A 61,854-nucleotide genomic window follows, 5' to 3' on the forward strand; every position below is an offset into this window, starting at 1 on the left:
CCGGAAGCGGCCCCTTCTTTCCAGGCTTGGGCGGCTCGAAGCGCTTCTTGACGGCGTGGATCATCTTGTAGAACCAATACCAGTTGAGACTGTTGAGCGTTAGGTTGCTAGCAACGTAGATTCCGGCCAACCAGATGGGGACGGGCCCCGCGCCGCGGGCGAAGTACATCAGGTTGACGTCCGGGTCATTGGCGGTAGCCGGGTTGGAGAAGGCGGCTTTGATGTACTCGGCCGAGGGGCCCTCGTGGATGGCACGCCACATGTCGCCGTACACAATAACAGACTGCCAGGTGCCCCAGACCAGGCGGCAGCAGAAGAAGGTAACCAGCAGGAGAATGCCGTTGTACAGTTGTGGCTTAGAGCCGGTCATATTAAGCTTGTCGAAGAACCAATGAATGTTGAGGAAGGGTGTCGACAGCTCGTAGAGGATGAAGATGGAAGAGTAGTAGTTCAGGTAGGGCCTCTAAAGATGGGGGGTTAGTAGTGGGTTACTGTTGGGACAAGGGGCAGGCAAACACACAAAGCCGAAGGAGTAGACGGCCAGGGCGCTGATGGCGTGAGCGAGCAGGCCCACTCCAAAGATGTCGAGGTTTAGCAGAGTGATGCCCAGGTCCCAGATGAAGTATCCGCAGGCCAGGGCCTGAATCATGCCGGAAGCGCCAGTGTAGCCCCAGACTCGCTGCTCGAAGTCCATGTTCTTGCGTTCCTCGTCGGCAAACATGGTCCAGAGAGCCAGCGCGTTGATCAGAACGCTCTGGACCAGCGACACGACGTGGGCATCCCAGTTGGCCTTCTTCGCGCGGTTATGCTTCGGGTAGTACTTGGAGAAGAAGAGGTTGGACACGACGGGCGAGATGACGGAGTGAGTAAGCGTGTAGAAGAGGGCAGCACCGAGCACCTCGTGGACGTGCAGCGGCAGCGTCGGGAAGGCGAGCAGGTCGGCCAGCGGCTCGACCGCCTTGCTCAGCGCCGGGATGGGCGCAAATGGGAACGGGTCGCGCATGTTGGCGTCGGCGTGGGGCGACCGCGACCTGAGCTGAGCTGGGCGATGGTTGGGATGGAGGAAAAGGGCAGATCGGTGTTGACTGTGCCAGTTGGAGCTCTGCGCTGTCTTTTCAAAGTGAATGTGACGGCACGCCAAGGCGGTCAGCAGGCACCCGGACTCGCCCACGGACCCCTGAAGCATCCACTGATTCCAGGCCACAGCCCTACACCACAGGTCGGCGACTTAACGACGGTGTAGGTACGTATGGATACCGTACTGGTGGGAGAGCTGAGCTAGAGAATGGTCCGACTCCAGGCAATCCTCGACGGATGACAATGGGCACACGGACAAGCCAGCTCCTAACAAGAAGCTTCGAATTACCTATCTAGCTGCAGCACCGGCGACAATGTGCTATGCCATGTGCAACATCGTCATTCGTTCCCCATTGGTGTCACGCCGTGAGGCTGCTTCCCGCGTCCCCTCATCCGCTTTGGGAAACTTTCAGAGGTTACAATTGGCTTACGTCCGCCAAGCCCTATTTTTGTTGGGGAAGATCGAACATGTCTTGGCAATGCCAAGGCTGGCCAGGTGCGACTCTGGCCGCGTGGGAGCACGACTTCGCACTGTGCCGGCGAAGGGTCAGCTGGGGCCCTCAGTCTGAGGGCGCTTGATCACATGCAAGCATTGACTCGGATCACCAGGAACACCTTCTCATTCCATCACAAATATTCCCAACATTTCAAAGGTCAGGCTGCCAGTCAGACCACAACTCCATCTTGTTGATTACAACGGAGCTATATTTCCATACTTGTCTACCTACAATGCCTACCTACCTACCTACCTGGTAGGTAGGTCAATAATCCTCTGACCATCTTTTCAAACAACTGTCATGGAGTAGTGATCTGTAATGCATGGGTGTGCCTGCAATTTTTCTCTTATGTGGTCATCTGTTCAACGCTTTTGTTTGATGTTTCCCATGTCACGTGCGGTGAAGGGAGAACCGGCAATGAGAGAACACAAATCTCACCACAGTAACTGCCATCGCTTCTATCACTGCCATTTTCTATCGTTTGTTCCAGCTTTACTCGATGGGCATTGATTCGTTTGGGACTCCCAGCCTTCAAGGCATTCTCTGTCCCATCACACGGCGTTTCCTCTGACTTTTGGGAGACGACATCGGACTTCTGTACCTTTGCCGCGATCAACATCGAAAAGGTTGCCATCGCCAACAGAAGCACAGCAAAAGCGCTGCCGAAACAATCGAGGGATACAGCGGGCATCGGTATGGCCGCTCCCTTTGCACATATCCTTTAAAATTTTCGTTCTCCTTCCTGCTGTTTCTGAAGCGGTGTTTCTTAGCCCCTCCGTTGTTGACCTGGGTAACAATTTTAGTATCTCTTGTTCCAGCGTCCTCTGACTCGGGCTCCTTCGAGCTTTCTTCCGAACTTTGAGCTCTGCCCGGTTCATGCAGGGCCGGGCTGGCGGAAATCCAGATGCTCGGCTCTTAGTCAGGGTTGTCCTCAATCTCCGCGGGCCCTTACTGTTGACCGTGGTGAGCCTTGAAACAGGAGTTGGTTGACAGCCTTGACAAAGTCTTCTGCTGTCGTTATGAGGCATGGCCCCCCAAACTCTCCATACCCCTGGGTTGAACCGGCGGGGGCAATAATTTCCTCGGCTGTTCTAAGGGATGCTGCTGTCCAAAACTCGACTGCTTGCAGAGGAAGGACTGGAGCATCGAACCCGCTTCTGAAGAAGTGGTGCCGAGGGTCGGTGCAAGACACCGGCCCTCGGCACCGTTATCCGCAGGAACAGCCTTTGGCATAGTCTTCGGGCGTCAGAAGTACTCATGAGGTCGTCGGTCAGATGGCCTACTCGCTCGGGGACTACCGCTTCTATACTTTTTCTATAAAGCTCTTGATTGTTCAGTCCATCAATTCTGGAGGCTTGATGGATGATCTTCTTTTCTTCCAAGAAAGCCTTCAGGCGGACATGGAGGGCTATGTTGCCACACTCCTTCCCAAGTGTCTGGTTTTATCTGGCAAACACGAGCTTGGTCAACACTCGAATTTTGCTCAGCCAAATTACCTGGGCATCAATGATTCCCGATCCTTCCAGCTGGCCGAAGTCCTGGTTGCCCTTTGCATGGCGAACGATTTAAATGTACATGGAGTTTCGCTCCGCTGACATCATTACCGACTCCAGGATAGAGAATGCCTTCTGAACGGTTATTGACAACAGTCTCTGGCCAAACCTCCCTCCTTACATAATTGACTTCTTTCAGAAGGAAGCAGGTTTGTCGTATGTCAATAATCATACGACTAACTCTTTATCCCAACGGCAGCCCCTGTCAAGGAGTCAAAGAAGATCCAAGTCAAGGGCTCGGTAGCGTGCCCCTTCATCTATACCTGGAAGACTTGTCCGGTGGCGATCCCCTACGCCGGTTCGAGATCAGAGATGGACTTCCAGACCTCCCTCAAGAGCTCGGACTGTTTCCCCAAGTCGCACAGAGCACAGTCCATTAGGAGGAGGCTTTCCCGAGATAATATCTCGGGCAGAGTATGTTTAGACTCATCTGATGACTCTATTTAGCATAGCATCAGGACACGGATAAACCACGAGTGCCAAGCCTGGCGCTACAGGTGTAGCAGCGAATCCAGGGCTGATGTTGGAGAAGTTGGATTTCACGGCTTGGAAAGGGATCGAGATCGCTCGATCTTTGTGAAAACTCGTTTCCGTGCTCCACAACGTCCTTGACGTTCCGTAATCCAGCCGCCTCCTCCACCTCCTCCACCGCTAGGCAATCCATATGGAAGTCTAGTAGTCAAAGAGAACAAATCCCAGAAAGCTACCGATGCAGCGCCCAAGTCGCCGAAATCAGTCCATCCAGACTACGACCTGACCAAAGCAACCATAAGCATGCCGCTGTCGCCGGTCACTACTCACGATACTGGTTACTCTGTCCACAACGAAGCTGAATGAAACAACCCCAATGAGTTTGTGAAAAGACCATCAAGATATCACCTACCGTCGAGACAGCAGACTCAAGCGACAACAACAACAGCAGACACTCTCCCGTTTCTAACTACACCGAAACGTATCTGGACCCTATTGCCGTCTAAAAGACTGTAATTTACAAAAAAAAATCAAGGACTAGGACGGGCATGTGAAAGTACCATACGTAGGCAGTTCTAAAGCAGTACAGGTCGATCAGGGGAAAGGTAAAGAAAAACAACAGCTTCGGAGACCGGCCGTTGCCCAGACAACGATGGAGAGGGCGTCAACATCAACATCCGCCAAAACAAAACCCAATCTGAATGCGGGTGCTGAATCAGGGGAGGATTCACCTGAGGATCTGAGAAACTTGAGAGAGGAGAAGCTGGAAAGGGAGATGAAACACCAAGAAATAATCGATTCCAAGCTGAAGAATTATGAGGAGGGGATTAGGATTATAGGGCATAGCCAAATACCTCAAATATTGAAATTCTTCACCTTGAATATCTACAACTGAGCATGGTACTCAAAGACCTTTTTCCGCACTGAACACACTTGCGCTTTTGGCTATGAGTTGGTTACAGAATTGCAATGGCCTAAAAAAGGATGGGAAAGTTAAGGCTGACTTCTTCTGTCCTCCACAACAGCCAGCCTATGGCAGGGTCTGGCCTACAGCAAGCTTGGTGTCATTTCGCTAACTGAAAGTCTGTCTACCCTGTGGACAGTTCAACTTACACTCCACAGAAAGCTGTCGAAGAGAGAACAGCAACTCTCTCTTAGAAAAGAGCATTTCATGCTGATTCAGCTTTTCGCACCACTTCCCTAAGCCTATCCAAAATTCCTATCAACACACAAGACTTGCACAATCATCATCTATTCCTCTGGTAAACTGTTTAATTCCCAGTGTGTTCTACTCTGCTTTGCTCTGCTTTGTCTTGTATTCCATGTCCACTTCTCATGCACTCCTCCTAATCACTTTTTGTCTCGGCCCGTCTGTCTCAAGCTCATCAAACCATCACCCTATCTCCAGCAGCCAGGAGATATGGAAAGGATGACGAGAATTCAGGCAAGCGAGAAGATAAAGAGTGCAGTCTGCTCAATCAACTCGGTAACCCTCCAGAGCCCAATAATTTCCCAGTCCCAGACCAAAACCTAATTAACAATCCCATTCCCCATTCCCAGTGTTTCCGAGTGTAGAGCGCGTATTGTGCGTGAATCTCCGCATGCATGCATGAACCATGTATGTATCTCTTTCCGTATGTATAGCGTAACAAAAGATAAGAAAATTTGAAAAAAAAGAAAAAAAACAAACTGCACGTCATGCTGATAATAGAAGGAGGAAGGGAAACGAGAAAGGGAAAGAAGAGGAGACAAAGAACGACGAGTAAGAATGGGCTTGATGTAAAGAGGGTTTAAGCTCTGCTTGCTATGACTCTCTGCCTTTGCCCAGGCAAGCACTCGGAGATAACAACATCCGAGCGCTTTTGCTTTGCCCAGGCGTGCATACACCTGAAATATGTTTCGCATCATCACCCCATCCATGTAGGATGGTAGCATGACCTTTTGTGCATGCTCCTAAACTTCAGAGACTGTCAAGCGTCCCAAAGGCCTTCCAGTTCATGAGCAGGTCCCACCCGAGGCCATTGTAAACATGCTGTGCTGGAAATCAAATCCGCCAAATCCCATCGATGAAAATGGCTATCGTGTATCTTTGGACGTGATCCAGGTCACCCAACTTTCAGCTAGCGAGAGTGAAAGTTGAACATCATAAAAGTCTCAAACCAAACTCGAATTCTTCGTAAAGTTGATTCCCTTGGCCACGCCATATGACGAATCAAGTTAGCAGGACCATGACAGGCAGGGCCAAATCACTGAACGGTGTTGGTCCGTTAGTGATTCCTGGCGCCCATCGCAGCCGCACTCTCTTGAGACTCCCAGCTGTCTACCTCCATCTCATCTGTTGAGGATGAAGCCGACGATCCATCACGGCGTCCACCAGCAACATTTCTATCGGGACCGCTAGTTACTCCGGTAGGGATCGTAGAAGGGTGAGGCTGAGTAATCGGCGGCATTGAGGGAGTTCCATTCCACGCGACAAAAGAATTCGGGTTAAGTGGTGGCATATAGGAAGGTCCATGAGTATAAGGGGGATCGCGGAGAGCTGACCAGTGGATGTCTTGTTGGTACTCGTAGCTCATGGCAGCAACTGGTCTCGTGGGGCTGTTAATAGTCGCAGGTGTGGGGGCTGCGCCGTTACCAGACGTAGTCGGAGACATCAAATTTGTGGCCAAAGTAGTCGACGGGGGCTGAGGGCGCAGCTGTTGATAAGGGCCAAGCGAGTACTGCTGGTTATAGTAATTGAGCAGTATACTTGTGGGCTGCAATGCCACTCCGGTTAGCGTCTCGAGGCAAAGTGCTCCATGCTGCCAGACACTCAAACTTACACGTTCGCGAGGCGGGCTGTTCTGGGAGCCTGGGGTGCCCGTGGTGGCCGGGGGACGCGGAGTTCCGGTAGATGAAGCGGTAAGGGAAGAACGGTGAGTATGACGAGCACGAGTCCTCCTTCGGGATTCTGGTCCTTCGCTGGGATGAAGACGCCTCTCGCCTGTTTGAGAGGATCTGGGAGCAGCGTTGTCCTGTTGTCCCGAGCGCTGCTGCCCAGTGCTGTGCTCCTGAGAGTCTGCAGCATGGAGTTGGCTTGTCTCGGAACTGCTGGGTCTGGCATTAGTGCGGTCAGCTCTAAGACGAATGAAGCCAACAACAGACCTTGCATGGCGACGGCTCTCAGACTGTCGGGCCGTCTGCCGATGGCGTGAGATAGCACTCCGGAGGAGATCATGCACAGCCCGGTAGCTTTGTGGAATGGCAGGCTCCGAGGGCAACTTGTCACGGCAATACGGACAGCTGTCGGAATCCTCAAGCCACTTCTTGATGCAGTAGTCTCCAAAGATGTGCTTGCACTTGGGCAGGCGCAGCGGGGCCTCGATGTGGCCCTCGGGGGTCGGCTGCCCAAAATCATTGTAACAGATAACACAGGCTAATGTAGGAACCGAGGTTAGCCATCGAGTACGAAAGCAGATTGACTGAGGAAGACAAAAAGAAACGCTGACTCACTTCTCTCGCTCTCGGGCAGCGTCTCAAGAGGGACACTCTCTAGCATGGCCAAAGCTTTCCGGGATGCGACTCGCTTGTTAGACATTTGGCCACGGAGAATCTGAACGGTTCGCAGCTGGTCTTCTGGAAGACCGCGCCAATTGGGGAAGAGGGCATTTGGACCGCCGGCAATGTAGCGTAAGACAGCTTCATCCTCATCCATGAGCGAATCTCTCCCGTCATCATCGTCTTCTTCGTCATCGCTGTCGAAGTCGTCCCGTATGTGGGTTGGGGGGTGGGCAGCAAAGCGACGATTGCGATCAGAGACCGAAGAGGGGACTGGAATGGGAATGGGAGCAGAAGGCGCATTCTCCGAGCCGAATAGCGTGGGCATGGGACTCCGCGACGTGGCAAAAGTTCCTTCGGTTCGCTGAGAGCCCGAACTATTGTCTGGTTGCCGGTGGGGGGAGTCACGTCTGGGACTGGCCGGGCTCTCTAAAGTTTGGTACACAGAGGAGCGTCTTGGCCCTAGAGTATTGAGCGCTCGCGTGGTCTCCTCGACCGCAGAACGAATCATGTCTCGGAATGGAGGGGGCTGGCTCATATGTAGGCCATGATCCAGTCGGGAATGGCTTACTGTATGATATGGTTGGGCAGCTTGCGATGAGGTCGTAGCGGTATTATTGATGCTTGCAGCCCCAGCCGTATTGGAGTTGGGCGGATTCAAAGTCGAAATCGCTTCCAGGGAGGGCAGACTCAGGTCACGGGGAGGAGGAAGATGTCCTCCGCGCTGGAAGTTCATTGTTGTTTGCGTAGAGGGGGCCTGCTGGGCGGTCGGGGCAGTATTGCTAGGAGAAGGAGTGTCCGTCGGTCCTGACCGACCGATCCCCGGATGTGTCGATGGCGTTGGCAGAGGCTGGTTCGGCCGATGGTGCCAGGCGGTCTGCTGTTGCTGCTGCTGGCTTTGGTGTTGGTGGGGATGCGGGATTGATGGCGGCGGATTTGGAAATATGGCCGGCACAAGAGGCGGGAGTTGGCTGTGGTAACCTTGGTGGGAGTTGGGGACGTGGTTGGTGTTGCTGCTGTTGTTGTTATTGTTGTTATTGTTGTTGTTGGTGGTGGTGGTGGTGGTGGTGGTGGTGGTGGTGGTGGTGTGATGCGAGAATCCTGGGCTCTGGAGAGAAAAAGTCGGAGACCAGAACTCCTGGGCAGCAGGTGGGTTTAAAAGTGGTTGCACAGCAGCTGCGCCAGGGAGCGAAGGTCCGGCGCTGACGGCAGCAGTGCCCTCTTGGGATGAAGTACCACCTGTACTGACTGCCCCGCGCGAGTCCGAACCGAGTGTGCTTAAGGAACTACCCGCACGGTTCAAGCTACCCGCTTCGCCGTGGCTCACGCTGCTCCCAATTGTTGCTGCGGCTGCTGTTGACGTTATAGGTACACCTGGCGCAGTTGAGCCAGTTACTGGTGGCTGAGTCGAGAAGGTCGGGTCTGTTGCTGGGTCCGACACTGACACTGACGGTCTGTGATTCAGGCTCGGGGTCTGACCAGATCCAAATTGCCCTGGCTGTTGCGGGTACTGTGTGTACTGCGTGTACTGCGCTGGGAATTGCAAGCTCTGCAATCCCTGGGTTCCTTGGGGTCCCTGGGTGCTTTGCGTGCTTTGCGTGCTTTGTGTACCCGGCGTGCTCTGTGTGTGCTGTGCGTTGTGTTGATGCAGATGTGCATTCGCGGGCTCAGGCCACGGCGTTGCTGATCTCGCACCTGAGGTCCACGAGCTGATGCTGGCAAGGTGCACAGAATCGTATTGCGAAAGATGACCGGGCGGAGTGCTATTGTTTAATGGGTGAATAGGGCTGAATGGGCTAAACGAGGCCGAGGTATTACCGGTACTACCAGTGTTGAAGGAGAGAGATTGGGAGTGGTGATGGTAATGGTGTGCCTGGGAATGGAAGTGGGGGTGTGGGAGCGTGGGTGGTGTTGGCTGCGGGAGGGGAAGCAACTGCTGTGACTGTTGAAAGAAGCTCTGTGCCTGAGACTGCTGTTGTTGCTGGGGTTGGGGTTGGGGTTGGGGTTGCCCCTGAGAGCCTTGAGGTTGTTGCTGAAGTGGACGGTACGCCTGTTGCCGCTGTGGTTGATGTTGTTGATGTTGATGTTGTTGATGTTGATGTTGTTGTTGTTGTTGTTGCTGCTGCTGCTGCTGCTGTGGCGGCGGCGGCGGCGTGAAAAGACCCTGGCTGCTGTTTGCCGTGCTGGAACTCGACGCAGCCAGCGGCTGTGTTGTCGTCTGTATGGGATGACGTTGAGGTCCTGGTGACGAAAAGGGCGCGGGATGCGGTAACAGCTGTGGTAGCTGGTGCGAACTTGGGCGAAACGGCGAGAACGGACCTGGAGCTGATATTGGAGGAAGGCTCAAGTGCTGTTGTTGCTGATTTTGTGGCCCTAGGTGCCCCGGGTGCTGCTGTCCTCCTCGGAAGAAGGGGCAACCAGGCCCTGATGCAGAGCCAGGGGCAGGCTGCTGATGAAGCGGGGGAAATGCCAATGGCGCTGGGTTGTGATCGGGCTCGCGCAGCGAGTAGGGTTCTAGCGACTCGATTGCCGCCATGTTGGACAGTTTGATGCCGGAGATTCCTCGGTCTGATCTGTTGATCGCTTGTTAACCCTTGAAACTCGAAACTGAGCGTCTTGGTCTTCTTCAACGGCCAAAAGAGCCCAGGCTCTGGAACTCCTCAATATGCCAGTTCCTGTCACTTGGTCTTTCGTTATGTGCTCCTTGTTCTTCTCATTCAGAAGCGCACAGCAACAGATCGATAGTCTGTAAGCAGATGCAAACTTCGGCTGCTGCTAAGTTTCCTGCTCTCCTCCGATCACAGTCAAGACCTGGAATACTAAGGTAAACAATTAAGTCGGTCCCTGGCCTGATCGTTCAGGTTAAGAAATGCCAGAAAAACTGGCAAAGCAAAAATAGTGTGTGTGACTGATGAATGAGCTGGCAAGCAAGCGAGAGAGGGGCCAGCTAAAGAACTAAGAGATTTCGTCCCTTTGCTCCCTGCTCTGCTGCACCTGCTGGCCACTCTTGCTTCGCTCACACTCACATCCAACTTCAACAACTTCTTGTCGCTTCTACCCCCCTAGGCAATAACAAGACCTTGAACACAGGCCAGGCAGGTCGACCTGCACGTTGCTGCTGTCGGCTGCCGAGGAATTGCAAACCGCTTCGATCTGGAGCTCGAGACAATTTCGGTCGCAAGGTACTTCGATCCGAGGAGAAAAAAATGGCGAGAATAACAGCTTCGAGTGCCTCACCAGTAAACAGACCCCAGACAGTGATGGTACTTGTAACCTGGTCGAACACCCAAAATCAATGACCAGCCAGCAAATTCCACGATGAACTTAAAATCTTCAGCGCGGCCCGGTGACTAGAAACAGCAGGGAGTACCGGGGGTCGGGCAAGCCTGAAAGCTAATCTTGTCAGGCAGAATCCAAAGTTGCAGTGGAAAGAAACCGTGCGTGACCCTCCAGCCCAATGCTGAGCCTTTAAACGCCTGCCTGTCCTCCCTGCACTTATTGCCAACCTGCTCTGCCACCTGGCAACCAGTAAAGCAGCCAACCAATACCCGATAATATATCCAGAGAAACAGTTCCCTGAGCACAAATGTACAAAATTCCGACGCAAACCGCTGGCATCTGACTGTAAGAAACTTGGCCCTCGTACGATCGGTCGCCTTTTGTGCCCCTGTGCTGGCTTCAACCACCTGCTCCCACGTCTCTCGATTCGGCTGTTGCTGGTGGGGGAACGGCTTCGCGATAATGGCCGATAAGCTTGGGGCAGGCTATTGCTGTGTGTCGTGCTGTCGTGACGGTGGGGGAGGCCTGAGCTCGAGAGGGCGATTCGCCAAGGTATTTTAATGATGAGGAACAGTGATAGTGGTGATGAGGTGTCTGGGGTTGGGAAGCCGCACAAGCAGGCAACAGAAGGAAGACAAAGTGGGAGGAAAAGGACAAGCGGGCATAGCTTTTCGGAGCACGGGATGGCGTCGGTTTTGTATCATCACGGCTGAGCAAAGACGGGGACTGACTGGGACAGGGAACTGGAACCTGGGCCGGTCGGAGGACATGGGAAGAGGGGGGTAAGGACTGGGGTTACTTGGAGCGGAGTAGAAGCAGCAGCAAGGCGTGTCGCTCGTTCAAGTCAGGCACAGCGCCTCTCAAACCCACACCATGCCTGGGTCAGGTCACCGAGTCACAAAATGGAAACCCAAGGTCACCAACTTGCCCCCCTTGCCAATTCGTTTCCAATCGCAGCAAACGCGGCGCTATTACGCTTAAGTTACAGCTCCAAACCGACACTACGTATGGTGTACGGTAAGGTAGTATGCGGGTTGTAAAAAGTGAAAGCGGAAGGGGAACCTGGGGCTTTGAATGAGGGGCATGATTATGGACTGTAATCCTCAGAGCGGCGCTCGCATTCATGGCACAGACGGGGGGGTTGGTAGTTGCCCGCTGCACCTGCCAGCGTTACATATCAATCATATTGGCCAAGCTATGTTGATTTGCATGGCTTGAACAGACAGGTAGTTTTTGTGGAGACGGAAACGAAGAAACAACGAGAGAAACAAACGAGTGCGGTTTAACCTGTACCGTACCTGTCTTACTGTATAAGCGAAGCTCAGTAATCATATCCACAAGGGAGACGCCAATGTCCGTGCCATACCATGTGTGAATGGATGGGCTGCTACAGCGGCAAGGAAGAAAGGAAGAGTGTGTGCAAGTGTGTCAGTGTAAAAGACACATCTTGAGTAGCGTAGTGTCATGTGCAGTGGCCCGCTTAACTATGGACACTCCCCCTTGTGCGTTCGCTGCTGCACGGTGGTGCCGCGCAACAAGACACCATGTGCTCAAACATGAAAATTTTAGCAGCAAAGGGAGGGAAATGGCAAAAAGACTCCGTTGGCTCTGTGCATGTGGAAAGTATTGAAACGCCTGTCCTTCAGATTGTGTGGGTTTATTTAAACTGTCTGAAACCCAAGTAAGAGTTTAACCAGCATGTCTCTATCTGCTCAGCTTGGACATCTGGAACACTGACCTGGGAACATCTGCTATCGAAAAGTTTATCTCATTTTATTTGAGTAAATATCTGCATTTTCTTCTTGGTGGACACAGTCCTCTATGGCCACCTGAGCGGCCTGTCGCCTGGGTGGGGGAAGCTTTGCCTTCCGTATCAAAAATGGACAAAGCACTGGCAGGCTGGGGCCAAGATGCCTTTAGTCGACAGGCACCTCTGCCCAACAATCGTGGGGCATTTTTTCTGCGCCATCAGTTGGCCTCTGATGCCAACGCACCCGTGAGGCTTGCTCAATCCGGAGTGGCACATTTCTTTTCCATGGCTGGAGCGACTTACGGGCGGCGAATACCACTTCAAACTTGTGATAGTGAACCCTGTCTGTCTGACGGTCTGAAGTGACTTTTTAAATGAGCTGTGCAATCATTAAAAATTGCATTGCAACTCGGATAGGATCCAGTTGTAATCTTGTTGGCCTGATGCGAAAATGAAGGGCGACAGGCCAGTGCGGATTGCGATCCAAGCAAGTGGACAACTTCAAACTTTGCCATGAGTGTGGCCTCTTTACCTCGTCCTTTACCTCTACGGACTACTTGGCTGGAAGTCAACGGTGAAATGATGCGAGCAGCGGAGCCTTGATTTTCCGGTTAGACAGAGCTGCAGGGACAATGCTCACACAGATGTGCACATACTACAGTTCCATGCTTGCTACTGTCTAATTCAACCAAGCGCCGTATATAGGCAAGGAATGGAAGCCACAAGAGGACCGATGCATCCGAGGCTTCTGAACTGCCTGCATACAGCTTCTGGTTTCAAACATAGGCAACAGTTCTACCACGACCACATTTGTTAGTTGACTGGGCTGTTTTCGTACCAGATGCCCAGAGCGGCCAGTTTTGCAGTAGTCAGACCAAGCGATCTCATGGTACGTTCGAAACAAGACAGCAACCATGCATAGGGCGAAGCTACCGCGGTAACGAGAGAGCAAAATGGATGACGGGATCTCCGACCGGGTTCAGAAAGGCTACCTCTAAAGCTGCGCGGCCGGAGGGACCTACAGAAAGAAGGGGGATTGCATGCTACTTAAAGGTGGCACTAGCCACCTGAAGGTTCAGATATTACCTATCTTGACAGGTTACTCCCTGTCACAGTTGGTCAGCCGTCTGAGCGGATACTCTCTTGCACTGTCTATCTGTCAGTTGGATGTGCCGTCGCCGAGGGACTTTCGGAACCACCTGTGATTTAGATGCAAAGGTTGAATCCAATCAGTGAATGGTACAGAATTCTGGCACGATCTCAAAAATATTTGACCTTCCTTCAAAAAGTTGTGGTGAAGTTACAGCGAGCAGTATTTACAGGCACTTTACCACCACTTACTTACACGTTTGTTACACATCACCCCGTTGAGAATGGCCGTTAAAATACAGGTAGCCTGGCACAGGGCAGTGGGCGAAGACTGCTGCAGCTGCTTGCTGGACCCGCAAACATCAACAGGAACACTCCATTCCTTTTGGACTTGCCAAAAGTATTGTATGCCTCTCTGGCACAACCTTAACCCGACGACTTTCAGCACAGCAGGTTACCTAACATGCTTTGCTTTTAGAAAAGCCTGATCATGGATCATAAACTAGAGAAGCCCTGTCATGAAAAAGGCGACCTGCCTGCCCAGGCTAGGTCACTCTGTCGTCTCACGAACCATTCGGGCAAGTCAGCAGATGTGTAGTGGCCTCGCCAACTCTTGGCCACCAAATCGCTGCCAATGGATAGGTACCGGTGCCGAAAAGCCCACTGGTCTGATTAATCTGAACAGCAGGGACTGTTTTCACTTGTTATCGACCCGAGCCCAACCCGCTTTTGCCATTCCGACCTTTCCGTGCCATGAGTCTAGGCGGGCCAAAATTGAAGATCACCTACGAGGAGTTGCCACGACGATCAGTTCTCGCTTAGTTTGTTCGGGCAAACAAGAGAGGTTGGTCGCACTGGGTGCTGCTGGCTGTCAAATGAGGTCTGTGAGCACCGGGCCAACGCTGCAAGATCTTTGAGCTTTTGCTCTGTTGCTCGAAGACTCCGCCTCTTCGGTACCCGATTTTATATCTGGCTGCGGCCAGGTCCTTCAGTATAGTTCGGATCGCGACTGGGAGTTCTGAAACCATAACTGCAGGGACGGGTAGAGGGTGCTCATCCGCTTTCCTGCGCCAGGCTTTTATGCCGCATCAGAGGATCCAGATAAAAGCGTGATGTGAAAGAGCAGCTTGGGGAATATTATCAATGGATCACAGATAAATCCATGACAATCCGTATCTGGCTGCCACAACCAGCATTTCGTTTGCGACCATCTACACTACACTGTTATTGCCGGGCAGCGGCTTTCGTGTCTACAGCAGTTACGTGGATATGGGCGGTCCCAATTTCAACACTCGTACGGCGGACCGTTTTACTCAGTCAAAAAAAAACAAAAAAACACAAAGGCGCAAACGACCCTAAACCCCTCACGATACAAAGATACTTCTAAGTTAACTTGCTCGAGCAAGGCTGCTCGTCTTCCCCAGTGGGCCCTTGGTCTTGGTCCATCGCTCATTTGGGCAGCTCTCCGGCCCAATGATTCGCTGGGAATGCTCAAGATCCCGGCAGTTGATCACCCATCCCTGCCAGTTGTGGTCGCCCAGCTGACAGTAACAGCAATGACACTCCAGTACCTGCTTATCGAACCAGTTGTGAACGGAATAGCCTGCCCGGCGACGACAGAGACCTGGTTCCGCCGAGATCCGACATCAACCAAAGTTTAGAATAAGTGAGCAACGGGACATCATGCGGTCCTGTCCTATCACATCAAGCCAGCCTTGAGCGACGCAAAAAAAGCATCGGCCTGTGGTTGTCTTCTCCTGCAGTGTGTCGATTTGATTGAGGCTCACGTTACGCTATACCTAGCTACCCCTCTTCTCATACTTGAGCCCCTCACTTGAGCCCTTTCAGCGTGGTTGGCCGGCTTGAAAACTTGGGAGCATCAGTAGGCAGGCCTGGAACGGGCACTCAGCACTTATCCTGCAAGCCGAGCCTGGTTCAGGATCAGGACCGGACTGATCGCGAAGCACTCATGATGTTACCATTGGCGAGCCGAGAGGGAGCTGCAGACGGCCAGACACACAAAAGGCTCCGGATACCGCATTCCCGGCCTTCGACTTGCGCCAGCTCAAGACCACAGGGAAACTGCGTGGGTGCCAGGTAGCCAACCGAACCCGGGGCGGCCTTTAATCCTATACAGTGAAGAGTATCGAAAAGCAACCAGGTGAGTTTCTACCACCCCCCTCCCCCGCTTCTCTTCCAGCCACATCACCGACCCTGGCTGAGCCCAGGCTGAACACTCAAACCACAATTGTGCACTTGACCCCATGCTCTTCCAGAAATGTGGTGGCTCTGGCTCGGATGGAAATTGAGCCTGGTGCAGCAGGGTTTTCAGTCCGGTTCGGCCCTAGCAAGCGGCTAATGACGTCGCACTGTTGTCTGTTACCCACAGCAAAAAGTGTGCTCTTGTGGGCGAAAAAAGATCTCAAACGAAGGCGAACAGAAAGTTTGGCATACATATATCTGATATCATTGCACCACAAAAGGCAGCCGTGTCCAGTCTTCTCCATTGACTTGCGTTGACCTGGCGTTTTGCAACCCGAACCGGATTGGCCTTGATGGAGCCTTTGCCACTTAACCAGTCACCGCCCACCGACCACCGCAGCACCGTTCCGTAGTCACCGCATCCCTGCAGCAAATGGCGCAGTGTGGCCCAACGAACATCGGTCAGTTTCCTCGTTTTGTGCATGCGTGAAGAGCTTTTGCCATTTCGACTTGCTGGTCAAAGAATCGAAATGTGGGAGTGGACCGTTATCCTGCCTGTTGGCTTCCGTTAGTTTGATGTGTCTGTTTGCCGCATATGGCTACTCGTCACCCCCGGATCCATCGATCCATCGTCGTTCGCTTCGGACACATAATGCAACGAACCCTCTTACAGAAACCCTGCTGCGCTAATTCCTCACCCACACGGAAGAACATGGGATGTCACGTCCTTTGCTTTGTTGAAAAGAAGGAGATCTTCGCACCAGATGTTCTGGGATGATCACAATTATGGCATACGAAGCCTCGCAAATCGAGGAAGGCTTGCGCACCCTTTATTGGCTCTCCGGATCACTTCCACAACTTCTCCCGACCCCGACCGGGCCCCGCTCTAGCTCGGCATCGGATGGAGCTCACACATGATCGGTACCCGACCGGTCTTGGCATTCGGGGCCGAAGCGTTACCCACCTTCCCATCCTTCGGTATATGGGCAAGCCGGTGGCGAGCATGTCACACTATTATGAAGGTGGCCGGCCCGTCTACCTATGTTTGTATTACGCAACATTTTTATGCCGATTTACAAAGCTACAAGTCGCCTTTTCGTCTGATATCCGCAGATACGCGGTGCAATGACACAGCAAAACATAGGTAAGGGGTTAGATGAGATGAAAGCGTCACGATTTCGGATGGAAATCAGCTAGGGGCCTGTGAAAATGACGTCAGAGAGCGGACGGAGGCTTCAACAGGCTCGTCCATCTATTGGCGAGTAAGTTGATCTCCTCACCTAGGGGTTGAGACTTTCCACTACCGCGATGAGGATTACTCGGTGAAGTTAAGAACGTGTCTTGGCCAGATCCCAAGTTAAGCAGACTTGTGAGCGCCATATTATTGTGAAAACCACTTCGGTTTCCCTGGTGTCCAGTGGGGCGGTAGAGGTCGATTAAATATCGGCAAGCAGACGGGGAGTTTTGAACGTGAAAAGGTAGCAAACCCAATAGACTTAAAAGGGCACTTGTGGCTCGGAATGCCATTACGCCCAGTAGTTCATTCGGAAGTAAATCCCTAGAACTGAAATGCCTTGCCTTAGTCTATGCTGTTTGTTCCTCTCACTCCGATCTTGATTCCCTCTTCCCCAAATCCATCGATCGAATCTCGATCCATGCGAGCGCCTAGGATCAAAGCTCACTTTTTAACAAGTCGGTACTTCCCACCAACTATCTCCAACAACCCCTCGCTAACCTTCTCCGACAAGAAATCTCCCAGCTCCTCGTTGCTCCACGGAAACCCATCAGCTATCAGCATCCTTAGCATCATAGCAATCTGCGCCAGAGGCATGGTCGCGCTGGCATTCGTAAGCATGCCCTGCACGTAGCGCCAGTACATCTCGCGGCGCTCACGTTCCTTGGCCGAGAGCCCTGCTCCCACTCCCACAGCAGGTTGTCCCTGAGCAGCTTCTGCCGCCGCCGGCTCCTCTCCTCCTACAGGAGCAGTTTCCGGCTCAGGCTCCGCTTCTTGCAGGGTCTCAACCACGACATACTGGTTGCCACTTGTGCGACGGAGCACGCCCTGCGAGACCCAAAACTGCAGCGCGGCTGTAATGAGGTCCTCATCCATTTGGAGCCGTTCGTAGAGCTCATCGACAGTCTTGCGGACAGGTACCTGGCTGTCGGAACCCTCTCCTTGATCTTCTTGCTGGAACGCGTAGATGACAGTCGCCTCAAGAGTACTGCAGTCCACAGTCACAGTTCTGTCGCGCAGTTCGAGCTCGACACAAGCCTGGCCTAGCTGATTCAGCCAGGTCAGCTTGCGTCCACTCTTCAGACTCTCGTAGCCCTGTTCGTAATGCTTCTGCTGTTCAATAACGGGTTGTGGCAGCAGGAAGTGCTCGCGGTCAAGATTTGGCCAGAATAAACGTGAGAGAATGCGTGCGTGGTATTCCATTTCTCCTTCGTCTTGCGCATCACGCTTCCCAGATCCCCTGGCAGGCGTCACCAAGACTTGTCGCCGATGAACCCGTGCGCGGTTGATAGTAGCATCCAGACGGCGTGAGTCCTGGATATCGCGTATCATGACATCGCAATTTTGCAGCGCTGCTTCGCCGAAACGGCGCTTGAGCAAATCGAGCACACGCAACTCCTGGTCGAACCGCGTTGGTTCGCCCAGCAGACGTTCGGCAACAATGGTTGAGAATTCCTTGATGAAAACGTCCTGACTGCCGAGCGCCGAGATAAGGGTACCGATTACGTCTTCGCTCTTGGGTCGTTTGTAGTTGGCACCAGCGTCAACAGGATCGGGCACCCAGTTCATATCATTCCAGTCAAGGTCATCGTCGGCATCAGGAGCGACACGGCGAGTCTGTGTCGGATCGTTCAAAAGCAGAGCAAGCTCAACAAGCTTCGCTGGTTTCGAATTCTGCTCCTGCTTCACACTATCCGTGGCGTCAATGACCTCTGGAGTGCTCTCGCGTCGTCGCTTGTCCCCTCCGGGAGTCCTCTGGGATGGCAGGGGCATGGTGGGAGTAACAAACGGCCCATGGTCCGCCCTTCGTCTCCCAGTCTTCCCTTCACCTGTCCTTGGTATCTTTTCCTTCTCTTTTCCCGTTCCACTTTTAGCCTTCCGCGCGGCTCGCATTTCTTCAGGGCTGGCAAGAAGACCAGACACAACAACCCGGATTGCATCCTCCCGCTGACACAGATACAACTGTAAACCCGGTTCAACGTGACTCAGAAGCACTTTGCTGGGATCGAGGGCGTGCAAGGTACGAATGATCGAGATGTAGGTGCGCAAGATATCGAGAGTGCTGCAGCCTGGGTGCAACAACCGCGTTTGCAAAGCATGAGAGAAACTGTCTGTCAGCTGTTTACGCCGAGCAGGTGTCGTAATGGTAGCACGCAAGTCATCCAGTGCACCACGGGAAGCAGGCCACGCTAGGACGATATCAAAGAGTTCTTGTATGCGCAGAGCAGCTAGTCTACCGAGGGCGAGAGACTGGTATGTTTGGAGAGTGGCTTTCGACGCCGCCGAGGTATTCAATGACTTGGGTGAAATACACGACAGGACTTCCGTACTCAGTCGTGCAAAGCAGTTTTCAACCCAGTCGTTGAGAGAAGAGATACAGCGTGAAGCTGAAGCAGATAGTGATGCAGATCGTGAAATGGCATCCATGCTGGCCGAGAGTGGGCGCGAGTCTACACCTCCCCAAACACCAGCATAGGCCCCTGTCACGAAAGAGGACATCATAGCATCCATTACCTCGGCGAACAGAACATGGAAGCGTTCGCCAGCCAGACCTACGCTATGAAGCTGCTTGACAAGCTCGAGGAGACGTTCCCTAGCTGCTGTAACCTTCGGGTCAGCAGGATCAGGGGGTGCTGGCCGGGAGTCCTGAAGTGTTCCGACCTCATCCGGGCATGGAACCCCAAGGATCACACCGACAAGATGAAACAAGACAACTTTAACCGATCTCATCAGCCCCTCCGAGGCAGAGTTGCTGACAAGAGCGTAAATATCGCGACGGAAGCGGGCGTTTAACAATTCCCCACCATCGTTGACTACACCCACGTTGTCTTCAGCCAGACGTCGAAAGCCCGATATGATCTGGTTCATCCCTTGAAAATACAGGCGCAAAGCGGCTTCAAGGGTGCGGATACAGGTCCTCACAATGACAAGATGCTTATCATAACGGCTTCCCTTTTTTGCTGGTTTCCTCCGGCGAGTAACTCGCTTGCCATCAATGTCATGTTCCAAACTACCTGCTGCTTCCTCCTCATCACCATCATCTGGATCAATTGTGCAACCAGACAATAGCGGAATCACGTGCTGGGCAAAGTGAGCCCTGACTTGGTTGACATGCCATGCCACAATGTCGGCGGTGCGTGTGGCACCAGGGAGAAGGATGCTGGCATTAACGACAAGAGCGAAGGCATCAAAGAACTCGGGATTGACATCTTCTCGTGGGCAGGATTGCTGTAGTGACTCGGCAGTCAGAGGCTCAAGCGAGCCTTGAGCAATGGCAGACGACGGTAGGGAGATGCTGGCAGTTACAATACTCCAGGCACGATCATACGTAGCCTGGTCGTCTGCTGTTCCAGATCCCAGTAAGCCTGAATGCAGTTGCGGCTGTTTTTGCGCTTGGAATGACGGGCCTGGAGCGGCTCTTCGTGAGGAGACAGAGGCGGGGCGTCTTCCTTCGGGCTGCTCTTCCTTGGGAGCAAGGGAGAGGTGTCCATAATGGAGATGGTGGCGATGATGATGCTGCTGTTGTTGCTGGTGCCCGCCAAACGGTTGCTTAAAGCCCAGAAAGGAAGTGTTGCTTGCCAAATCGGCGCTTGGCTGGTGGAAGTCAGTCTGAAAGACGGAGTGAAACACACGCCGACGTCGGTCTTTCCATTGAGATGCAACAGCAGCAGGCATTTTGGGTGGTTATGCCTTTCTCGCTCGTTCTGCTGGTACACGCCTATCTCTCGGGCCCTTGAGATGCAAATCTCTCGCATGACAATGCGAAGGCGTACCAGATCCTGGTGATAGCTCCCCAACTCGGAGCCAAACAAACCAATCAGTGGCAATGATGTCCGAGACAAGTCAGCTCGCCTTATGGGGTGCGTGGTAAGCGAACAAGCGGCTATGGTGTGTAAGTGAGTGCCCGATGGTCGGGAACTGCCTTGCTTTGGCACAGCGCTTCCGTGCAGGCAGCTGCCTGTTTTTGGGTCTCCAAAAAGATGGATTGAATAGGTGGGCTGGCTGCCTTGTCTGGCTGCTTGGGGTGGCTGATCTTCACGGGTCGGGTAGTCTGGTTCGGTAATCGCAATGGAGATGGCTGGAACCAAGCCTTCCTCAACCCACGTATCGTGACCGACGGTCTTTTGTTTGGCGGTTGGTAAACAACTCCTTGCACTCGGTTTTCTCCCATGAATCCCGGTTCAGCTGCTTGTCGGTGAACTCTCGCCAGCTCTTCAACGCCAACGCGCTTAGCTTTTGCCGTCTCAGTTCTCTGGATCGCAGACTGGGCCGCACAGAAACAGGCCCGATAGGTGGGTGGTATAAACAAGAAGGCGAGCCGGTGATAACGGATGTGAAGATGTGATGATGATGATGGCGGTGATAGTTGGTCAGCCAGCAGGAAGAAAGGCGGCGCGATGTCGACTAACAGGTCAGGTGGGTGGCATTCGTCGAATTGTTACGGCACAGCTTGTCTGCTCAGCAAACCTCGCCCACTGACAGCGTCAATGTCGGTCGCCACTTCACCAATCCGATATTGATGCTGGGAGCAGGCGCCACTATCAATCCAAGCAAGCACCGCCTGCCAATGCGGCTGCAGTTCCGCGCGTACTTATCAAGCGCTGGAAGAGCGCGTCTGCACGTGGTTATGGCCAACAGAAGAGGCCTGCCTTCCTTTTTCGACAGGAATGGTGGTGTTGTGGCCGCGTTCGTCGGCCTTGATGTTGAGCACCCCGCGTCTGTCAAGAGTCAAACATCCGGATCGGGTTGCTAAGCAGTATCGAATGCCAAGACCTAAACAAACTTTCCGCGCTTGTCGGTGGTCAGCGGCGCACAGATTGTCCAATTAGCCGCGCGTGCCGCGCGTTAGCGCAATCCTTCCGAAACCTGCCCTCAGCATCCCCGCAGGGCAACAACAACCTGGAGCACTGTTTACTGGGGTAGAAAAACATGGTTTATGCGAATATTGTCCTACTTGAAGTATTGATCAATTGAGGCCCCCGATATCCGACTCTTGAGACGTTTGGCCCTTGTTCCCCTTTATAGCAATAATCGACAAACCAGGATGCTCAAACTTTCAGCGGAGAAGTTTTGGCCCCCAACTCTCAACACACAACCACTTCGGATGCTTTCCACCACAACCGAAATCAAGCATTCCCCATGCTTTAGGTTGCTGCCCTACGCCGCGGCACATGGATGATGGACTCTCTTTTGACGCTAAAAAAATATCCCATCAGCAGGGTAATTCCGACAGCTCGCACTGGTTTGGCGGTCGAGTGACCCCGGTCTTGACCTGCGCCAAGCTGAAGCTTTTGTCCCTTCGTCTCGAGGCGCGCGATTTCGTGATTCGCCATTGTTGTTCCCCTCATACCTTTCCCACATCCGACATTCTCCGGTTTCCATAACTCTGTTGTACGCGCTCCCTTGTCGAATTATCCCGTTACACCACTCGACACTGCCATGCTACAACCATGACCCGCGAGATAGCTTGTAATTTCTGATTCGCAGGGATACGCAGTTCTTGTTGTCGTCCATGACCTGATGACGCACTTCATCACCGCTACCGCACTAACACGGCCAATTCTCGGTCGCCAGAGCATCAACAGTGGCTTTGCTAAAAACTTGATACTATGGAGCACATCCGCGGAGCGTGGGCAAAAAAAAGGGTATATCCCTGATGAGATCTCAGCACTATCTGTCCCAAGGTCCTTGCAGTCCTCTTGCTGTGAAGCCCCTCATTTCTAGTGGATGGCAAGATTGTACAATCAGTGGCTGTGCTGCAGAATGGACGGAAGAGCAGTACCGAACACGCTGAACAGAACATCGGCATAGGTAAACAAGCAACTCCCGCGCTCTTGGAGGGTCAAGGGCAGCTTGAGGATCTAACTTTTTCCAATGACCTTCCTTCATCAGCCCCCCAACCCATGGCAAGTTTAGACCACAGCGGAGAATGTCATATGCTAGCGGATAGCGGACGAAAGGACGCCAACGCTACCGCAACCCTTGCCCGACTCTGATAGCGTCCGTGATGTCTAGGCACCACCGCCCTACGGTACCCAGATTTCCACGTTAGCGTCATCCACAAGGTTCCGCTGGACATGGGCTGGATACCCCTTAAGCTTTTCTCCAGCAGGCAGGTGCATACGAACAACGGGGACGGGGTGGAACTTTGTCTGGGCCCCGACAGATCAGTGGAGAGTCTCATCCGCCAACCAGCAGGGTCGATGATCAACAAAAAGTTGCAACTTGCGCCGGTTGCTGGTGGATCTCCCCAATAGTTTAAGGCTTTTGTCAGCGCTGCAGTAGCTCCGTATAGATATCGCAGCTACTGACCCGATCCCGGTCCCTTGTTTCCGGCGGTCGACCCGGATCCGACTTCAGCTTCTGCATACCTCTGATGGAGGGGCTGATCAGGTACAAGACGACGCAAATTTAGACCCAAGCCGACAGTTTTCCTGGGGCACGGGATGATTTGTCACGGTAATGACACTGAGTGTTTTTGGCCGTTAGTCGGTAGCCACTGGTAGCTGGCGCCGGGCCGTTCTCCAGCGTAAAGCTTCTGGAAACATGATTTTGACATGGAAACCCGGATAGGAGCGGAAGGTCGAGCTCCCCTGAGTGGGGATTTTCCTGGAGGCAACAGTAACATAGTTCTGCTTTCCCTCATTTTACTTGCCGTGAGCCACAACGATCCTTCTTCCTTTTTCCGGGGTTCAAGTTCTTTGGCTTTGGTAACATCCAGAACTTGACCTGTAAGACTAGGTGGTTTCATGACTGTGATGACACCACGTGGGTCAGGGATGCCTACGGCACGGACCGGTATGAGCGGCCAGCTAACGCAGGATCTAAACTTTCTCCAACTTTTCAGTGTCTTCATGTCCGTCTTATTCGATCAAAGCTGTAGCGGAGCTTGAAGCCTTTGTGGCACAGACAAGCTTCCAGAGTAGTGTTCTGTCTGCCTCAGGCACTGCTGTTTTAACCAACGCAGCCGCGCCGAGAAGATCTGAGTCTTGTCTGGGGAAGATGTGGGTTATACAGCCCGTCTTTCCTGCCCAACAGTAAAAAGGTGTGACTGTGTGTGCGTATACGCGTGTGTATACCTATATAGCACATTACCAAAGAATCAAGGCATGTACATAGTCTGTTTCCAAAGCAAGAGCTGGCAGCTTCATTGCCTCATGTCTTACGCCGAGCTTGCCGTACCGACGTGGCTGTGTCCCTCGTTTGGTTCGAAAATGTTTGTTGCTGCCTGGGCACCTGTGCTCTCCCCTTGAGCGATGAATTTTTGCCATTGTTTCTGGTCGTTAGGGGAGAGTCGATGCTCCCCGGAACTGAAGCTTGACCGGTTCATTATGTAGCGCCAGGCACAGCCGAGAAGAGAAGTTGAGCGCAATAATTCATGAAACCAAGAGCACAGCGCCACACACCCTGTTTCATTCATCCGTCCCCGCATGGTTTTTGGCCATCGCCAGCATGTTTCGGAGGCTGTCCTGGTGTACAGGGTACGGGCATAAGATCGCAACCGGGCAGACGCCGGTAACATTGAGTAGCATGTGGGCTCCTCACAACGGCCATTCAGACCCTTAGATCACGGCCAAGCCTGACTTTACATAGTACTGCATGTTTTGTTGGCTTGTTGGGTGCTGCTGCGAGTCTGGTACCCGTGAGAGGGACAATGAACGCTCTTGGGCTGCAGACTACAGCAACATGGCAACCAAACACAATGCTCCAAAAAAAACCGTTGTGAGGAGACATGCACCAATCAGGACAAGAGCCCTCCAAAGTCTAGAATCCAGGCTGCAGATGCTGCGAAAACGGGCACAGCAGCAGGCGGTAATAAGGTGAGTGAAGAACGTGACAAATTTGATGATTTGGGCAAACTTCCCAATCACTAGACACAGATTGGTCAAGAATGGGCCGGAGAAATTGGCCGTGGCCAACAGGCCAAGCGGCTGAGTGGACGATGTGTTCATGCAGGGGCCGATCCCTTTCCCAAGGCCATGGGAGTGTTCCAAGCTCCCAGGTCCAAGTCTTCCGGTTGGGTCTGATCTGGAGAGCCACATGTGGCTTACGGGGGGGGTGTGCGTGTAGTAAGATTACATACATAAGCAAGACAATATAGATCCGTACTCTTTGTCTGCTTTAACCCTATCATCAGCTCCAGAACGCAAGCCCTGACTTCATTAAGGCTTTCCCACAAATGCCCAAGCAGGCACGAGCAGACGGTTCCCAAGGTGGATGCGTTGCCCACAACCCGAAGTGATCCCTCCTCGAGGACAGGGCGACAGGCTTTTCGACGTTGGAAGGCCGCCACAAGGTGAAGCCTCCGTCACGCCGCGGACCGCTCCCGGCTAGTCATTGATGATCAACCTCTGACGAAGCAGCTTGGCAGAGATAGCAAGACCCACAGAAGCGCAGAATGACCCACTCGGTGAATTAGCGCAAACAAGCGGTCCCGGTCTTCAGACGGTGTAGTGCCGGACACGACCGGTCACAGCTGAAATGCTGGGGGAAGCCGTTTGTGGCCCGCCGGTGTAAGCTCCGGAGGAAAGTTCAAGCCCCAACAAGGAACTACAAGACGAGCTGTTCGAATGAGGCTCAGAGCTGATGACATGCAGGCAACGAAGTTTTGGATTTATGTCTGCCAATGGCTGCGCGGTCATTGTCTAGCAGTGACTTTTGAACAGCCAATCGATAACGAAGACGGCCGGCCAGATGTCTGGGCCAAAAGTTGTTGTGTTCTTACAGTAAATCGCGTATATTGTGCAATCAGACGGAGTAGTTAACCGCAATTTTTGTAGTAGCCCCTGAGAATGTCACCTCCTGCAAGCCCTTGCTATTTCCATGGAGGCTGTGTTAAGTCCAAAAGTTCTTGGTATCAGTAATTAAAGAAGCGAATTGATTCAAGGTTATCTAGTCGACTTTTCGATCTTTTATCTCAGTTAACAGCACCCTCTTGATGACCATTGGTGTGTTACGGTCCCTCAAGCTCTCCGGCTTTACACCCTGCACAATGGTAGTAAGCTGGTTAGGGCGAGGCCGATGGTTGTTTCAACCAGATACTTTTTTTAAAAGAAATCAATGTAACAAGCCGCAGCGCTTGTAGATTATGTGCTTAATGGCATGTGACTGACGTTGTGGTAGTCAATGGCTGGTAACTTCAGAGAGCTCCCTACATGCTGCATAACGTATTTGGGTTTCTGTACATATGTTTCTCTGTAAGTAAGACTACCCTTTGTCAACAGTTTATGGTATGACTAAGTCCCATGCTTCATCTCATGAGAGAAAATTAGTTGATAATTGAATGTACATGTTGTTCCTTGAGATATTCAAACGCTCCCGAGCTTGTACATGTTAAAGACTCAAAGCTGTTGTTATGAGCAAGGTCAGGAAACTGACAACAGCGGTGACTCTTCAAAGGTTTTGAGCAAACGAATAGATAGATTAGGAAAGCATTTGTATGAAAACCTCACTTGTGTGTGCGAGGCAACGTGAAAAAGCCAGTTTCCCGGGTGATCTTGGTCACATCCCCACCATGCGATGCTTCCCTCGCTGTATTTTGCCACTCTCTTAAGCGCCCTTGTGGAGCATAACAGCCCTTTGAATGATACAATTGGGTAAAATATGCAACAGATACTGCTTAAGATCCAGCTGCATGCTCATGCGTCTCCCCGGGATTGCAACAGACCAGCTGACGGCAGGCGAACGATGGCAATTGGCCAACTTTTGCCGACTGGAGTCCAACAGTGAAGCCTTGTTGTCTCGTCTTGCAACCCGGGTTGCAAGGCCCTCACTATTATGCAAGTCTAGGAGGACATGATACTTGAAAAAGGGCTCACTCTGTTTTCCCTGACTGACCTTTTAGACAATGGAGTTTCTTTTGTTGTCCTAGCCAGGCACGCAGCGGCTGGAGTTTTGAGAAATTTGGCTCCATCCCTGAGCGCCATATTCCAGAGAGTCCTCGCTTGCTAAGCCGAGAGCGGGAAGGGGAAATGGAGATCGAGAAGCATACGAAATGACTCGTCGTATTTGCAGACGAGGGTAAGCTTGATGCTGCTCTAAGATTTAACTAGCGTTCTTTACTGTGTAGCAATATCATTTATGTAATGGTCACAGAAAAATAAGTGAAACTGCCTCAAATTTCCCTTAACCGTAACAACGAAGGGTATACATCATGATTCCCAGACCTAAAGGCCATTCGTATGCAGTTTGTAGCCATATCAAGACTTAGATAACTCCAACGTAAAAGTCACAGAGCTTCATGTTGACTTGGATGGTAATTTCATGCTATTTCTTTGTATATCTTAGACCAACTAAACATGATCGTAGTCATCTTGTCATGCTATTCTGAGTACAAAAACTATCAACAACGACTTTTGTTTTTAACCGCGATCCAAGAAAATGGAATGACCGTCGGTTTTGCGATCTGCCTATATACGCCCTTTGTTCCCGCGCTCCAATTCCTTCTAATGAAGTTCTGCCCAGATGTAAAATGCCAGTTCGCTGCTTGTCCAAGTAGCAAGCCCAAATCCCCCCAAATATTAGCCATACCCCCAAGTATATGTCCCCCCATGCCAAACCCTATGTTATACGGCAGATTAGGAAAAGCGTGGAGGTAATGCCATCGTGGAAATCGAATATCGCCGTGAATATTAGACAGCCTAAAGGAAAATGAACTAAGAATCCCATAAAATGCAACGCCGTGGAAAGATTGGCTCATGTGTTCCCGTTACCTGGAGTTGGCAGACTCCGTGGGTTGGCCGTTTTGTGGCGTCGTCGACCCAAGGCCCGAAGTCCCATTAGTCTGGTTTTGCTGACTCTGTTGGTTTTGTTGGTTCTGCTGATTTTGTTGACTCCGCTGATTTTGCTGGTTCTGGATATTTTTTTTCTTGCATTTGTCGTGCAGCAAGTGCCCGTTGCGTGCCGTTGTCCTAGTAAACTCCGCCCCGCAGTTTGGACAAGTCGCCTTTGCTGCCTGCCCAGACTTCTCACGCTGATGCCGTAGGAGGTTGCTGAATGTCGAAAATTGCCGCCCGTTGCACCCATGGTCCCAGCACTGTGGCTTTGGCCGGCTCTGTACAACTCGAACCTGGCTTCCTGCAGCAGCAGCTGCTGCTGCGGCTGCAACGGCGGCATTTGCATTAGTCACAGCCGGATATGGTTGAGCAACTGGGTGATAGACTCCAAGACTTTTGAGAATCAGTTAAGTCAGTGAAGTTGCCATGATGCGGATCGGCATTGTTAACACGTACCCGTACTGCTGTGATGGAAGACTTGGGGCTGCCGGTGGGGGATAGCTGGTGTAATCCAGGTATGTGTTCTGTGGAGGAGAGTAAGGTGTGGCATACATGCTCGGTGTTGGTTGGTTGTATGGCCCCATGTACTGAGTAGGAGGTTCAGAGAGTAATGGAAGCTGAGCGGGTGCTGTGGTGTAAACGGGTAGTGCAGTTGTGCTCGTGGTCAAATCCCCCAAAGTTGCCGGAGGTGAGTAAACTGATGAAGCCGGACTCTCCATCCTCCTTCCACGAATCTGAAGCTTAGCGTTGTGCCTCGCTTGATCATGCTGACGCTTCAATTCTCGCTGCTCAGGAGTGAGGCCAATCCTCGGCGGGCTCGCTGTGACTGATCTGGATCCGCTCGGCGGGGTGTAGCCGGCGTCAGACCCATACGCTCCATACTCCGGCGGCACCAGGCTACTCCCAGAATCCACCCCTATAACAAGTCAGATACCATCTGGTGGATAAGGACGAACAAAGACAGCGTACCTGGCCACGAGGGGTAGGCTGACCTAGTGCCGACGCTGAATCCGGGATCATACGAAATAGCAGTAGTGGTGCTTGTCCGAAGTGTTAGGTCCTCATAAAGGATGATGTGACAATCCTTGGAAAGTCTTACCTCATGGTTTCTGTCTCAGTCGACGCAAGGGGTGAAGATGATCGCGTCACTCGCGACTGTGCGGTCGCAGACTCTACTTGGAGAAGCGGAGTCTCTCGACTCTGGCACTTTGCACCAAACCACTCCGAGTTTGTGGCTCCTTCTGATGGAAGCAGACTAAAAGGCTGCTGCTGTTGAGAGACTGGTGTCGAAAGAAAGCTTGGTGACTGTGAGAGGGTTGGACTGAAATATGCCGGCGACGGCTGTCCTTGAGAGGACTGCGATCTGGTGCTAGGATAAGACCCAATGTCGAAGGATGAGGAGTCGGCGACGTGGAGATTAGGAAGGAAGTCTTCCGTGGTTGACACACCACTACCAGTTCTTAACCTGGAGAACTGTGAGTATGTCTCGCCGAAGCCGTGACCCGCGTATGTCGAATCCATCTTCTTGTGAGAGTTGATATGGGTCTGGGATAGGCAGAAAGCGATTGAACAGTACATACGTGTGTGTACGACTTTCTTCCCTCCGCTAATGGCGAGGCCCAGTCGAAGATATGTATGCTGCCTTTTATATGGGAATTGATCAAGGGCTGCTGTCGTGTAGTCTCGACGACGAGGAGTATTACACAGGTTTAGATATGTTTCAAGGGTAGAGAGCACCTTCTGAAGCCTGGGACAGGCTGTGGTAGAGGACAAGGAGCATGGCTTTTTAAAGTACAACCGAAGAGCAGCACCGAGTATCCCCACTAAAGCGCCGTTACCTTGGACGGGGGCTTGCAGGAGACCCTGGACGAAGATATGAGGAAAGGGGGGGTGTGTGTATTCATGTTATGGTGTGGGAGAACTGGATCTGTCAGGCACAAGTCGGCTGCGCCGCACCCCCCACCCATCGAGGTCCCCGCGCCCCGGAGAGGGTGACAGTGGAGAGGGCAGGGCTACGGTTTTGGCGTATGTAGATTCGTTCAAGCTGTCAAGAATCAACGGTGTTCACACAACAGCGCAGCGCAGATATTGTATGGGCGCAGGGTGCAGCCCATGAACACTATTCCCGAGAGAGTAGTGGAAAGCCAGTACTCAAGGAATCCCTGGTCTTGCCCTCGATTCAGCAGATTGCTGGTTTTCGGTCTTTTCGTCAAAAACTGCCTATCACCAGTTAAGTGCGGACATCGATTTTCCGATCTATTCTTGATTTGAAACTACGTAACGGGCATGGTAAATGGATCCTCATGTGCACCAGGAAAAAGAGTCGGGATGGCGTAAATGAGGTGAGGTGAGTGAGCAGGGGGGCCAAAACGCGATGTCTTGTGTTCTAGGCTCCAACATTACCGATCTATTCAAAGTCGCTCGCGGGCACACTGTGCCGCATTGCTGTGTGTTAAGACGGCGAAATCAGCCATGCTGAATGCGCCGTGGACGAGCAGTAAAGTTCAACTTGAGAAAGATGGATGTTGTACCCAGGACCAAACTCGTTACTTGTGTGGGCGTGCCAGAGCTCCGCAGGGCTGCAATTCCACGCCGAGGTGAGACCCAAACCTAAACGCTAGCCGGTGACTTAAAGCTCAGATGGTCGAAACCCTTGCTGGGGGGATGGCACAACCAAAGCAGATGATCCGTACTGATCTTTGATGCTGAGGTCTGTCGACAACGCAGCACGTACGGCGCAAGTTTAACCGCTTCGATCTTTGCCGGGAAATTTAGACTCCAGGCCGTTTCCGGAGTTGAAGCGGCGCGATTGCAGTTGTTAAGTCTCTGAGTGCCAGTTTATGATCAACAAGACATCCCGCACGCAGAGGACCAAACGGCTTATGGCTGACCTCAACGGCTTTGGTGAGGAACCCATGAAGCAAGCTCTCGGGGCTAAGGAGCACCACCTTGCGCTTGGATGATGTTAACGGGGCAGGATTGGAACGTTTATAACGAAGCAAGGATCTAGGGGAGGAGGCGCACTGGTTGGCGGGGCTGTGAGTGGGGCTGTTGCGTTACATACATGGACAGGGCAAAAAGTTGAAACCCCCAAGCACTAGGCAACCCACAGCCAAGGTACAGAGTCTCTATCTGTATATTAATCTCTAGTTCAATTTCACGTAAGAGAGGATCGATTGATGGGTTAAAGCACTAAGCAAAAGTTATTCTGGGCCACATCCTACTTACTCAATTAATCATGATGTTAACTAACTTTTACGAATCTCTCCTCTCTAACGATGAAAATGCGTTTCTCATTTTTGTTCAGGTTGGCGTCTCGAGAGTGCCCCGGGGGAACCTTCCGGGAGGGCACTGGTCAATAAGCGTTAACCCTTCAATGGGAACATAGAGCGCTAAAGCCCATGCCTCTAGCTACGGTCGCAGGACTTGTACTTAGCATTTTAACATGCTGGTTGTGGTTTTTTTTTACGTCTGCATATAGTTAACGGTGAATGGGCTCTGAGGTAATTGAATCACAATGACTCAATTGGAATTGCAGTTCGAGTTGATTAACCTTGAGTTTCGATATCCATAGCTTCCAGGCAATAAACCGACGAGAACCGCAAACTCTTGGCTGCGGGGAAGAGAGGAGTCGTGCTCGAAGGATTCTGATCCTTGTAAGCGCTCAACGATGGCCTTTTCTCATGTACTTACCTATTTATTTGGTTAACCAATATGCAATAAGTAGATTGTAATCCCTGTTCAGACACATACGGAGGTGGCTCCAGGATGAAAACGGCCTTTCTCTTCGTGGGTGAGCCGAGTGCCTATCTCATCGTTTGTTGATGGCTGCATCTCGCTGCCTTAAACCTTAGGCCTGAAAAAGCGCCCGGTATGCGACATTGCAAGCATGCAGCCCACAAATCAGCCCAAAGCACACAGCCAACACATTCTCCCAGTGTCCTTATTACCTATGATGCTACTGAAAGATAGCCGTAGTCAGGCTGTTGTTAGCCGGAGGGCTCCTTGTGTGTCTTTTCGAAGATGCGGTTCCCACCACTCGCGTTTAGACGAAGCATAAAGAACGCAACTGGTCCAGTCAAAGTTACAATCAAGTGCCTGGGTGCTCATTGCCATACATGATGCTACCACCTCTAATGTTTTTTTCTAATCGTGATAACTTCAGTTTCCGGTTTATATCTCTCACTACCAGATAGTCAAGAGATATTGACCCCAGTTGCTGGTATACCCAAATATGGAGAAGGCGTTATCTGTCTGCTACAACAGCCCTGCCAAAGCAAATACCGGGTGAGGCTGTCTAGCCGACAAGAGGCTTCGACCGTGATTTGCTGGTACCATCATGGAAGTTATATCTTGGCAAAACCATGATGAGCTCGTACCAGCTCCCACACCCGGCAAGTTCAGGCTGGGTATGACATTTTGCGCGCAAGAACATGGGAAATCGGCCAGCATCGTGCAAGGCAGTCATCCCGTTTTTTCGATGCTATAGTGTACACCGAAAAAAAAATCTAGAGGCACGGACGAAGTTAACAAGCCTGTCACGCTGGTATATATTTGGTATAGGTTGCGAATCTTCTACATTTCTTAATCGTCGCCTAGAATTGCGGTCGGGGCGATGTCACATTTGTGGATGCTGGTACGGATGTTATGATTTCCTTAATCGCAAAAAGCAAAGAACCGGCAGGGTTAAGCAATATACAAGTAAATAACATCATATTTAGTTACACAGATTATGCTTGAACATCGGTATTCTCTTAGTCCGTCATATGGCGAAGCCCATCTTGAACAGACATCATCGTGCAATTAAATCGCAGCATCCTTAGCTTCCCCTTTCCATCTAATGCAATTTCTATGTAAGTAAGTGGAATAACCTTAGAATTAACCTAGCAATGGATCACTACCACTTGCAAGAGTCAGTGTTCTCAAGTATAACACATCATCCGCTAAATACACACTTGTCGCTGCACTGGATCTTGCTCGGATACTACGATATATGCCCCATTTGATCGACTTTTTGTATACTTGCACAGGCACATCCTAGGTCGCATTCAATACGGACCCGTACTGCCGGGGCCAAAAACACCGATAAGTTCTTGATTTGGCCCCCAACCGGACAGCTAATCGAAGTCTCTCACGAGCATCATATCTAAGAACATAGCCCGCAATTAACGGGTTTGGTAATTGGCAAAGTAGCCCTTGCGGCCGACTGCTCCCAAAGATGGGCCTTTGACGTTCCGCCGTTGTACTTCGTGTGGATGCTTCATAATCCAAGCCATCACTATTAGGAAAAGACAAGTCGATTGCTTGACACAATACTCATCATTGTCATGCAGTGGTGTGCGCCTTCTAGCTGTCACCTTATTGCTTGCTCATTCCGCTTGAGAATGTTGTTACATTGCTAGAAGTAAACCATGTGCACTACTACCCTAAGCTTGAGTTTGATATCTTGGGCTTTCTCGAAGGTCGGAGATTGGAGACAGATCCGTAGCTCCAGGGTAAAGACGCTAGAATCGTACTGATCCAAACGGAGGTCTCCGTGGTACCTTGCTGGCTGTGTCCCGCAATCCTGGAAGATCTCGTGACTTCGTGTCATGCATCTAACAATCAAAGCTGGCTGCTCGCTTTAAACACGGTACCTCTTCCAGGAAGTCGGAATAGTAATTTGCCATCCTGAGCTCTTGGAGCCTGTATCCCGTTTAGTTTATCAAATCTACAGATTACACATGGTTGGCTCACCTGCTGCCTGCATGGTCGATCTGTCTCACATAATCATACATCTCGGACTCTCAACGCCTGGATTGACAAGGGTGGCAGTGAGAACTTAATTCCTGGGAACTTGACTGTGTCCTGCACGATCTGACCGTTCAACCCGAGATGTTCGGATCACATCGAGCCATCACTGACCCGTGTGTTACACCCGAACCACCTTGGCTCAACCCAAATCGACTCATGATAAACATAATTACATGGCTTAAGTAGCTCCAACTCATGGAGGGGACATGCTGCCGGATAGGCCAAAGAATGTGGCCAACAAAAACATCTATTTGGGATGCCGATTGCCTTCGCCGACGCCAATGATCAGATGGCCGCTCCTGGGATGGCTGGCTTGAATGCATTTGTGTTGTGTCTGCTGGATCGCTCTGGGGTTCACCGCACGGTGTTCCTGGGATGGCCGGTCGGACAGCGGTGTCCCACCAGCCATCCTCCACTATGTGAAGTGCGGTTTGGCGGCTAATCAGCCCAATCACCACCATTTGACAGCCCTGAAGGGTCAGGCAGCAGCAGCGATATGGCTATTAGACGAGATAGACGCGATAATACCAATGGTATGTGCCTGTTAGGGGCCACCAAGAAGAGAAAGCGGCTAGTGCGCGTGGTAGCTGAAGTAACTGAGGCCAAACTTCGAACAAGCACGCATGCTGTCCCATGTGGATGTTGAGAAGATGGGTCGAAGGCTAAGTACGAGGTGTCGACGGCCAAAGTCACAATGACCCATGGCGCATGGTGACTTCCTCAGGACGAATCGCAGAAACAGTTGGACACACGATACCCATCAAGGCATCTCAGAACCTTCTCATCAGCGAGATCAACCCCGACCATCCCGTTGCCAAGGATAAGTTTTTTCAAAAAGGGGCTAGGCAAGTTCTGTGGCTTGCCGTGGGCGGAGTGGCGTGCAGAAGTTGTGTCTCCGATTGGGCTCCAGTCCGAAAACAGTCCAACTCCTGCTCCGTCATGGTACTGTGTACCTACTTAGATATCCGTACTTGTAAATGTCCCAGACGCTGAAAGGACTATCAGGCAGGAAGTTTGATGCTCACATCGCCGGCTTAGTGTAATGGGTTCATTTGCTGAAGAAGACGGCTACAATCCCTCCTACTTATCTCTAAAGTAGATATCCGCTTGATCACGCACATGATGATGAGAAAATGGCCACCACTCAGTGGGATCGCTTGCCCTCACATCACGACGTCTCAAAGTCCAGTCAGAACCTTGCCGTTTCTCCGCATCCTCGCTGCTTTGGTGCCACAGTGTTGCATTCGATGGTACGTCTCCTGCCAACACAGTATGGGATAAGCTCCTTCGAGAACTAGTTGTCCTCTCCTCTTCGGGTCACAGTGGTCGGACTTGGTCAATAGGCTCAAAATATCTTTCTGTTGGGTAGATAATCCACCATGTCTGTTGTCATTACCGCGAAAGTCTCTCAGCTCACACCGACTGGCGCCATTCCCGGTCATTCGTCCGCGCTGGTAACAAGTTCCTTGCAGGGATGCTTCGCCGTTGCAGCGGGACAAACAGGGAGACATCACCCCCCCACCTTGAACATCGCAACTTCTATGTCCACACTCCACAGATACTGTGTGTGTTTGGCAGTTTGCCAGACATTGTTGTACAAACGTCCCTCCTACTGGCCAACTGGATGGGCAAGTATCTGTCTTCGGCACGAGTTGGGCTCTTGTTGATTCGTGATGGCCATCAGCGCCATCGCCCCCGCGGTGGATAGTCCTCCCGCTTCTCCTATCTGGGCGAACGAAGTCTTGTGTAACCATCACCACCGCGGAGACCGCAAAGGCGGTCAGGCTCATAGGGCTTAATGTTCCTTCCCCGCGTTATCGACAATTCCCGCAAAGGTCATCAAGCGCCAAACGGTACAGACAACAGCCGCACCGCAGCACAACATATACAGTATATAGTCGCGGAGATCGGCTAAGGTCTTTGCTGAGCATAGGACAATAACAGTATTTTCTCTCTCTTATCTTGATCATACATGCTTTTCCTTTCTCGAGGGCAAGTTTTGTCTCTTCGTCCAAACAAAGACCCTTGGCCATCTGATTCGTCAGCATTCAACAACTGTAGACCCCAACTCGTTTACAACGATACGCAGCCCTGTAGGGCAGCACAACGGTACCTCATTTTGCATTGCTAGAAAAAAAACGATACAGTTCGTTCAAAGTGGGACAGCGGCTTTTCGTGCGCATAGCGGGGGGCTTGGTGTCAAAAGCTCAGCTCGACGCAAGGATATGTGTGGCATCGCTAATGTCTTAGCAGTTCCAGCAGGGAGCCGGAGATCCGACCAGCTCCGGACCCTCGGTGTCATTGGCTCGACATCGGTTCTGACCACTCAATTCGGCAGCCCGGGTGGGGCGCCGAGTGGTTGGGAGACTTGCCAATGGCCTCTCCAGGTTTGATCTTTCTGGGCCCACTCGCACTCGGTTGTTTCTGCCCCGGACGGCATTCCGTCTTATCACGCTAACGTCGTCTTGCTGGGCGGAGCCCTGCCGGCGCAGTATAATGGCAAGCTTGCTGATCAGCTACATGGTGTATGGTACACACAGCACAGATACAGCACAGATGCAACACCAGCCAGCCCTACACCACACAGACACAAGGCCACAGAATGGGCCGGCGCACCACGCACCGTCTTGTTCTGTACTCATCCAACCCCACGTGCTGATCAACCGCCAACGATCATCTGCCGCTCTTGTGGGTACCTTATCGCGAAATGGAACCGTCCCCAAGGCTCATGTTAGCTGTCACACTTGTTGCGGCATGCTCCGGATTAGGACCGATTACTACTCCATTAAGGACATCAACTTTGTCAAGCTGCATAATTCTCAGACTGACCGCTCAAGAGCATAAAAGAGCGACCATGAGTGCTCAAGTTTTGTTCGGCTCAGAAAGTCGTAGTTCGGAGAGCGCCGAACACGACCCCAAAATTACACCAAAGCACAGCATGAGCACTTTGTTTACTGATACTTACAGTACCGATTACAGATAATGGATCGTCATTAGCCACAGCCATCAGCCACAGGCTTACTAAGGGCCTTTGGACCCACACCCATCCTCACGTACTTCGAGAGGTTGCGTCTATTGTACAACACACAGAAGATGTGCTGTCTACCAGCCAGACGTTTTGCTCACGGCCGTCGTCATACCGGATCCCTGATTGACCGCATGAGCAACATTGTGCCATACAAGTAGAAGAGTGGCACAGCCGACCAAAGCTAGGGGTAACGAGGACGGCGTGCCAAGCCCGTGGTTCCGGATGCTGCATGTGGCTTCGCCGACCTTAAAGCCCCCGTGTCCCGGACCTGCTCCTCCGGAGAGCCTCGGCAGCGAGCCTGCCAAGGCCCCGCAAAAGCAAGGTTTTCTCGTTGATGCATCGTGCGCACGACGGGATTCCGGTACAAGCCAAGTACATGTCATATCGCTGGATAGGAGGGAGACTTAAACTGGGTCTCCTGGAGTTGGGTCATTAAGAGGTCCTGTCGGGATGAGGATGGTCGTTAGGTACTCGAAACTTTCAGTTCAGCGTTCTGCAAAAACATTTTCTCCCTACCGTTCCGCCCTTTTCTCTTTTAGATGCACGTTGATGCCACTACGAGGTTTACTAACAAGACCTGGTGCCCACTATTGGACTAGAACCGTTGAATCAACATTGGGGGTCAGGCATGTGAAACGCTTGGGGGGTGACAGTATTGACCAGGACAGAATGACAGCAACGGCAAATGGGCATGATGACTTGAAGCTCTGAAGTCCAGACAGCATTTGGCATCAAAATCTGCATCCGACACGCTGTTGCTTCGGTTTATCCTGCTTCTTGGCCTTAGCACCGGGACCGCAGTATCAAAGCGTCCGTCCTCAGCGTGGAATTCAAAACGGCGTAGCAACCTTGATGAGTTTTCCAGAACAAATTCTCAACAGGGGCCGCCAGTCCTCGAAGAGTCATGAGAACGTGGGCAGACGCACGTGTGTGGCTGCTCTGCTCCTTGGATGAAACCGCACGAAAGAAAGTATATTGAGTTGTGTTGAGCAGTCATAGTCCTAATCAGAACCGGATAAGTAGGTACATGACTTTACCACATACAGGCTGGCATCACCCACTTAGCGAGACGAAGATGCACAATCTTGTATCGACGTCGTGCTTTTATCCAATACTACGTGTCTACTGGGACGACAAGGTGTGGTATCGTCCCATAATGTGGCTCAATGCGCGGCTGTGTTGATCATGCCTGCTGGAAACGTACTTTCCCTACCGCATCTCCTCTCCTTGGCAACTCCTATAGGGTCACTAATGTCTTTGGTGGCGTTTCCCAAGCTGTCGGCACACCGATTCGGCGGTACGTAACGCTACGCTACTTGGCCCCCAACGTCCATCCGGGAGTTCGACGCACAGAAGCTTAACCTAATTAACTGAACGTCAATGTTAGGCGGACTCGGTCTTACTACTCGACTGAAATACAGAGTCCACCGGCTTGTCCAATCCTCACAACCCCGGAAAACGACACGAATAGACTGATTATGTTGATGTACTGGAAGGATGCATTTCTGTTGTCAACCTCGCCAGGCAGACACTTAACAGAATGATAATTTTATGCAACCAGGGTAACTGTGCCACTGCTTGGCCAGCGAGTCTGCCAACCCAGAGCCTTCCAATGCTGCCGCTCCGACCAAGATCATATCAACTTTTCATCTTTCTTCCCGTTCTTAGTGGCGCCGTTCCCCGCAATGGACGGAGGTCTGAATCCTATGACATACTCTCTTGCAACCTATCGGTCACATGGATGTTCTAGAAGCCTACCCACCAAGGCGAAATCTGCGAGTTGGCGGACGACAAACGCAAATGGCACGGGAAGGATTCCTTCTAGAAGGAGGGACAAAATGGTTGTGGGTTGCTATCAGCAGCTACTATTTGCAGATTCTTCGGTCAAGGATGGCAAGGTAGAGTATGGATGCCTTACTTGGGCTATATTCTGGCATTCTTACTGTTTTGGACAAATAAAGAGCATATATGCCAGTGGTGTAATGGGTTTCAACTCGAAGAAAGCAATATGTATGACAGAGGGGTGGACCAAGTGAATTGCGGACGGAGGCCTCCTTTGCCAACCCGCTATCTCTGTTCCCTACCGTTGCGACACAATCTTCGTATCGATGTTCAGTGATGGTTGTCTTTATAAAGGTGCGAGTCAACAGGGGGAATGTCTAAGCAGCGATCATAAACAGGAGAGGGTGCATAAAATCCCCAGTATCTCTTAACAGTTGTAGTGTCACATAGACAGCTGTGTTGCGTAGCTAACTGCTAGTAATGACGTGATTCTAAGTGTAGGGCCGACATTTAACTGAAAGATAATATAACTGAAGACAATAAACGCCCCTTCAGTTATTGAGAAGTATAGTGAAACATGACTTTGGATCATTGTAGACAGCTGGTAGTTCGTCACTGTAGGTTCTGCGTACGCTCCAAGATTGCCATGTAAAATAAACATGTTTAAGAATATGTTTTCTAGCATCATGATAGTGTTGAGAAAGTTTTTTTTACCCATAAAGTAATCCAAAAACTACAAATTTTGATTCTTAATGAGCCATTTACAATCGTGACCTACTTTCTTAAACAGCTAACCTGCTTTGACTGGGCTGCAGGGATAAAAATAAGCCCCTGAGCCAGTTTGAGGCCATCAAGACCGGACAGAAACCACCGTGTTTTCATTCACAACCCTTGTTGTCATGCTACTCCTTAGGTGAAACATCTTCTATCAGCTAGAGGGAACCTGTATTCCATGAGATTTGGATTAAGTAGTATCTGGCGGCGCATGTTGCTACTTCCGACAATCCTGGCACGATAACGCTGGCAACAAGCCCTTGTAGCGTTTGGACCGGGCCACTCGCGCATCCCCAAAGCTATGCCATATCTTTTGCTGGCAGCTCACTGGCCAAGTTCTGCCAGTATACTATCTTTGTCCCAGGCCTTGACATCCTACCTCACCCACTCACCATCACCAGCCGACCTCCCACTCTAACGGACAATCGGCCCGCCGGGAGATTCAAGGCGAAATCCTTCTCTTTTTTCTGAAAAATTATGTGATGTATCGATTAAAGAGGGCGTATGCTTGTCAGAAAAACACAGCACACGGCAATCTTGTGTCACGTTCGGATTAGGTCCAGCGTTTGCAGGAGTACATTAGCAATCTTGCTGCCTGGTCCTTCCCTGTCCCTGAGGCTCTGGGCCACTGACGCTTCCATGAAGCAAAAGGCTTGTTTGATTCTAGTCAGCTTGCCTGCCCTCTGATAGCTTACGGACTGAAGAGGGGTTGATAATGAGCCTTTGCTCGATGGTGTCTCAAGACACTGTTCGACTGGCGAACGTCTTTGGTGGGTTGTGAAATTGCTGAGCAAATAGAACCCTGTCAAGGCGAAAGAGATGCTGTGGGCTAGTGATGTCTAGAGATAATGGAAGCCTGATGTGAAGGGACGCTGCCTACAACAGGTGAACAGATTTCTCTGTTCTGTCTGAACTTGAAACTGGTTTTCTCTCCACATTCAGCATTTTGCTCCAATAGATAAAATGCCGTGGTGTCTTGACGCCGCAGCTGTGCTTTAGGAAGTAGGTCGAAATGGAGCCGCCGGGCCGCCAAAGACAGGATGTTTCAAGGGGGCGGTGGTCAAAGTAGACGGTCACAAAATGGTTTGTACCTGACATATTCTCTGAGGAAATGTCTCCACCATAGAGTTAGACATCGATCAGCCATCGTCATGAAGAGTATGTGTTGTAGGCAAAAGTTTCAAGCCTAAAGAGGGCTTTAGAAGTACTTTGTACAAAATGAAAATTAACAGAAGATAGGCTTGTATCTCACCGCATCGCTCGATTAAGATAGCGATAGAATGTGGTGTGGCGACAAGGGGGGAGGGCTCAAGGGGTGATTTGTCAGCCAGGAAGTTCGTACTGGAAGATCATAATTACTAGCAATGGATGCGTGACTCCTCGAGAGACCCCATCTGCAAAACTATGATCCTGAAGATTATTGGCTAGGTAACAGGATGGCACATTACTTACGGACCAAATTCTCTGAAGCCAACTGGCATTCTGGTAGTGACAAGATCATGACTTGGTGTTCCAAGCATTAAAGTTGAAATGAGTACCTGTAGTTTACTAGTTTCACTCAGCTAGGACATATCCAAACATTCTGACTATTGTCAAACCTTACAGAACGCGGTGGAAAGAAATGGCACTCGACAAAACAGAACTCGTCCATGCTTGCCCTTTGTCTTGGGTGGCCCCAATAGGTACTCCAGGATCAAGGAGAAAACTGCCCAATATCATCGCCCGCGGCTTGCCAAAGAAGGGGAAAAGAAAGGCGAAGTTGTCGGATTAAAAACCTGTCAAAGCATCAATTCAAGGGGTAGTTGGAACTATTCTGTGGAACAGGGTAAATTGCTCAGTGACGTATATAAGACTCGAAAAAGACGTATATTTATGTGGAAGAAGCGACTCTTCATCACTAAGGCCCTTTACAGAGAAGAGCGATCAGTTTTGATCGTGTAAGCTCTGTCATGTAATGTCAGCTGAGCAACCAAGCATTGAGTTGCAAATAATTTCAATTCAATCTTGTATCAAACGCATACAACACGCCAGAAGTACTACGTAGAGGTATCATTAACTCACTTGTTCCCGTCCTATGGGTGACAGACAAGGCAAAGTATTTCGCGCCAGACAACTCCTGTTCCCAAAGCCCATCGCTACGAACCCATCAGATCAAACCGAGACCTATATCCTAAGAAATGAGAGTAGAAATCGAATAGTAGCTGTAACACCAAGGGTACTCCAGAGGACCAAGTCCTCATGTTCATAACTTGCCATGCCTCGCCTTAAAAATGGCGACCTTATCGTCGTAAAACAAGATCTCCCGCAGCTTGAACCTCAGTCTACCTTTGTTTGGATCCACAAAGCCGTCATCATCGTCGCTTGCGCCAGTGCCGTCATCTTCTTGCCCTCCTCCGCCGAGCTCGCCCGGATCACTCGCCACCGTACTCTCAACCTCACTTTCCTCATCCTCGTCATCGGCATCGTCGTCATCATCCTCATCACTAATTTCTTCATCATCATCTTCGTCTGAATCTTCATCCACAAATTCCCCATTCTCATCTTCCTCCTCTTGCTCATCATTCATCAGCAGATCGTCTGAGTCGTCGTCGTCTGAGTCGTACTGCTCAGTCGTGGGTGTACCGGCGGGATTCGTGCTTGAAGTAGCGCTTCCGTCCTGGCCCAGGGAGACTGGTGCAACGCTATCACCAGAAACACCATTCTTGCTACTCTTGCCTTTTCTCTTCCGACCGCCGTTGTCACGATATTCGAGGATCTCGAAGCACTTCTGCGCAATGCCAACATAGCAGAGGCTAACCTCGGGACGAAGGGTAATGATGTCGAGAACTTGGAGGGCCAGCTCCTTAGGCTCAAAGCAACTGCGATCCGGGAGGATATGAGGATACTCATTAACTTGAGGAATGTGCAACGAGCGTAGCTGGGGAATGTTGGGTAACCTCTGCAAAAAGAAATGCTAAGATCAATGTTAGTTGATGACCTACATGCACGGTAATTTGTCTTGGGACTTACCCAATCCCTATAATCAAGACAAATAGCCAGCTCCCGCAGATTGGCCATTCTTCCACTGGTAATGTAACGCACCATCTCCGTGCTGGGGATCCATCTTCTCCACCTGATGCTGGAACTATCGGTAGCGGCCGTTTGGTTGGGAAGGGCAGAGCAATCAAGGAGCAGCTTCTTCAAGCTGGCATAATGCTTTTTGATGGCCCCCTTAAAGATGATGTCGATATCGACGGGGTGTGTAGCGCGCCTGCGATCTTGCAAGAAAAGAACCTCGAGAGTATTTGGCGCGAGCGTATCTCTGATGAAATTGATAAGAGAGAGCGTGGTTGTGTCTGTGTGGATATGCTTGAGTGCCAAGTGGTATTGAAGAGGACCATTCGAACGCGACGGCTGGCCGTTGAGGTCAACATTGACTGGGGTTGGTTGAAACTGCTTTCGTAGCATCTTCCACAGACTATCATGCTGGGCACAGCCGAGCAAGGTCAGAGAAGTCAGGACTGACCAATCGAAAGCATGTCTGCACACTTGCAGCGAGAGGGCAACCCGTTCTAGCTCCAGGGTATGTAATTTTAACTTTCCGTCCAAAAGTTTTCTCTCCGGACAAGGTTTGCTCGACGTTGCTTCAGATGATCTGGGTTTAGCTAATAAATCCCCATTCGGTAGACTTGTTGCAATTTCAGCTGATGCTGGCACGTCGTTTTCCTTGTCTTCATTGTCATCTGTGGACAATGTGTGCGCAGCCAACGTTGTACTAGCAGGAACAGTTGTACCATTAATCGTGGGAGCAGGCCCTGTAGCGGGTTTCTTCCTTTGCCTGTGTTTCCGGATGTCATATATCTTTCCCACGAGCACGCCCAAAACACCTCCTAGTCTCCTCTCTCCAATCCTGCTTTCGCCAGGCCACCTGGCTTCATGATCCACTTGTTTGAGGTTCGGCCCGTCCCATGTCTGTGCAAAATCACGTCCCACAGCTCTGAGTGCAATGCCGACTCTGAGCTCTTGCAGCGTATCTTTCGAAGTTTCGATGAGGGTGGCCATTTCATCCAGATAGCCAATTTCATCAATGTCGAGAACCGTCAAGCTTTTAAGTGGTGGCAGGCAGCTAAAAGTCGGGTATTCACACCGGTATTCGGAGTATTTGATCGGCTCTAGACGCACAGGTAAATCGGCTTCAGGAGGTACCAGAATGCCGACAGGTGTGAGCTGGCTTCCCGGAGGAACTAGGGCAGTAGTGGTTGCCTCTTCGTTGGGATCATACTCGCCATTTCCATAGATGTCGGAATTATCGTGCCAGCGAACCCATACACGATTCAAGCTGGTCTCTTTGCCTGACGGTCCCCCCAACGAAGCCAGCGCCATAAAAACCTCAGATAAAACACCAGTGGGCATGTCCCAAATAAATGTCTCGAGGTTCTTCATTTTCCGTATAGCCATGGCTACAAGAATGCCGAGCATCCTGCCGCTCTCTTTTGATATATGGTAGTCAGATACCCACTCAGGGGGGCCATTGCCCAAAGAGAACTTCCTGCAGTACTTCGCATAGTTGTTGTCTGTGAGCTTGGTGAGGCCGGAAGAATTGTAGTATTTCCCATGCGACTTGTGAATCGTGTGGGCAAAAGAGCTCCCTAGACAAAGTGTTGAAAGACCGTACGTAAGAGCATCGACGCTCTTGCCTTCGGAGCCACCACTCTGAGGTTCAGGCCATACAATATCGAAGCGTGAATAGATCAAGGGGATGGCTAGGTTGTAAAATGCTGAATGGGTCAGGGCAAGCGCAGTGAGGTCGGTAGTATGCGTGAACTAGCAAAAGGGCAATGTTAGCAAAACGCTCTAGGGGATTGGTGTAGCCAATTACAAGGCAGAGCCAGGATGACAGCAAACATGCCTCTTTGGCGATCATCTGAAGGATATCGACGGGGAGATCCAGCAAGTTGAGCGGTCGTTTGCGCTCGCGCAGCACGCGCAATTGCTCATCTTTTCCTTTTTGCTTAAGGTAGTCTGATACTGCCTTGCTCGATTTCTCCTGGACAGCCGCGGGATGCGCGGCTGAGGTGTGGGATGAGTCCATTATCGAACGGTGGAGACCGAGTTCGGCTCAGTTGATGGATGCTCAGAACCACATGCCCGGGAAATGGGTGGCCACGAACAATCTAGCGCGAGAGCACAGGAATAGGGCGAATTGATCTGGGGAGATAGGCAGATAGCAGTGTTGTTGTTTGCGGCTGCGTTCTTGACGATTGCGTTGACTAACTTTGGGATTGATCAGGTAGAAGGCGAAGGGAACGATGCGTGAGGAACAGTTTCAGATGGGAGATGATGTGGATGGTTCTAAACCGCAGCTCGTAAGGTGTTATGTGGTGACATTTATCAAGCGCAAAGTATCGTCGCAAAACTGCCTACAGAAGGTACGTAGACCAAAATTGAGTGCAAGAGCGCTTTCTTTTGTTTTAAGCTGTTAGATTGTGTAGCCTTGATGAAGCGGGCGTGGCGGTTTTGATCGATCACTGCTGTGAAGTTGGGGGTTGTCACTTGCGGGAGCTCCAAAAACCGCCGGCCTCCTGCAGACCTGGACAGCCCCAAAGCAACCCGCTTGGTGGGTTCGCCCCCTCGTTGGTGGAGCCTGCAAGGCTGCCTAGAGAATGGCATGCATTTTCATTGGCTAGCGCTGCTGGTGGAGGAGTACGTACTCGATCGCAACGTCGAAGTGCGGATCCATTAAAGTGGGCTTGTTCTGGATTTCGTCATCTGTGCCTTTTATCAACTTCTGCCGCTTCTGTCGTCTTGATCTAAAGCTTTCCTCCCGTCAAGACACCGCAATGCTCTTTAACCTGATTCCAGTAAGCTGCAATGTATGTTCGTCTACGACTCCATACTCTTGCACAACAGTCGCCGCGTGGATATGGTGCATAGTTTGCACATGTACAATTATAGTGTCATGGGTACAGGCACACACTCTCATAATCAGTAATCCACACCTTGGCAGGTATTGGATCTGGATGCGCTCGACCATGACAGATTCAGGTTACCTTATCGTTGTAATTCGTTGGCGACATTCTGCTCAGGGAGTGGCTATTCAGATGGAATCCCATGCAGAGACTCTCCCCTGCGCCAGCTTGCCAGATAGCTGCCGCAGACCCTATGATCATGTAGACCATCTGTGCTGTGAGAGTAGCAACTCCCAAGAAGTATAAAGAGCAAGTCGGGTTCTCCAGCTACGGGGCAATTACCGAGCGTAGTTCTCTTCCAACTCGACGAACAATGCCGAGGCATCGGCCCTGACTTTGATTACCGAGTATTCCAAGACAGATCCTATCGCAGACCTAGTCTTCGAAGAATACTTACCCAGACACAAAACAGAAGAAACATCCGCAGCAAAGCCTGGGTCAAGTTCCAGGTTTGGTTTGTGCGTCAGGCAGTTGCCCCTCCTTGAGAAAACATCCACCCGCTCTCGCTGTTCAGCTCTCTGCTCCCCGCCGTTCTAAAACATGTGTTGCCATCATGTATCCGCGGAATATTCGCAAGCAAGAACCTCAGAACTGCTGCCATATTTCCTCACAAGTCCCTAAAAACCAAGCTATTACTGATTAATATGCCTATAGCAAAACTACATTTGTTCTGTGTACGTGACTGAGTGATCTCCACATTTCCCCCTCGTCACCCCAAGTCCTGCAGTGTGGTCTTGGCACGGCTGAGCTGCTCGCGTCCGCTGTTGAAGCCTGTCCCAGCGACTCGGCCTTGTCGCGTCGTCATCTCTGCCCGACCATTTCCACCAGCCGCACGCTGGTTCTTGTCAACCCAAAGGGGACCACGTTGCCCCAAGCAAGACGTAAGTACATACCTGCTTTTTTTCCGAGAGTGGGTGCACAGTTGTTTGCGAGCAAGTGCTATGTGTCGTTCCTGTTTGCAACCGTGTCATGCAGCAAGGCGGTTGTCATTGACCAGCTGCCGCGCTCTATTCAACCCGCCCACGAAGGTTTCTCCAGGCCCACTCAAACCGGGCCATTTCAAGCTCGCCTATCTGGTTGCAATACTTCTTTAATTACAAATGAGGCCCTCTTGTTGCGCTGCACTCGCTGACACCGCTATCTCCAGCCCAGCTCTCCTCGCGTTCTTCAGCAGCATCTACCTGTTTAGAGACAGAGGATCGGTGACGGCGTTATCCCCACCGATACAGATACTTGCCTAGAGCCCCACCCACAACCTGGAACGCATCGCAGTCACTGTTGCAGCCACCACGAATACGGACTAGGTGTGCTCCCTCGTCCTTTATCGCTGTCACACCACCCTATCATACATTTAGACCGGGAAACCAACATCTACGACGAGCTTCCAGTCATCTACGACTACCCACGATCTCCGTTTTGCCCTACTTTAGTCAAGTCACAAAGCTATCGACATAGCTCTCGACCGTGGCAATGGCTTCCTTTCTACATGGTCTCTGGGAGTCCATCTTCACCCCAGGGCCAACTCCGACCCTATTAGTGGCTACCAACGTCACATTTGCTGCGCTGCAAGTTATACTCGCTCTGTTGCTCCTCGCAACATGGAGCATCCATTTTATGGTGCTGTCAGTGTTATGCGGGGGCCTCTGGGCAGCCATTAACTGGTTCGCTCGTGAGTTGAAAGAGCATCAACGACAGGATGAAGAGAAAAAACGACGCGCTCTGGCTTCCAGAACCGCTGCGGTGACGTTGTCGTCTGATGATAGCGAGACCGAGGTCGAGGCTGCGCCAAAGTCAACGGCTAGTCTGCGCAGGTCGGTCCCCGCGCCGGCCTCCGCGCCAGCAGCGACGAGCAGCGAGGTGGAGCCGACGGAAGCGCATGGTGAACTCAAGCACCGGGCCGTTGAGGAGAGTCCTCGACTCAGCCAGGGACAGAAGAGCTGTGTTAGCACGGAAGACGAATGGGAAAAAGTGTCGGAGGCTGAGAACGAGAAGGAGAAATAGAGGAGACCATTTCTGCAATATAACAGCTATGAAAGAGGCAAGGATCAGAAACCGAGATGGGAGGGTGGGGTTGAGGAGTTTGTCGAGCTTGTATGTACACAAGGGTTGTTGATGGGTTATGTCATCCTCGGAGTTGGCGCTGGATAGCGCGCATTAACTTTGTATTGATCGTGCTATGGTCTGTTCACTACCCTGTTTAACAACAGCATGCGCACGAAATACATCGGTGGATAGGGGGAAGACCTCCAATGCGATTTGACACTACCGCCAGTACTCTTAACTAATGTGCTAAAAATGCCAACAATCTTGCTGTTGTTAACAGCAAAGTATGTCAAACATCCTCCTACCAACTGGTGCCGTTTCCATGTTTGGATCGTTCATAGGTGGGCACCTTGAGAGCTGCGTGGGGTTGTTGATAAGCCGTCGGCCCCGCCGTTCCGATAACGTAAGTAATGTAATAATACATCAACCACACGGTATTTATAGTCATATGGACAACCACGTGACATCCACTCCTGCGCCTTGTGGCGCCAACCAACCGCAGTAATTGAGCTCCATTGTACCCAGTGGCGGGCTACAGCCGCTAGTCTCTAAAGAAATTACACCCTCGAGGACGGCGCGTCAACTCTTCGCCTATCCAACATCCCCTTCTCGACACGGAGACCGGAGCTGTCGCTTTAACAATTCAGCAAGATGAAGCTGGTTAGGTAAGCTCAACATTACTTTTTGTTAATTTGGCTCTTTTGCGCGCGCCCAAGTACCGAGTTAGTACCTTCAGCCGCCGACGACGCGTGCCAAAGTCGTTCGCTCTTCAAGATTAAGACCGACTAACTGAAGCTGCGGGCACACCGAACATACTCCATCTTCCCTCGATACGCTTGTCGAGATATCTCAGGATCAGAGCTGACTTTACCGCCTTTTCCTGAAAACAGATTCCTTATGAAATGCGCCAACGAAACCGTGACGATTGAGCTTAAGAATGGTGCGCCGCTCATACAATCTGCACCCCCGTAGCCCTTAGAAATGCTAACGTCAGTGACTGGGCAGGCGCCATCGTCCATGGCACCATTGCTTCCGTCACTCCGAAGATGGACACGGCTCTGCGTAACGTCAGGTACACGCCCAAGGGTGAGGAGCCCTACTCCGTCGAGTCTCTCACCGTCCGCGGCAACACTATTCGCTACTACATTCTTCCTGATTCTCTACCTCTCGACACGCTACTCATCGATGACGCGCCGAAACCCAAGAACAAGGCTCGCAAGGAGGCCGATCGTGGCAGGGGCCGCGGCCGTGGTAGGGGAGGCCGTGGCGGCCGCGGTGGCCGCGCCCGCGGCCGCTAAAAAGACGAGAAAGAGGAAGAATCGCCGCGTTTCTTTTCTTTCGGAAGCAAGGTGCTGAAGACAACGAGATTCAGTAGGGGAGCGGCGTTCGGGGGAAAGGCATAATGGCTTCTTCGACGACTACTACTGCTTCGGGCTTCGGGGTTGTGGGCACCTTTAATGCTGTCTGATTGGTACCCGCAAAATTAACTGGTTGATCGGGAGTTAGAGGAGCAGATCTTGCGGGGTGATTCTCGTGCGCGTCTGAAAGCTGTGGATATGGGAATTTTTTTTCGGCACGTCTGGAAGAGCTTCGGTCAGCTCAAATAGGGAATGGAGGAATAAAGGGATCTGGTTACAGAACTTTGGATCTGGGGCAAACGCCCTCGTGGCTTTATCCAACCATTACATCTTGAAACGGCAGACGGGTCACTGCGGGCAAATTTTCCGGTCAAGTCCCACAGTGTACAGCGCCGTCCTCGTCGAGAGGGACACCGCTGGTCCCTATGAACTTCGACCACCTCTCAAGCATAAACATCATTCATAATCTATACCTCATATAAATGGCCCCTGCAAGCTCATATGCGCGCAGCGAATACTATACCTACTCGTATCCTTATATATCCCTCCATATCCTGACTATTTGCAACTTTTCCCATCCAGCTTTCTTCCCACTTGTCCCAACCGTCTCTGCTCGCCATCCATTAGGGCCACCTCCTTCCATACTCCTTATCTTCTTCTTCACTTCCTCAGGCTTATTCTGTGCACAAAGGAGTAAATATGCGACACCCCTAGAAGACAGCACCTGCGGGAGCTGTGCAATCAACCGGTCGGTAACCTCCATGCCGTCCTTTCCACCCGCGTAGGATAGCGCAAGCAGACAAGAGTCTTCTTCGTACGTTGTTGTCGGTTTCCCTGTAGCTAATGATGTTGTAGTTGTGGGGAATACCTCTGGAACCGAATCGGTTGGCACATAGGGAGGGTTGAACACCAATACATCCACCTCGCCAGGGCGCAGGGCGCTCGTCAGGTCCCCTTGCACCGCGGAGAGAAAATAGCCAGTCCCATCTTTGTATCCATTGCCCTCTCCTTGTCCTGCCCCTGTTTTCTTAGGAGCCATGGCCTCCTTAACCGCTTTTCTGACCGTCTCCCCTGTCGCCTTGCAAGCAAACCAGTTCACGTCAACGCCCAGCGTGACGATATCTGGCCGTGAAAACAGAGTTTGCGCATGAGCGGTTAGAAATGCCAGGACCACTCCTGAACCGGGGCCAACTTCAACGGTAAATGGTGAAGGCGTTGTTATTGCTTCAGTACATTGGCAAGGAAAGCGAGAGGCTAGGAAAGCCGTTTCAGATGGTGATGAGAGTGTATCGAGGAGCAGAAAGGAATCTTCTGCCGGTTCGTAAACCCGATCGAATGGGACATGGGAGGTGCATGGTGTTGGGAGCATGGTTGGTAATGAGAATGGCTGGCTTGAAGGACAGGTAGTGTTCTGGTGGGATAGGAGGTGTGAGATGTGTTTGATGTAACTGGGAAAATTTGGCGAGTTGTGAAGGTGGTGAGTGGAGCACGTGACGATAATGATTGAGAAATCGAAGTTTCGGAATTTTGTACTGAAAACCGGTGAGAAAGGAAAGCCTCGAGCCTGAATAATAATGGTTTTGGTTTGGGAAGAGATATATTGCCATGTTGTTTGGGAAAAGGTGTGAAGTCAATCCCAACTACTCGAAGTCTCAGAGATGATCTTCAGTTGTCGCCGAACTGTCCCTGTATCACTTTTCCCTTGGCGAACCGGAATAATTCTACGCAGATCGGAAATAAATAATTTAAACACCTAGAGGTCAATAAGAAGCCAAGAAATGGCTCGCTCAGTTGTAATATCCTTCTCTGAGTGAGATTAATGATACTCATCAGCAAAGGGTGAAGGATCTCATTCCGAACGCTTCTTGGATCTAGATCCACCACAATTCTGGCCCGCTCAACTTTGAATCCATGATACCAGATAGGAGCTTAGCAGATTGGTCTCTTCGTCTCTCACATTGTACAACAGGTAATGTCGCATCCCGGGTCGTCCTTGCTTGGTCCAAACCCCCAACGAAAGCCATTCCGAATACCAGTGACCATTCTGATCATGTTCTTGTCATAATTACCACAGAGATCGCTGTCATCGAGAACATCAATACGAGTTACCATGGACGAATACAAGGCCAAGATAACGGAAATTGTGCGATTGGGATGTACTCACCACTGAGGGCAAGGCTGGCCCTTTGCCACCCGCCGCGGCGGCAGCGGCTTCAATCGTGCATTGCGAAACTCTGGGCAGTTGTTAAATCCCATTCCCGGAAAACACGGGTCAGTGATGACGGCCCATCTGTGTTTACAATGAAAGTCAAGGTAATGGGTGACTTGGCACATGGTTGGTTCTCTACCGGGCTGTCTTCTGGATCACAGGTTCTATAATGGCGAAGCTCCGTTTGCACATAGAATTGCAATGGGATGGCAGTGGTTAGCTCAGATTTCCCAGTGGTCAAAGACTGGGGGTGTAAAGGATTCAAAGTCTCAATGTCGGTGAGACTGGGAGGCGGAAGGACCGTTGTCGGCTGCGCTGCTTTTTTATACCCAAGGACTCAAAGCAGGTGTCTTTGCACTCTATTGGCAAACGATAAATGCCCCGAAAACTTGCAATTAGATGATCCTTTGTAAATGGGACTTAACTTGACAAGCATGTGTCCCCGAACTCCAATACCTTGTCATGCCATGATAACATGCCACCTATGCCCCCACAAAAGTAAGAACACATTTCACATCTGCCTTGAATTTCCCACGGAAGGCCTAGTTCGCCTTCTTTCCATCTCGTCCTCATCGTCATTACGCTGCCTCGCCGTTCCACTATCCGAGCAAGGGCCACAGCGGCTACAGCTCTTCTCCCGCTGCTCAGTTGCCAGCCGCTCCAACAATACTTCTAGCCGTCTCAGGCCCTCTTCGAGAGCATCCATTCTTGCAGCCAGATCGCCATGGTCTGCAATGTTAACGCCTAACCCCTCCATCGTCGATTCCGGGTCGGTGTCAAGCGGAGTGCCGGGCATGTCAGGTCGCAGAGTCTGAAACGGCGCCATGCTATCACGCCGAGTGGTAAGTCTGCGACGAGATGGCTGAGGCTGCCGTGTATCAGCCGTCGTCTGCGTGGGCGATTCAGTAACACCGGAGCCAGTGATCTCCTGTTGGCGACGTTGGTTCTGCTCATAGTATTGCCATTGCTGGTTTTCCTGAGAACGGATAATAGGTGAGGAGTTCTCCCTCGGCGTACCGGGGCCTCGAGCGACAAACTGCCGGCGAATAAGGTGGCGGGTCATATCATCATCAGCAGTAATTTCGTTGAGCACTGAATCAGGCACAGGCACCTCGAAGACCGTAGAGATATCGCTGTGTGTGGTGATTCGCCAACGATCCCAAAAGCGACGACGAAGTCGAATAGTCGGTTGTGGATGTAGTTGATGGTACTTTGACAGAGAGAGGGTTGCTGTGCGGGAGAGTAACGGGATTGTTCCACCGCTGGAAGTGCTAGCGTTGGCGAAGGGAGCCCAGCGCGAGCGGCGTTCGGCGAGTGCAATTAGAAGCAGGATCGGTAAGTTGATCAAGCGTACGCTGGCAACGTGAATTTTGTGGAACCAACGAGGAGAAACAATAGCTCGAAGAGGCATCAGAAAGAGGATGGCCAAGATGTTGAAAGGCGGCGGATAGGCGAAGATAGCATCACCCTTTACTCCCTCAAGGGTCATAACAGCTCGGCGGAATTGAATCTCCGCAGCCGCATTGGTAGCGATGTGACTGAAGGTTGTTGAAAGCATCGACACGAGAATCGTGAGGAAAAGAGTGTTGCCGAGGAAGGCGAAAGCAACCATTAGGGACGGGCCGAGGATTTCATGGAAATCAACCTGATATCGTTAGTGGCCACATGTGTGTGAAAAAGCAAGAGGGGGACCAACTGAATGTTGGATGCCTGAACCATCAAGGCCAAACCAGATATATATCATCCATTTACTGATGGTTCTGTGAACCTGTTAGTATTTAGACAACTCTGATAAGAACCTGACGACACTTACGCCGGCGAGAAGTTGCCATTCCCTAACCAGGTCAGAGAAAGCAAGAACCCCACAAAGCACCAAGCTGCCAACAGACTCAGCAGGGCAAAGTCTGACATCATTGATCGCAGAGACAGAAAGACTAGATTATCTGAGAGGATGTTGAAGGCAAGACGCGGCACCAGCACTGGGGCACCCAGAGCCAGCACATCTAGGGCCTGCTGAGCGAAAGACGATTTGCCAGCCAACCAACCGTAAAGGCGGATCATGAGGTAAACCCAGTAGATGAGCGCAAATGTGACATCGAGGAATGACCAGAGATTCTGGGCATAAACGTCCCTGAAAGCCTATTAGCAAGCCAATTGGAGGCAAGAGCCGATAATTCAGGATCTACATACCATCCATGCTCTAGCAATGTCGCAAACTGATCCAACACCCAGCCAAGAGCATACACAGTAAAACACACCTCGAGCTTGCTTAGCCGTGTCCCATCTCTTTCGCCCATAAACAACAAGTACAGACACAAGAGCAAGATGAATTGGCCGATTTCAAGGTAGTTCCGGATGCGCGGCACCAGAAGACGATACTGGTTCAGCAAAGGAGCCTTCCGAGGGTCGTAGAGCGAGATGGGTCTCTGCTTGTAACGGTCGGGAAGGATGTCCATGAAACTGGACGGCGTGTAGACGATGCGACCATCATAAATGGCATCCACGATCTTCTGACACGCCGTGCTGGCCAGGAAAACACGAGCCTCACTCAGGATGGCGACCTCCAGGGCAGGCATTGTGCCCCGATGTGGCGACGCCGCTGCAGCTCCAGCTTCCACACGAACATGTTCAGGGGCGTTTTGGAACGGCTCGAAGCCGGCGATCAAGACGTGCGCCAACACAAGCAGGCCATTTGGGCCTTCATTGTCTTCGTGGAATCGGCGCAGTATGCGAGTAGCAATCAGCTCGCATAACATTGCGCGAGTGTAATTGACATTTTGGCGGTTGCTGAGGTGCGACTGCTCGCTAAGGAATTGGGCGCGATTGACCAGCAGGCAGTAGACGATGGAGATATCATCTTGCTCATACAACTTGTCCACGAGGGGTCGGATGACGGACACGTTCAGCCGTACATCGCGTAGCTGCTCTAATGAGAGGTAATCCTCAACCACAGAAATGATATCGCGGCGAATGCGATGGATATTAGTATAAACGGGCAATCGGTGATGTGCCGCGACGGTGTCTCTGTCGGTGCCATGGCTGTAACAGCTGAAGACATCGCCCTCAAGATTGTGCGAAAAGGCGGCGCGCTGGGAGCTGGTAAGCAACGGTCGCCGCTCGAGGGGTTCTTGGATGCGAATTGCATGTGATCCCGCGCCAGGCCTGACAGTCGCACTGGGGCCGGCCCGTCCGGTGCCGGAGTCAGGATATACGGCCCGAGGTTCATCGTCATGCCGGTTATTTTGGCTGTTGCTGCTGTCAATGATGCTGCCGTAGTTTGGTATGTCTGGGCTAGGGCTCGGCGGCCAAGCCGGACCGTTGTTCATGTCAGATTATCTCTCAATTTGGGCTTCGTTCTGAAGTTTGTGAAATGCGAGCTGCTTTCCTCTGATTACGTGGCTTGTCTCAGCAAGAAGTTAGGGTTGGCGATCGATGGCAACAACACGCCAAGCAGCGCTGACACAGAGAGATAAGAGACCAGATTGGTTCGAGAAAATATATGAGGCGGGGGGTCTTCCATTGGCATTTTCTCTGCGTTGTTGGCAGATGCCAAAAACAACAGCTCCAATGGATGCTGTGACCACATGATATCATCCGTTGGATGTAGATCAAGATGATTTGCAAGATTGTTATCCTTGCGGCAGCTTTGACCAAGTGAACGATGAGCTTGACTTCAGATGAATGTGAAACTCTGTCTCCACTATCCAGCCCTACCCGCCTCAGGAAACCAAACTGCCTATAAGTGGATAGGTAGAAGGTAGCTCAGCATGCAGCTTGTTAGACAGCTGGCTGCTCAAAAGGCTCATTATTCCCATTCACTGTCATCAAAGCGATTGACTGCTGTTGAATTAAGCATCAGGCATACCGCATTCTGGGCTGGCTTCAGTTAAATGGCGCACGGGTCAGCTTTTAAAAAGCAGAGGCAATGGTGTGGGTGGACTGCAGCATGAGCATCACATGTGTTCCTTTTCCGTGGAGGAAAGCAGGCTTGTGCAAAGTTCGCTCTGAATGACTAACCATGTATCTGATACTGTTTTGATCATTGCGGCAGTACAAGATGGGTCTACTCGAGCTGATTATCTGGGTTTCAACCCCTCTCTGTACTGCAATGCACGGATTGTGGAATGGGGGAGGCCGATCCCCACCAAAGTTGGATTTGCCCAGAGACCTTTTCACAAAACTTCCAATACTACTGCCATCATGAAGGCACTCGCATTGGACTATGGCACATGGTTGTGTATCGACACTGATACAAAGGGAATCTCGCGTTGATGCGCAACTCTTTTAAAGAGCAGCTGTCTATTGAGACTTGGAAGAGGCAAAGATCCCTTGAGCAGTGTTAGCAAGACTCTTCTTTCCTCATGTTGGCATGTGGCATATTCAGGAACTTACTCTCAACATCCGCCACGCTCTGCTGCAGAATCTTGTCCAGCGCCTTGGGGTTCTCCAGCTCCTTCTTCACCTTGGCAATGACAGCCTCGGCGAGCTCCTTCTGCTGGCGCTGCTTGACCTGACTCTCGTAGCGAACCCACGAATCCAGAACGTTCTTGGCCTCGGCGGCCAGCGCCGTGCGCTGTTCCAGCTCATAGGCCTCAGCCTCTAGGCGGGCGGTTTCCTACCAGCAACCTATCAGCATCCCACTTTGTCTACTCGTTGCTACCCAGCATTCTCGTCTCAGCCTACCTTGGACACCTCGAAGAGGGACTTGGTGATCTCGACGACCTCGGACATCTGCTTGACGTCCTCGATGCGGTTCTTGACGGCCTGGGTGTGGTCGGCACGGGCAGCGTTCAGGATGTTCTTAATCTTGTTGTTCTGCGACTCAGCCCACTCCTTGTAAAGAGGACCGCCATACTTGATGAGACCAGTCCAGACGCTGAGTAGGCAAAAGGCGATGACCGTCTCCTCGTTCACGACGTAGTATTCGTTGCTGAGCGCATAGATGGACAGACCGGCCGCGGAGGAGAGGATGGCCGTCTTAGACAGCAGGTTGCTACCAGGAAGAGCATCGATGATGGACTGTGCCTTGGTCTTTGGGTCCGTGGTGGGCACATTAGACTGGGTCGACTGGTTGCGCGCCGTCACGAGGGACGAGACTGCGGGGAGGGTGCGCGGAGAGATGGTCGGCCGAAGGCGGGCAGCCCCTGGAGGGAGAAGGTCAGCAGGCTGTTTTCGCGGTCAATTGGCCGGCGAAAAGCACGGTTTCTCACTCACCGACAGCACTTCTCGCCAGACGCGACGCCATTGTGAGGTGCGGGATATCAAGCGGGTGACGGGGCTGGGTCGTTGTCGGGAGCTGCAAGGAACGCCAAGTGCGAGTTGAGGTTTTAACGGAATACCTTGGCCCGGCTCTTTGCCGTGCATGTCACGTGATGTTAAAGTTGACTTTCTCGGGCTCCGATAGCCGATAAGCAGCTTTTTGAATCTTGGCAGCCTTGAAATTTCCCATCTGGAACCAATTTGTGCTGTCGCTCCATCAACTGGCAAAGACCCCACTTAAATTTTGCGACACAGCGACTCCTTCCAGCGCAGCGGTCGCGACATACGCCACGGCGAACCAGGATTCAGAGCTGTGGTTTCGTAGCCTTCATATTGCAATGCCTAGCGCCGTCGAGACCGTGACCAAGGCCTCTACCAAGAGGAAACGCCAGGAGAATGAAGACGAAGGCAAGAAAAGAAGGAAGTCTATTAGCAACGGCGACAGCGAAGCCCAGAAGCAGCACATCAAAAACCTCGAAGAGCAGATCGCCGAATCCAAGAAGCACTACAACAATATTGCTAATCTAATCGAGCTCGCGCAAAAACATGATGAAGACCCAAAGTGGAGTTTAGCTGCAGCCGAAGCACTTTGTCGTGTCTTCGTTCGCCTGCTGGCTGCCGGCAGCCTGGTGAAGCGAAAAGATATCTCAGAGAAGGATGCTACCATTATTAATTGGCTGCGCGACCGGCTCTCAGACTATGACGGTGTTCTGCTCTCAATGCTTCAGAGCAAGAAATTAGCTGTCCATGCCCTTGTTCTTGCCATGGCCGTTCTAAAAGCGCAAGCCCAACACTTGACGGACCGTGAAGAAGCCATCTTCCCCCGTTCCTTTTTCCTGGAGATCATCGCCGTTGTTCTCGAGTCCCCAATTGAGCATTTGCGTGGGCATTTCTCTGAGAATTTTGTCAAGAAATATGATGATATTCGGTTTTACACCTTCGAAGCTATCAAGTACGTTCGCCGTCGTATCTCTAGTTGCTGGTTTTTACTGGTACTAACGTTATACAGGCACTTCTTGACAGAACGAGAGCAGTCGGTTGATGAAGATGTACGAAACAACGTCTTTAATCTGTTGCTCTCTATTGAGGATGTCCCAGAATCAAACGACTCCCTTGAGAACTTTTTTATCGAGCGCCCCCCAAAAAAGAAGCATCCCCTCCTTTCCCTTTCCCAGCACAAGAAGCAAGCACAAGAAGCTTGGTTAGCCTTCATGCACCTGGGCTTGAGTAAGGAACAGAGGAAGAAGGTTTTGGAAGTCATGTCAGCCTCGATAGCTCCCTGGTTTACTAAGCCGGAGATGCTGATGGATTTCTTGACGGACTGTTACAACTCGGGCGGCTCCGTCTCTCTGTTGGCTCTCTCTGGCGTTTTCTATCTGATTCAGGAACGAAACCTCGACTACCCTGAGTTCTACACCAAGCTTTACTCGCTACTTGACGCCGATATCCTCCACTCCAAGTACCGGTCCCGTTTTTTCCGCCTTCTCGACACCTTCCTGGCATCTACCCACTTGCCTGCTGTATTGGTAGCCAGTTTCATCAAGCGTCTGGCCCGCCTGGCACTCAACGCCCCGCCAAGTGCGATCGTTGTTATCGTGCCATGGTTCTACAATCTTTTCAAGAAGCACCCACTTACAACGTTCATGATGCATCGTGTGCCGCGAACAAAAGAAGAGAGGGAGAAGTTGGAAAAGGACGGGTTGGATGATCCTTTCCTGCCAAATGAGACAGATCCCATGGAAACTCGTGCTATCGACAGCTGTCTATGGGAGATTGTGCAATTACAGTCTCATTATCACCCGAACGTGGCCACCATTTGTAAGATTATTTCGGAGCAGTTTACCAAGCAGGCGTACAACCTAGAAGATTTCTTGGACCACTCCTACGGAAGTGTAAGTTTCCTTTTTTTCCTCAGCAGATACAATCACCGCTAACTGGTTTGCAGCTTCTTGAGGCCGAGATGACGAAAGAGGTCAAGAAGCCTCCTGTCATCGAGTTTATGATCCCTAAGCATATATTCACAAAGGCTGCTCCAGAAGAGGAGAAGAAGGATAGTCTGCTTGTTAGTCTTTGGGATTTCGGCTCCGGCTCAGCGTAGATACTTCTTTGTTAGTTGTTGAAAAATATACCTGATACCCACGGGTTAGTTGTCCTAGTTTGCTCTGCTGGTCCATATTTATTTCCTGGTAGCTCATTCACATGACAGTCAAGCTTTGCTATATATATCTTACAATGAACAGGCGGGAAGGGCAAGGCAATTTTACACAGCTCACCTTTTTAAACCAGATAGAACCCTCCGTCGAAAATTTATGTTCATTCAGCCTTGATGTTACGTTCATGGACTGCCGTGATTATGTAACACCTGTTTGGTACATTGTGATAGTAGTTAACAAAGTTCAAGACCCTTGATCAGGACAAAGATCGGTCTGACTTGAGCAGGCTGAGTCAAGAACTGTGCCACTTCATCCCTCCAACTTTCTCTCCGCTGGCCCATCAAGCACGAATTCAAGTGGGTTTCAACCAGCAAGACAATCTCCTACCGCCGGCCGAAACTACCTAAACTTCGGGATCAAGGCCTCAACATCTACGAAAAGCCCACCTCTTATTCAATATTTTACTCACAGGGCATTCACTCTTATATGCCTCGCTTACTGTATTGACTAAACACTCCTTCTGCCAGCTAAGAACCGTTTGGGGGAGAGAAGCAGACGAGGTGGATATTCTGCCGTTGGTGTCCTTGGCATAAGCCCTGAAAACCCAAAGACATTTTTTGCTGCGCCACTAAGGATGTCGTTGCCTTCTCAGTCTCAAGCTTTGTAGATTCAGGCTGCAATAGTCAAGATGATTTACCTGATCCCAGAAGAACAACGATACCTGTCCAGCCACCGCATTGCAGTCGTTTTACAGTGTTACAGAGTATCAAAGATCAGTGATCGACAGCAAGCACTAGATGCTATGTTACGAACTCAATGACCCGGATGGATTATCTCCGCAATGTTCTACCCATGATTACGGCAGGGCTTATGTTTCAGCTAGAATCGTCCTCACTGTGCTTGCTTTCTGACTGGACCGAGCCAAGTAATTGCATACAGCCATTGAGCACAGCCATCTACTTTCTGACTGAACTCTTCCCACGGTTTTTTTAAAACAAGAAACGGTCCTGGTTTTGTCATGAAAGGGGGGTAGGAGTCATCTTCATCATGAACAAGGAGGCACGTATCAATCCTGCAACTCCCAACAAGAGGGAGAGGCCTGTCTGTTCTGGGTAACCCGTGCATCTCCAACACTAATTTGATGGAAGTTTACGGTTTACCTCGCACCTAAAGGCTAAGGCACTCGCACCTAATGTACTATTGTGGCAACACACAGGATGCAGCTCCCACTTGAAATCACACCCCTCACGTTGATCCTGCAGTCCCATCGCATCTAATGTTTACCTCCTCACCTTAACCACGTGAGGACCAGCCTTCCTATCTTCTTACTCAAACCTCCCACGAGCCATTCCGCGAAGACCCTTGCCCTCATCAACCCCCGTCCCCCGCAGTGAAGCCCAAGTGATTGTGTTGTATTGCGCACGGTCGACTCGGCAGCCAAGTTCTAAACACTGGAAATCTGGATCAAAAAATGCCCGTTCGCATCATCTCCCCACCCCAGCACCACCCGATCGGGTATCTGATCGTCGAGCCCGGCGGCGTCGCGGCGCCGCGGCGGCAAGACGGTGGTGGTCCCACCCACGAGCGACCCCACGCTAACCAAGGCGCCGGCGTGGGACGTGCACGAACAGGTATCTTGGCTCGGAGCGGGGCCGTGTTAGGTAAGGTTCAGGTATGATGAGAGGAGCGAGGGTATGTGGGAGTTCATTTCAGCGCGGGGTGACTGATAGCTGCAACTGTTAGGGGCTCTGGTGGGAAGGTTTGACAACGAGGGGGAGGGGCGGTGAGTGAAAAAAAAAAATCGTAGGTCAGGGTAGAAGGGGCAAACAAGCAGGCTCTCCACGTTACTCGGTATTTTTCACCCTGCCGGTGGCGGACACCGACATTGTCTGATCCGGCCCGGCCGCTGCCATCTTTCGGGTCGGCATCCAATGTTAAAGTGGACAAATGGAAGGTAGCAAACAAGCAGAGAAGGATGGAGGTGAGTCATATCAGGAGGAAGCCCCTTCAAGACCCCTCCCTTCGTGATCGACGGGGGCGCCATGGACGGACGATCGGGAACCGGATCAACGTCGATCTAGTGGGTAGGGTAAAGCAGGCATGAGACAAAGCCCACTACGCAACATCTTTGGATCGAGACCAGGGTTTGGGTCGATCGGGGCGAATCTTGGCTCCAGGGGTGGGTAAAAAACGCCCGACACCAAGTTCCGAACTTTCTTCACCGCTATTCAGAGACTTGCGCCATGGATCGGCCAAACGGCAGTCTGTGAAAATGGTATTGCCGCAGTTTGGTAGGTATCAGTGTGTGAAACAATCAGTGGCTTGTAGCTTGTGTGGATGTATGTAGATCTCAAGAGTCTCTCGGTATCTCTGAATATGCTGGATAGAACTCAAGATAAGCTCTTCAGCAGCGAAACCGAAAGACTCGGGATTCAGCAGCCAGGCGGTTCAGCAAATGCAGGAGCAACTATGCCTTGTCACATGATCACCAACATCAAGACCAACCCAGGCTTTGGGTTGTTAGGGCGAGCACTGCTGCTTGGGGAACGTTCAGGTTGCTCGACGGTACTGGGATGGCTCTCAAACGGGGCCCTGGGTACTCTGTTCTACATACCGTCCATGGTTCTTCTCTGCACGTTGCATGTTGTGAGGCTGCAGGCTACCGGTCGTGCAAAGATAGCACGAGGGCAACAAGCATAATGTCCAAGTCTACTCCGATAGCATGGCATGTGCTTGTCTGCAGACTGCAGAAAAGCGCAAAGCTTGTCCCAAATTTCCGGATCGAGGTGGAATCCGGGAATATTGCTGTTTCCCACACACAGAGACCATCGACTGCACCATAATCTGAACTACCCAGCTCTCAGATCTCACTGCTGAGCTGAGAGCGCAGTAGAACATTGAGTGCTCGATGGAACTTTGACAAAACGTTCCGATGCACGACAGCCTCGTTCTAAAAAACACTAAAGCTTGCGGGTAAAACCTGACATGTCATGAACCCTCACCGCTCACATGCTCAAACGTTTAATGTCGCAGATCCTTTCATCGTTTCTAACTATGTTGGAAAGCATGGAAGATCACGTCTGAGTCGGAGAAAACTTCCGAGGTACAGGGCGCAGGCCGAGGCTGGAAAATGAGGCAGATACGCCATTTAGGTGTCTGTCTTCCAGAGGCGTTAATGAAGCCCCCATATGAGTAAAAATGCAACCATGGCTAAGGAATCAGCCGGAACAGTCAAATGTATCAGCCCAGACTGTAGAAAGACAGATGATGGCATCGGAACTGGGCCATTCGCTTGCTCGCCTAAGATGAACTTCGATGTCGCCCCGGGATGAAAGGACAAAAAGGATCATTTAATCTGAACTGTAATGGGGAATTCACCCCCTCAATGTCACCGACAGGTAGCGTGTACGAAGGTCAGACCCCAAAGCCAGTATTTGAACGAAGCCGGAGATAGTGTTGTAGCAGTGATAGCCATGCATTTGCCAAAGTTCTGTTCGAGAAAAAATCCGATCTTGGGTCATAACTTGGGAGTCGTCTGCCTGATGGAATTCAAGCTGTTGATAGACTCATGCATACTAACAGAACAAACCCGTTCAGAGAGAGCGGAACTCGACGATGACACCAAGCGAACGACAGAAATGGAGATGATATCGGCATAAGTATTCCGTAGTTCACATTAAGTTATTGAAGCCGAGCAAGTAAATTCGAATCCGGGACTGGAACCAACGAGTAGTCTAAATGCAGAATAGACGATAATGCGGTCCCTAATGCAGTTTTGAGCTGCTGCATTGTAACTTGAGAGCTGGTTGGGAAGGATACTCCCGAAAGGTCGGGACAGCGGTATCACATCCGCATTCGTTGAATGGGTCTTGGCCAGAGATACAGGAAGCAGACCGCGGTTTGCCATAGAGAACGGGTTTCTGTGAACAGAAACTCGTCCTCTCATCAATGTCGTTCCTCATCGATAGGTGCTGGATGTTCCATTGAGAGATGGGCGAGAGCAATGATTGGTGGTAGGGCTACCAAGTTTTACGCAGCTTTCA

General features: G+C 51.3%; 12 protein-coding genes across 12 annotated transcripts in view; 4 read left to right on the forward strand and 8 right to left on the reverse strand.

Annotated features, from left to right (window-relative positions):
* CTHT_0003270 (TRAM, LAG1 and CLN8 domain-containing protein) overlaps positions 1-1,003 on the reverse strand; it is a gene marked incomplete at both ends in the record, with an annotated part of 1,116 nt that extends 113 nt beyond the window's left edge. The window contains 2 exons of the mRNA XM_006690811.1: positions 1-463; positions 521-1,003. The exon at positions 1-463 is cut by the window's left edge and continues 113 nt beyond it. Of these exons, the coding sequence (XP_006690874.1) occupies positions 1-463; positions 521-1,003 (946 nt within the window). The remainder of the gene's footprint in view (positions 464-520) is intronic.
* A 4,862-nt stretch (positions 1,004-5,865) lies between these two features.
* Positions 5,866-9,671, reverse strand: CTHT_0003280 (uncharacterized protein; the record flags this gene model as incomplete). Its single annotated transcript, XM_006690812.1, has 4 exons — positions 5,866-6,354; positions 6,421-6,685; positions 6,743-7,013; positions 7,091-9,671. 4 exons carry the CDS (start codon positions 9,669-9,671, stop codon positions 5,866-5,868), a joined length of 3,606 nt encoding a protein of 1,201 aa, XP_006690875.1.
* Positions 9,672-17,133: 7,462 nt separating this feature from the next.
* Positions 17,134-20,364, reverse strand: CTHT_0003290 (anaphase-promoting complex subunit-like protein; the record flags this gene model as incomplete). Its single annotated transcript, XM_006690813.1, has 1 exon — positions 17,134-20,364. One exon carries the CDS (start codon positions 20,362-20,364, stop codon positions 17,134-17,136), a length of 3,231 nt encoding a protein of 1,076 aa, XP_006690876.1.
* Positions 20,365-27,397: 7,033 nt separating this feature from the next.
* On the reverse strand, positions 27,398-28,568 carry CTHT_0003300 (uncharacterized protein; the record flags this gene model as incomplete). The annotated part of the gene is made up of 5 exons (XM_006690814.1): positions 27,398-27,487; positions 27,758-27,857; positions 27,921-28,380; positions 28,434-28,504; positions 28,564-28,568. The coding sequence occupies 5 exons, from the start codon at positions 28,566-28,568 to the stop codon at positions 27,398-27,400; spliced, it is 726 nt and encodes a 241-aa protein (XP_006690877.1).
* Positions 28,569-41,083: 12,515 nt separating this feature from the next.
* CTHT_0003310 (uncharacterized protein) lies at positions 41,084-43,912 on the reverse strand (the record flags this gene model as incomplete). Its single annotated transcript, XM_006690815.1, has 4 exons — positions 41,084-41,794; positions 41,851-42,306; positions 42,697-43,644; positions 43,700-43,912. The coding sequence occupies 4 exons, from the start codon at positions 43,910-43,912 to the stop codon at positions 41,084-41,086; spliced, it is 2,328 nt and encodes a 775-aa protein (XP_006690878.1).
* Positions 43,913-46,259: 2,347 nt separating this feature from the next.
* Positions 46,260-46,790, forward strand: CTHT_0003320 (uncharacterized protein; the record flags this gene model as incomplete). The annotated part of the gene is made up of 1 exon (XM_006690816.1): positions 46,260-46,790. One exon carries the CDS (start codon positions 46,260-46,262, stop codon positions 46,788-46,790), a length of 531 nt encoding a protein of 176 aa, XP_006690879.1.
* A 693-nt stretch (positions 46,791-47,483) lies between these two features.
* CTHT_0003330 (putative small nuclear ribonucleoprotein) lies at positions 47,484-48,130 on the forward strand (the record flags this gene model as incomplete). The annotated part of the gene is made up of 3 exons (XM_006690817.1): positions 47,484-47,497; positions 47,723-47,772; positions 47,838-48,130. The coding sequence occupies 3 exons, from the start codon at positions 47,484-47,486 to the stop codon at positions 48,128-48,130; spliced, it is 357 nt and encodes a 118-aa protein (XP_006690880.1).
* Positions 48,131-48,725: 595 nt separating this feature from the next.
* CTHT_0003340 (uncharacterized protein) lies at positions 48,726-49,559 on the reverse strand (the record flags this gene model as incomplete). The annotated part of the gene is made up of 1 exon (XM_006690818.1): positions 48,726-49,559. The coding sequence occupies one exon, from the start codon at positions 49,557-49,559 to the stop codon at positions 48,726-48,728; it is 834 nt and encodes a 277-aa protein (XP_006690881.1).
* Positions 49,560-50,910: 1,351 nt separating this feature from the next.
* On the reverse strand, positions 50,911-53,725 carry CTHT_0003350 (uncharacterized protein; the record flags this gene model as incomplete). The annotated part of the gene is made up of 4 exons (XM_006690819.1): positions 50,911-52,044; positions 52,213-52,234; positions 52,327-52,530; positions 52,590-53,725. 4 exons carry the CDS (start codon positions 53,723-53,725, stop codon positions 50,911-50,913), a joined length of 2,496 nt encoding a protein of 831 aa, XP_006690882.1.
* A 973-nt stretch (positions 53,726-54,698) lies between these two features.
* On the reverse strand, positions 54,699-55,644 carry CTHT_0003360 (NONE-like protein; the record flags this gene model as incomplete). The annotated part of the gene is made up of 4 exons (XM_006690820.1): positions 54,699-54,727; positions 54,792-55,014; positions 55,083-55,543; positions 55,614-55,644. The coding sequence occupies 4 exons, from the start codon at positions 55,642-55,644 to the stop codon at positions 54,699-54,701; spliced, it is 744 nt and encodes a 247-aa protein (XP_006690883.1).
* A 352-nt stretch (positions 55,645-55,996) lies between these two features.
* On the forward strand, positions 55,997-57,756 carry CTHT_0003370 (uncharacterized protein; the record flags this gene model as incomplete). Its single annotated transcript, XM_006690821.1, has 3 exons — positions 55,997-56,610; positions 56,668-57,550; positions 57,604-57,756. The coding sequence occupies 3 exons, from the start codon at positions 55,997-55,999 to the stop codon at positions 57,754-57,756; spliced, it is 1,650 nt and encodes a 549-aa protein (XP_006690884.1).
* Positions 57,757-59,282: 1,526 nt separating this feature from the next.
* On the forward strand, positions 59,283-59,598 carry CTHT_0003380 (uncharacterized protein; the record flags this gene model as incomplete). Its single annotated transcript, XM_006690822.1, has 2 exons — positions 59,283-59,472; positions 59,555-59,598. The coding sequence occupies 2 exons, from the start codon at positions 59,283-59,285 to the stop codon at positions 59,596-59,598; spliced, it is 234 nt and encodes a 77-aa protein (XP_006690885.1).
* Between the last annotated feature and the right edge of the window lie 2,256 nt (positions 59,599-61,854).

This window comes from Thermochaetoides thermophila (assembly GCF_000221225.1).
Source record: "Thermochaetoides thermophila DSM 1495 unplaced genomic scaffold scf7180000011806, whole genome shotgun sequence".
In the NCBI taxonomy this organism is placed as follows: Eukaryota; Fungi; Ascomycota; class Sordariomycetes; order Sordariales; family Chaetomiaceae; genus Thermochaetoides; species Thermochaetoides thermophila.